Source organism: Ischnura elegans, chromosome 2 (genome assembly GCF_921293095.1).
Source record: "Ischnura elegans chromosome 2, ioIscEleg1.1, whole genome shotgun sequence".
NCBI classification, from domain to species: domain Eukaryota; kingdom Metazoa; phylum Arthropoda; class Insecta; order Odonata; family Coenagrionidae; genus Ischnura; species Ischnura elegans.
In genome coordinates, this window is record NC_060247.1 from 10,620,731 (window position 1) to 10,692,819 (window position 72,089).

General features: G+C 42.3%; 2 protein-coding genes across 4 annotated transcripts in view; both read left to right on the plus strand.

Annotated features, from left to right (window-relative positions):
- The first annotated feature begins 10,019 nt into the window (after nucleotides 1-10,019).
- On the plus strand, nucleotides 10,020-46,786 carry LOC124153379 (interferon regulatory factor 2-binding protein 1-like). 3 transcript variants are annotated; one of them, XM_046526493.1, is made up of 4 exons: nucleotides 10,020-11,707; nucleotides 31,716-32,060; nucleotides 40,203-40,615; nucleotides 41,725-46,786. In XM_046526493.1, the coding sequence occupies exons 1-4, from the start codon at nucleotides 10,651-10,653 to the stop codon at nucleotides 41,851-41,853; spliced, it is 1,944 nt and encodes a 647-aa protein (XP_046382449.1). In that variant the 5' UTR covers nucleotides 10,020-10,650; the 3' UTR covers nucleotides 41,854-46,786. The 3 variants fall into 3 exon arrangements, with proteins under 3 accessions (XP_046382449.1, XP_046382451.1, XP_046382452.1); XM_046526495.1 differs by having other exon boundaries at nucleotides 41,728-46,786; XM_046526496.1 differs by lacking the exon at nucleotides 31,716-32,060.
- A 15,273-nt stretch (nucleotides 46,787-62,059) lies between these two features.
- Nucleotides 62,060-72,089, plus strand: part of LOC124153380 — a 328,088-nt gene continuing 318,058 nt past the window's right edge. Inside the window, exon 1 of the mRNA XM_046526497.1 lies at nucleotides 62,060-62,228. Coding sequence (XP_046382453.1) covers nucleotides 62,194-62,228 — 35 coding nt within the window. The 5' untranslated portion in view covers nucleotides 62,060-62,193. The remainder of the gene's footprint in view (nucleotides 62,229-72,089) is intronic.

A 72,089-nucleotide genomic window follows, 5' to 3' on the forward strand; every position in this document is an offset into this window, starting at 1 on the left:
GATTCCACTCCACGTGACATCACAGGGACCTAATTTTTACACGAGTAGATAGGAGTTTTACATTGAGATTACGAATGCATGCATGAGGCACAGAGCTCAAGGAAACATCTCTTAATAATCACACATTAAAAATAACTAAGTTCGGAAAGTTTCCTTCGTTTGATAGGGGAATAATAATCCATATTTAAGCCAAGCGCTACCTGCTAGCAGGGTACTCTGCTACCTGCTAGCAGCCTGCGTCGTATCAGCGCTCAAGTCTCGCCCCAAGGTCACCTCACACGCCGACAGTTGGAACCAGAAATACGTCACACGGAATTACTTTTCCAATCATTCCTACTTCGCCGTCGCGTTTTCGCGCGCTTGAAATTTTTCACTTTTCGTTTAATCGCGAAAAATAGATATCGTCATTCGAAAATCTAAGAGCGTGAAATGCGCACTCCAGGAGTAATAATATTTCAATTTAGGCAATAAAAAATAATAGGAAATCACTCTATTGGTGGAATATAACAAAGTTTTCTTTTCCTTTACGAAAGAAACGTTGTGGTGCATTGTGCAAATGTTTGTACCAGGGCGGACGCAAGGGGTCTCCCTAACCTGGGATCATCAGTTGATCCACCTTGCTATTTTTGCCGGTTAACTTTCAGGGACGTTGTATTTACTCTGGGGCGCACACAATCTCGTCCTATTCCATTCTTCCATGGTATGGGTTGAGACATGAAGCACCGGTCATCTAACCCTCGGGTCGAAATGCAAGTTACGATGTCATATGATGATATTTGTTTGGCTTCAAGCAACCTTGAATTCCCTTATGTAGGTGAGGGGTGCAGTTGAAACAATCCCCACAGGCCCGACGCGGCGCTTTAGTAAGAATGGATGCATGATGATCGGGAGTTATTGACCCACCTGCAAAAATCACAAACTGTCACTCCAAAATGTAAAAGATGCCTTTACCATTTAAAGCCTCTTTGAAATTTTTTATTTCGCTTGATCTAATCTTGGTCATAATTGCCACGAACCCATTTATTGTGCCACCACTGGGGGGGGGGAGGGTTTGTGGGATAAACCCCCCCCCCCCCCAGAGCTCCGAGAAATTTGTATGTTTTATCCATTTTACTTAATGGATTAGTATTACTTATAGAATTGTGTTAGGATTAATAAATATCTCTAATAAAACGGAAAAACTAGTAATTTTGAACCATTAACCACCCCCCCAGCCTTGATTCCTAGCTGCGCCCCTGCATCCAAGCACGCAAGAAGTTAGAAATTAATACCTCGAAGGGTAATTATTGCTATCCTCACGACTCGATAGTATTATCTCTTTTTTTTCCAGGTTGGCATTACCTTTAATTAGACTTTTTATTAAAGATATTTTGGGATGATTATTTGAAAATTGCCGGAACTGATTAATTTTGGCGGTGTGTTTTTTTCTTTTTCAAATAGCTAGCATTTTTCAATGTCTATTTTTGGCATAAAAGAATGAAATTAGAACCCTTCTGAATCACTCTCAGAAGGCTTATCTCACAATCACTTATTTACTTCCTTATTTGTTTGTTGGGCGGTGTGGACAGCGGTGTTTGTAAATTTCCTGATTCACTCGATATAAAGATATATTTTAAACGGAGACATACGGCAGTACCCCGTCATTTGTTGACCTATCTTACGGTGGACTCATTTCTTATGGAAGCAATGAGTCCAGTCTGTATGTATGTGCCATTTAAAAATTTTTGTCTTAAAAAGTATTGCCTAGTAAAAATCGGATCCGTACTGGATCCGAACGGTAAGGGTTGCGGTTTATTGCATGTCCTTAATGGTAGATTGTACCGCAGTCCGATGAATAAAAAGGCTTCAACTATTTCTGACCGGTGCGGCGGCTGTAATCAGAGTTTCTGTGGGTCTCGGTGCACTTTTTGTAACGGGAGCATAATACTATTTGCAAGTCATGATTACCTTTCGGGATTTTCCTGCCAATTATTTTATTGAAAATTCTTAGTTAATTTGTTTGATTAATCAAAATATTTCCGCTCAATTTGTTACTTAATTCTTGTGTTGACAATATTAGGAAGTTAGTTTGAACAATGTATCCAATTAGATAAATTGTATGCTAACTATGCCTCAATTTGATAACTATATGCATTAAGTGGCAGGTTCAAAATGATTTCTGTTAAAAAGGAGAGAATATTGTTACTTGATTTATTTATTTCTCAAGCATTTGATAATAATATTTATTTTTAATTATATTCGAGAATTAGCTGATTAACTCCTTTCAAGTTTGTGATGATTTCTTTTACCTTTTGGGCTTTTAATACTTCGTACTTGGTTTTTTCCAATGCAAGGAAGTAATTTTAAAGTGCTTGTCATGTTGCTTTGGCTCGTTTAAAGTGCAGTGGTGCCGTGCGGTGATTTTCCTATTGGTTTCTATATCTCCATGTACATGAAAATCATTGCATTAATTCATTACCGTTTATTACATTAGCCTGAAAAAATAGCTCCATTCCTACACTTTTTTTCTCTCATCGTTCAGCTTCCTCGACACGACTTCACCTTGAAACTTACTTTTGGACTCTGCAATACTATTCTCTTCGGCTGAGTCACCAAATTTATTCCGCTCCATGAATGTTACCAATCCGGAGGAAAAAAACGTGGTTAATTTGTGACTCTCTGGACTGTATCGTTGAAATCAGCAATTTTCTTGAGCACCTGGATGACGCTGACAAAGTGGTTTCCTAGTGTCTGCCAAGGGCATTTTTTCACCATTACACGTGCCGTTCACAATTAATCTTCTAAGCCGTGTTATTACTTTTGTGCATGACAAAGAAAAACAGAATAATTGGGATCTGATGGTAATTTAGTTTATCCCGGGGGATTTTTCCTCGGTGTAATATCCTATCGTTACGTCCATACGATCTAAATCTGGGTAAAGATTATGACGGAATACGACACTTCATGAGGCTTTGCGCAGGTATGGCATTCGAGTGCTTTGATATATTCGCTGCATACCTATGTAGATTCCTGGGAGTCGTTGGTTTCATATTGGATAAATTCATTGCTCCACTTTAAATACACTGCAGAAACAATTGCCATAGCAATTGCTGGGATCAAAATATGATTTTTCCAATACTAATGCATTATAATGAAAACCCATTCTTAAATTATATAAGTAATTTTTTGGTTATTGTTTTAGGGAGATTTAATATACCTAATATACGTGAGAAGTGTGTGCCGTTAAATACTTAAACAGAATAAAATTCAAAGATCCAAGCGTGATGGATTGGAATTTTTCCATGCTGAAATGGACACATCGGTCGGAATAAATTTAATAATCGTCGAAAATTGAAATGCAATGTTTCGTTTCGATATTTAAAAAATATAAAAATGAATGTTCATTTGCATCGGTCGTTCACCGATTGAATATATCGATTTCCACGGAATGGTGCCGGGCAAAGTTAATGGTCGATGTATTCTTCGATGCTCGATATATGATTGCGATACCATTGTTGGTCTGTTTAATGTCCATATATGGCTAACTATCCACGATTGATTCAAATTTGTTGACCCGTGCCAACACAATTGAGGGTTAACATTGCAAACATTAAAACTAATAGGGGGCCCACATGAGGATGCGAATCATTTTTGTATTGGAAAACATGAGTCACGTTGAATTGCAATCTGTTAGCATTTACGTGATCCATTATTATGTACCTTCTCCTTCGGTGTGGTATTTGGAGAAGGCGACCGACAGCTGATGTCATTTGCGCCATGAGGGAAAGATATTGAAGGAAGGATGGAGAGAAACCCGGCGTCGGCATTAGCATGCTCTTTAACGAAAGGCGCCGAGGGAACCACGTCTTAACGTCCCAACCGACGGACAAAGTGTTGCTCTTGAAACGTCCTCCACATAAGGCACCAAGAAAGGATCGGGCAGCCTCTGTAAAATATCTGCCACCGCCGGGATCTGAACCCACACCGACTGGGTGGGAAGTCTCTAGCCACCACACCAACCCAATCCCCCTGCCTACATCTACATCTACATAATACCCTGCGAGCCACCTCTAGGGTGTTTGGCAGGGGTTGATCAATCACCAGCATGCAGCATGCAATTGGACTCCCACATGCCAACCACACTGTCCAAAAAACGTCACGTATACTAACAAATTATACTACCACATCCTGTTAGATATGATTAAAAAAATTCAGATACATGCATTAAGGTATGCACAAGTTAGTAGGCTACACTACGAGTCATCTAATCAACTTATGAGTTCTATCGCTGCCGTTATAATCTCTTATTGATCGTGGAAAAAAAGACATTCTGAATCTGTCTGTTCTACAGTCTATCTCTCTTATTTTATTTATATGATCTGATCTTCCGTAGTATGTTGGCGTCCGTAAGATATGGCTAACTTCGTTAGAAAAGACACTGCCTATCTGAAACGCCAGTCAATAGCGTCATGTGGTCACCCAAATATGTGCCTCCACTCCTCTAAGCGCAAGTGCACCCGATTTCAGGGGCGCCTTGCGGTATTGCCGGGGAGGGATGGGGGGACCAGCAGGGGGGGGAGCGAGGGTCGCAGGGGCTGTGGTACACCGTACCCGCCAAGTGGCGGCGCCAGCTGTCCGCCCGGGAAAGGTGCGAGGCATTGATTCGCGCACCTACCTACACGTCGAGTCCATTCAAAAACTGAAGTAAACAGCAGGCGTAGTGAGTGGAGGGGCGGCGGGAAAGGCTCAGTATCCAGATGATGCTCAAGGACCTCAAATATGTACTAGAGTACTCCGGCATATTACTCGAGTATCTAAGAGTTAGTCAAGGTTTTCCAGTGACCAGACGAATAGATGAATGGAACTGCCCCTTACTGGAAAACAAAAATGTGTATACCCACTTTCCTGAGGTGAGCAATGAATATTTTCCGGAATAATTTGTTTGAAATTTTCCGTAAACACTCGACTACCTCGACAGATAAAACGCGGTGGTCTGAGTAAATGTTTCGGGTTAGCTATCCATTCATTTGATTACTTCAGCACGAGGAGGATTCGATAGTACTCGAATGCGTATCTGGTTACTATTATCTCAATGGATATTAGATTACCTATCTGATTACTCTCGATTGTCTATCTGCAACTGGAATACCTGTAGTACTCACGTTTGTGACACTCCTTCTATACTGCAAACCGAGGTGGACTGAAATGCTTGTGATGTGATTGGTAATGGAAGTCTGGGATACATGTCCTTGTACGAGAATCGGAATATGTCTACGCATTTCGAGGGAGTTCTTTATCGACTCACTTCTGTTACCGATCCAATCGCCATGAGAGCTATTTTCACCGGTTGCGGTCTCCCAATCCTCGAGTACTGCTCCGTTATTAACTCAACTGCCTGTCCATCCAACCTTAAAATTCTTGAACGCCCAGTTATTTTTTTTATTTCAGTAGTCCGACACCTTGTTCCTCACCTCCGTAATACTTCTCGCTCTGAAGTATTGTCTGCCCTATCATTGGTCCCACTATCCTCCCGTAGGAATTTTCATGATATTTCCTTCATTTACAGTGCCTAAGATGGCAAGTTCCGATCCTCAGATATACTGCCTTTCTTCTCACTCCACATTCCCACCCGCTCCTACCGTAATAACCACCGACTACTCCAACCTAAATTCCGTCTTTCTCTCTCTTAGAGATCACTTTTTTACAGACCATCTACCTTCTTCAATACCATTTCGACTACTCACCCTTCCCTGGATCTTTCAATGCCCATCAGATCATTCAAGAGGCCATCTTCTGAATCCCTTTTTTATACCCTTTTTATAGTTTATATTTGTTAAAGCTGCAGATTTTATGTTTTATATTCAATGTAAAGGCCGTTTTGGCTGTTTTTGAATTATTCAACAAATAAATAAATAAATTTTTTACAATTTTTTTTGGCGGCGATGGTCGGTGGAGACCCGCGCCCTTGTCCCCCCTCTCTGCTCAACCCCCTCCCCCCCCTGATTGATCACTTCACGAGCAATCTCCACACAACACCTCCCCCTCCCTCCTTCCAACTTTCGTGACTGAATTACTCACACTCCCTGTCGATGACGGAGGCGGGGTGAACATTGGTCGCGGGCAGGGGGCACCCGCTGAGTCGTGTGTGTGTGTGTAAATAAGCACGCGTGGCCGACCTTCCCCTCCACTGTCGATAATGCACCCACTGCGCTCTCTGCCCCCTTATCATCGACATCAACGCATTTGTCTCCTTATCTAAAAGACACATCTGGATCATATCTCTGTTTATCGTGGAGATTAAACTCTCGGTTAAAGGAATATACTCTATAACCTTTTGTCATTGGTGGAAATTTTGGAATATATTGCTCTTGAGAGCTTGTGGATAGGTGTTATCGATGATGTTTCTCCGATCAATGGAGCCGAAAACATTATTTTTGGTTATACCTCAGGATATCTAACATAACAAGCCGCCGTAAGTTCGTGTCTTATTTGATCTCATGTTTCTGCATAGAATCTTCAGCGGTTCTCTACGGACAAACGAAATTCTCCCTCTTTTCCGTTTTCATATTTCTCCTCGCCCCTTACGAAATAACTCCCTGCTTCACATTCCGCGATTCCGTCTTTCCATCTCTCAACGCTCTCTGTTCTACCGAATCCCCTCCTTGTTTAACTCCATAGCTTCAAAAATCCCTTCCCTGGACCTATTTTCCTCTGACACTAGTTACAAAGCCACATTAAAACGCCATTTGAATAATTCGCCATTGTTTAATCAATAGTGCCCCTTTATGTTTAAAAATTTTGGTTCCTGTTACTTTTTATTTATTTTGCTATTGTTTGTTATCTTTTAGGTATTATTTATTTAAGGAACAGCCTATGTAAAAGCCTATGTACCGTTTTTGGTCATGAAATAAATAAGTAAATAAATATAATACCTGAACCGTCATGGAGACTTGCTCGCCGATGCTTAGGAATTACTGAATAAATCACTCTACTTATTTATTTTAATGAGAAATTAATCCGTAGATCCCGAGACATTTTGTAACCCTGCTGTTCGTTGGTGCCGTTCATTAGATTTACTTGCAAAATTAATCGATTGTCTTTATGAGGTACTGACAATTAATTACATATATCCAATGTTTCAAAATCTTAGATATTGAAGTGCTGTGACACAGCGAAGTTATGCCATCAAGTTGAGTGAAGATCTACAAATTTTTTGTTGGAAATGAGGCATATAATTCTTTTAAAAAGGAAAAGTAAAAAAAATTCGCTGATGGGGAAAATTAAGTTTTAATAAATAAATTTTAGAGCTTATGTCTCCTTTACCTTAACCATAGATGTAAGCCGAAGGTGTGCGATAAATAACGCTCTTTGATATACTAATTTGTCATTTCAGAAAATATTCTAGTTTTTATATTTTTGTGTGTGTTAATTGTTCGGAAAGGATTTCCTGACCAAAACCGCTCACATCTTTCATCCTACTCAATAAGAGTCGCCCTGCAAGTGAACTCTTTTTGTATGGTTCTATGGAACGATTTTTATGAACTCTATTTCTGCGAACACGGAAACTTGGCTGACTGGCAGACTTCCAAACCCAAATAAACTCAGGCAAATGGATGGAATGGGCAGAGCAAGTGATGTTCATTTCGCATCGTTCTGTAGCTTGCAATCTGTCTGGACCTACACGATGCATTTGCTCATACGAGTCGATCCATCCAGAAATATGCACGAATGTATGAAAGAAATTTGAGTGGCTTCTTCCTAAAACTGGCATTGAAACCAGTGACATCTACCTTCTAATTTCCCATTTCATATATTTTTGAGCACGCATTCAAACGTGTACCTTGCTGCACACGAAAATAACTGAAGGGAATTGTGTCAAAACAAGCAGAAACTCAAATACACCGTCAAGGACTCTTTAAAGTCCATGAACGTTTTGTAATGTTTTCACGCATGATGTAAGAGTTCTGGAGTATATGAACGTCACATGTGGTGGAGTACATCATGTATATATTTACATAATACTCCACGAGTCACCATATCGGTGTTTGGCAAGGGTGGACCACTCAACAACATGCTAAAAGCAATTCGCTGCATGTGACCTCATGGTTATCTGAAGAAAATTACTCACGTGCTGATTCTGGGTAGAGACTCAAATGCGAATGACTTAATCAGATTCACTACGTTTACTGCCCCTTTTAGTCTGAGAATAGAAGACATCCGATGTATCTCTGTTTCAGAATGCAGTAGAAAATGAGCGAATCCCTTGCTTCAATGACGAGGCATTAAAAGATATGGAGATGGTGGCGAAGAGACAGCCTCTCCTCCTGATGATACGAAAATGACGTGTTTGAGGCATGCAGACCTCCAAGCCGAGGGCGGGATCCTTAATTTCTCTCCTCTACTGTTGCCAAAGCGTTTCGCAAATCAACGGGCTTTACGACGTATGAGACGAGAACGATGTCATTGCGATTACGTATTGTGCCGCAGAATGTTATAACTCTGCTCCAATGAGGCTCCACCAGTGATGGAAATTCATCCACATCCAGATGTATCTATGCATGAAATATGTGCGTATTAGATGTATTAGTTATAAGATATGCATATAAGAAATATTTGTGGCAAAACCCGGAAGAAGCTAGGTTTCTTGATGCGTGTGGTGGGAAAGTTTTCGGAGGAAAATGAAAAAATTATAGGTGTTACGTATTTCGCGCTCGTCCGGCCACACCTTGAATTTTCAGCGAGCGTGTGGTATCCGGCGCAGGTAGACATAATCCGTGAACTTAATAATATACAAAGGAAAGCTGCGAGATTTATCCATGCATGCTTCAACCATTTCAGACCGCTGGCCGTAATCGCATACCTATAAGAGCGTACCCAGGATCTAAACTAGAGGGGGGGGGGGACAAGCGATGGTTTTTCAAGTTGTTGGTAAGATTTAAGCATGGAAAAGGTGAATGAAATTAACATTTTAAGGAAGCTGTAACAGCTCTTTATAGGTTATTAAAATTATTTGTTTGAAAAAATATTATTTTCCTTAAAGACATTAGCAATTTCTGCTAGGATAGGGGGAGGGGTGGCAGCTTCCCTCTCCTGCCCATCGCTGGGTACGCCTATGCATACCTACCTTTCCTGTCAACAGATTTTTGCAGATACTCCTTTGCTAATGTAAGCATAAAATTACCTGCCAATAATGATAACTCATTATGATAGACATTCCTGTTTCCTTGCATGGGTCTTCGATGGTTTGTTGTTATTATTGCGTTTTCTCCTCCTTTTGGTGATCTCGCGGTAGATTTTCCGCAAAGTGAGAATCGTTATCATAAATTAGGCGCTAATAGGCGATGCCAACATCCCGTTTTCGCTCGTGCGCACTTTTTTCGGATTACTCAGCTGCGCTGTGAGGTGCAGCAAGCCCATTCCGTGGACCTCGTTGCCTTGCTGAGCGGGGTGGTGAGGCGGCTGGGAGTTTGAGGACAACACGCGCATGCGTGCTAAGCACCACTCCTCACACTCCCTCTCTCTCCCTGTAGACGTTTCCGTTGATCGCAGTCTATTTTCTTTCTCCCCTCCGTTTTTTCGTTCCCCGCCAAAAGGGCCCAAGGAGCCCAACACCACCACCAACACAGATCCTCACAGAGCCGCACACATCAGCGGACTCACGCAACACCCACCCCTACCTTCTCCTCTCCGAGGGAGGGACTCTCAACACAGCAGACCCTTCCCCTACCCTTCGTGTTTATATATACACATATATATACTATATTCCTCCCTCCTGCCCCTCTTTTCCCCTCCGATCCCTGCGCGTGTTGTTGCGGTACGGCGAGCCCCCGGGGGGAGGGGAAGTGGTGTGGAGGGGAGGGAGAGAATAACAGAAATGGGGCCGATGTGGAGGAGGGGAAGGGCTGTTGGGGATTTGGGAAGGGGGTTGGAGGGGAGGGATGTTGCTGTGGTGTGGCGGGAGGGGAGGCGACCTGAGGCAGACGAGGGGAAGTTGCCCGCCCCTATTCGTAGCAGGGAACCTCCCCTACCTTCCACCCCTACTTTCAGTTGGTGCAGGAAGACGACGGAGGGACGAAACACGACAGTCCGGTGTGGAGCGCGAAGGCGCGTTGTGTTGTTTGTGACCGTTTTGTACGTGGATGCTCACTGGTTGGTTTTTGCTAACACCGTTTCTTTCCGTCCCTTTCTTATTACACCTCCATCCCTCTGGTATTCAGGCATCAATGTGCGCCGAATGAAGGATTCTGTTGTTTTACGGAGGACGGGAGTTTGATCTGGTTTTGTTCTTCGTCATACTTATTCTCTTCTTTTGGTTGTCGGCTCCCCTTGGGAGAGAAGGATAAGCTCGTATTGTACGTATTCGATGCGCCGGTGGACGTTCGTTGCAGTAATATTTCAACCTTGTTCATAGCCTACTGAAACCAGCAAGGATTTGTTGTTGTCACAGTGAGAGTGGTTGTGAACTCTTGGATGAGGAAGAGATGTGTTGAGGAGCAACAGAGCGAAGCTTCGTTACCTTGGAGACTCCCTGAAGCAGCGGGGAGTTGGATGAGGATCCGACGGTTCCTAGTTCTTGTTCACAAAGGGTAGGAAGTTATTCTCAACCTGTCGAGAGACCGTGTGTCGGTGGCGGAAAAGTTAATTTTCCTGGCCAAACCTCGATCATCTTCCATGGTCAAAATGTCGGTCGGAATGCAATTGGGGAAGCGGCAGCACTGCTACTTGTGCGACCTGCCCCGCATGCCTTGGGCCATGCTCCACGACTTCAGCGAGGCCGTGTGCCGCGGATGCGTCAACTACGAGGGCGCGGACAGGATAGAGATCGTGTTGGAGACGGCGCGGCAGATGAAGCGGGCCCACGGCTTCCAGCACGAGACGAGGGGAGGGAGCGGAGGCGGGTCGTCCGGCGGCATGTCCGCCGGCATCGTGGGCCACCCGCAGGGCGGCGGCGGCGGATCCAAGCCCCCAATGCACCGCAACCCACACGAGGCCCAGAACGGGGGCAGCATGGTCGACGCCGCCTCCTCCTCGGCCGTCTCCGGCATGCCCCCGGCGGCGCACGGCGGCGTGTCCCGGGCTCCCCCGCCACCGCCCCCGCCGCCGCCCCACGGGGTGTCCTACGCCCAGCTGCACCACGACGCGAGGTCTAGGGCGGCGGTGGTGGGTCTCCTGGGGTCGGAATACGCCCCCCCGCCTCCTCCGCCTCCGCAACAGCAGCAGCAGGGGCAGTCGTCCAGGGGGATGTCCTCGCACCGCCCCCAGGACGATCACCACGAGTCCCAACAGCAGTCGTCCGCCCCCATCAGGGTCAGGATCCCCGGGCACATGGCCGCGGCCGCTGCGGCTGCCCACCTGCAGCAGCAGCAGCAACATCACCCGGCCTCCCACGGTGGAAACAGCGGCAGGCCGTCGATGGCGCCTGCTTCGATGGCTGGGATGAAGAGGCCTCAGTCTTCGGAGGAGGACGACCACCACCCGCACCACCACCACAACGGAGGCGGGCACCATGGGCACCACGCCAACGGTGACGTGGGGGGTGCTTCGGCGCCCAAGAGGATGATGGCGGATCCCGACGGGGGCGGACAGGGTCAGCGGCCTCCCCTCACCCGCGGGGAATCCCTGCCCACCGCCGTGTCCCTCGCTGTCCCGTTCCCCGAGAGGTCGTACAAGGAGAAGCTCCCGATAAGGGCGCCTTCCTTCGACACCGCGACCTCCTTTAAGCCGTCCAGTAAGTTTCATTAAAGAATTTAATTGCTTAAACCTGTGTCACGGGTGGGAGCCCAATTCTCTCACTGCGCTTGTCGTAAATGCCATCCATGTCCTCGGGCACGTGTGCAGTCAGTCATAAGTGGGTTACAGGATCTGTAGAATATCCCTTCTAGTGCGCTCTGCTTGGCTCCCGCCTTGTATCTGAATAGGTTCTCGTCCGATTATAAAGTCGTTTAGTCTTTCATATTGGCATCCGATTACGTTTAAGATAACTGCCGGAAATATCATTCACAGCCGAGTTTAGTCAAATCAACGTTACGAATGGCCTGTCGTCGTTTTCATTACTACAGCTTTTTGTGGAAGATTTACATATCATATCATCAGTATACATGCTCAACTCCTACAGTGATAACTTATTCAAATGTAAGATGAAAACGCTTTCTTATTTCTTTTGTATCTAATCTGCTATTGTTTGTCGGAAGAAAATGTGTTTTGAAGATAGCGGAGATGTGATGTGTGGCTACTTGCCTGAGGACGTATTCTCGCAATTATTTAGTGCGATAATTATAATTTCTTAGAATTTGCGATGGGTGTTATGGTAGTTATTCCAAGATTTAGTCTCAGACATCGAGGTCCTTAATGAGGTAAACAAAGCAGTCTGGCATTAGGATAACAGTGACTTTATTTGAGCGATGTTCCTGTATATTTTGCCAGTTTGAACGTCTGCAAGTCATATTCGGCCGTGATTCCTTAAAGGCTTATGTCAAACAAGTTATATTTAGCATAAAATGTCACTCAAGACTTTATTTTTTAGGCATTCTTTTTGTTTCGTTGTCTCTCTCTTGGACTCATATGCGGATGAATCGATACGGCTCCGGTGAATTAATTTTTAACGGAATATAAGCCACGTAGAAAGCTTATTGACATGTGGCACAAGTATTAGCTGGCCTATTAGGAACATAAATTTAGCCTTTTTTTAGTGAGAGTTCTTCTTTTAAGTCATTGGTCATAATAAGACTAACTTATGAGGCTCCATGCAGTTGGTAGACACTAGCATGTCGTGCAACAAATAGAGTCAATATGCTTTTGGCTAAATATGCCACGATGAAACAATTCAACGAACCGAAGAGCATTTATTTCATAAAGTAGTTCGTATTCATTAATTCATATTCTTTACCTCATTCGGATACTTCTACTATTGTAATTATTTGGTAGTAGCATGCAGTTTTCCTTACTACGTCGAGACAAATTCCTCATTTTTGTTCGTTAAATAACTTTATTATCATATAAAGTCAACTTTTGTGATGTAATCGTTAGGGAACTTTAACTTGCGTCTACTCTTAAAGCTGATAAACCATTACAGAAGCAGGCTTCAAGTAAGGAATGGCGCTGTTGGATATGGCCTGAAATACCACTGCTTGAAAATAAGTATTCAGATCATTAAATAACATGTCATATTTTTGCTGAGATAACAAGAATTTTGTTTGTTTGGTGGTCGACTCATACAATTTTTAGTTTTCATGCGCACTTTTCATATCAATCGTCTTTCGCGCTCGATAGGAAGGGCTGTTGGATCTTTTGCTGCTCTCGATCAGTGATTTAGTCTATTATGTACCCATATGAAGTATTGAAGTTGCTTCGTAAAAGTTTCTTTAGTTATTTACCTTTATTTTTGGGTTTAAAGAAATCTAAGCCAAGATCTATTCCGTTGATTCGGATCAATTATTTTGTAGCTCAGTAGACCTTGAAAAGGTATTATTAGGTTTATCATTAGTGTAAAGGGCTCTATTTCCATATGGCTGTTATTGATTAAACAAAGTATTACGACGTATTGGGGCTGGGTGATCCTTGGGTTGGGTTATTTGCGCCAATGTCTTTTCCACTACGGAGTATCTCATGATTATAATTACGTGAGGCACTATTTCCGATTGCGTTGAGACTGCCGCTCTATCAATTACCGTAAGTGTGTGTGCCAGAAGCAGATTAGTGGCTTGCCTCGAGTGAGCGAGTTGTTCGTGTTTGTGACATCACGGCGAGTTTCTCGGTTTATACTATAATCAGCTGTTTTCGCAGTTATCTGAGAACTTAATGGAGCCGGTGTCCTTCGCACTGCGTTCACTTGTGTTGTAAGGTGCTTAGCTGAAAGCGCTCCTTTCCACTTGGCTTTTTCTAAAGTACATTGCACCCATCTTATACGGCCATCATCATTGCCATAGCCGACACCACGCGTTCGGAGCACGCAATTCAGTCAGTTTCGCGTCGAATCGTTTCCTCTTCTCGTTCCTTGTGCTTTTCAAGGCCTCATCCGCACTATACATCGACCTGTATGCGTCCATGCATATTTGCGTGTGAGCTTTCAACGGGACGTATCATGTACAAAAACAGGAATCGAATTAGAAGATGCAAGTTTAGGTAATATGCGATGGAGATGAGGAAAACTATGATGAGAAAAGGAAAGGATGAGATGTTACATCCTCTGATACGCTAACAAAATTGAAAAATTTCACATTCTCTTCTTTTAATTATGAAGGCGACCGGTTGCGATTCACAGTAGTGTATAAAAATTTTACAGCGTGTTGACACCAGTCTTCCCAGTTTACGGTTTAGAAAAGTAGTAAATAGTACATAAGTATTTCGTTTCTCCTTATAGTAATTATGGTCATGAATTCGTGCATCTAAGGCGTATTTTCGCTATTCAGACATCGTGTTTTTGCCGTTCGCAGTGGTGGTGTTGTCTCAGGAGCCTTTCGTGTCTATTTGGTGGCGCGTCGTTGCCGCCGTCAGCAGATATTGATCTGTTAAGCCGGGCAGTTCCATACGAAAGTGTGGGTTAGGGGTGGAGGGAGGGATATGAGGGGGTGAGGGACAACGGAACGAAGAGGGGGAGGGAGAGAGAGAGGGTGGTGGTGTTTTTTTATACATTTTTTATTTTTTTTTGGCCCCCTCCCCAAATACTGGTCGGAGACCTTGCCCGCATCCGGCATAGTTTTTTTTGTCTTTTTTTTCTCTTCCAACATATCCCTCCATCGCCCCCCTCCTCGACAGCTATGTTGAAGGAGAGTTTGCCAAAAATAAAAATAAATCTCGCTCGCTTTTCAATCCGAAATTAATGGCGGAGCCAAGATGTTTACGACTCCCCCCATCCCTTCCCAGATTATTCGAAGGCGCGTATTCAACGAATTCAGGCCAAAATTTTTCACGCTCTTTCGTTCGGGTAAGGAAGATGATAGCCCTCTTGAACTTCATTGTTTATCATCATTCCGTAGGCAGTTTTATAGCCATCGTATTCATATCTCAAAACTGTAAATAGTAGTGGTTATGGCACGGTTCATTGAAAACTGAGTGTATCTTCTTAGGCAGTTTTGCAGTTTCAATATCTCTATTTACTGTGTGACGGGAACTTTAGTTGTAACCCGCGAAAGATAACAGTGGTTACTCTTTTTTCAATGTCAAAAATTATCTCTGTCCTTACTATTTCACCCATTCTTCCCTACACCGTGAGAAGCGAGGGCTGTTATATCTTAGTGAATAGGGACGAATGCGTGTAATATAGCAATTGTATTGGAGTGGTGGTTGATTTCCTGTAGATGTGTGCTGATAAGTTTTTAGAAATCGGTAAGTCTAGCTCTTCTCCTTGGAGGTTTTTGTCGAAGATCACGACTACTGAAGCTGTAATAATTGGCTTGTGAAATATTAGAGAGACTATGTTCTTGATTGCTTTCCACAGATTTATTTCGTACGGACGAAATAAATCTGTGGAAAGCAACGAAGTCTCCTTTTCATTTTCGTGTATTAATTTCCACAAAGTTGAGCCGGAAACCATTGAATTTATATTCTTGATTTTATAACCGTGCAGGTGTTATACTTGAAGAGTGTCATCGATGTGTGCTCAATAACTTTTTGTACTCATTTTTCAGTGGCTCGATGCCTTGTGCCGTGTTGAGAGAGTCGCTAGTGTTTAGAGTGAAGACGCTAACGTGATTAGAATGTAGCGGGTGACGAGCGTTGATGTTAACGATTTAACGTGTTGTGGCCTTGCTTCGCGAGCCAGACCTATCTAATGAGCCAAGGGGTATGCCACTCGCGCTCACCTTTGTCGCTTCCTCTCCTGTATTTTTCGTCCCCGTGGACAGGAAGTGAGGTACGGAGTCTACACCTTTATCGTGTAATTAGCTGAGTGGTCCTTTTTTTCGTCCTTGAGTCAGCTTCTTTGCAGTTCCGGCGTGGTTTGCTCATGTCTCGTTGCGGACGTTGTGGATATGCGAACTGCGAAGATCATCATCCTTCGCATGTTTTGCCATCTTCAGGTTCCGCTCCACTTGCTTGCGAGCGAGTCACGGTGATCGACATGACTTACTTGAGGTGCTGGCGTACCTCTTTTTTTGTTAGCCGGCTTGGCAAGTCCACGTTGAACCGTACCCATTTCGCGCCGCAGTCCCTATTGGAGGAATTTCTTCTGGGTAGCCGCAGATGTTTCGCACGTCTTGTTTCCGCGTTTTATTCGCTGTAATTTTTCGCCAGGTGCAGACCGCGATGAAGGTTTTCGCCGCGATTAAAGTGACGCGTACCAAATATTTTGTATATCTATTTTTTATCAGATTAGGAAACTTATTTCTCTACATTCGAATGCTTCAACCTTTGTTATTTTGATTTTTTTTCCATCCGCAAGCACGTATTTTTCCATCGATTTAGCGACAATTAAGGTGTCGCGTGTTAAATGTATTATAGGTTCATTATTTAGTTCTTAGGCAGTGTCTAAATATGGTTATTTTAATACTTAATCTATGGATTCGGAAGGTTTTTAATTTTGCCCCTTTCGTTTCGAGTGTTTCCTACCATCCCTGACATAGTACTCAGCTGTTATTCGCACAGTAGCGTGAATGAGAACCCTGTGAAGTCAGATTGATGAAATGCCCACGGTTTTTCTGTGTTCATGCCTCGCATTGTTAACCAAGAAGCAGGTTCTCCCTTTTGATACCCCGTGGTTTCTGTGTTATTTATTATGCTGGATAAAGCGGTGGATTTTGAGCGTAGTTATGTTTTTTCCCTGCTCAAGGCCCTGGGACAATGGGGTGATGCTCTCTAAAGATCAGGTTTTTTTTGCGGTGTTATCCTATTCAGAGCCACGCCGGCAGCGTTCAGGACTGGTTTTGTGTAGGTACCGACGCGAGAGGAAATTCCTGCGAGGCGATTGTGTGACCTGCTCGTTTCCCCGTTGCTGCTTTTCGTTCACACGCGAGCCACGACGCGGATTTTCTCGTTTTGTGTGAGGCGCTTCGTAAAAGACTCGCTCGTCCTGCTTTATTATGCCGTATTATTTTTTTCATTCCCTCTGTTCATTTCCACCATATACGCATAAGCAGCCAGAAATTTGCTTCACGGGGAATCTAAAGGAAGATTTCTGGGAAACTATTAGCCGTTATTATTATTATATAGCCGTTAACTTGCCCAGCCGCTGTACGTAACTAAAATTCAGCGAATAAACGTAACCTAATGTAATCCGATTAACAAAGCGAATGTATCATAAGCAGTCACCGTAGGGCAGATTCTTCTGCGAGAAGCCGAGATGTTTTCACATACCGTATGCATACTACTTCATACGTGCCAGGGCTATTCAAATGTACTCATATTTCTCAGGAGATTTTCCCGACGTATACCACAGCGATCAGGTTATAATTTCTTTTATTCATCGAGTGGGCACACTCCCGTTTATTCATTTCAGGTTCGCAGCTGACTCTTGAGTACCATATTTCAATGGTAATTTTATTCGTGGTATTGGTATATTGTATGTTTTGTATTCATACGAGTACTCCCTCAATCATTGGAGTGCTAAATTGATCATTTATTTGTTAAACAATCATTTAATCATGTGAGTACCCGAGTATTCGTTTCGATATAAATTAAGTATTCATTCTGGTGCTTAGGTTGGACTTGTGGCCCATCCCTTCCCTTTGCCCAACTGTAGGCTGCGTGCGTGGTCGCGATGCCGTAGAACCTGTTTCACAGCTTCGTTCCGCCGCGCCCCGCGAGGTTCTCCAAGGCATGTCACCGTCATTCCTTTGGACTTTTCGAAAAATAAAACGGTTTTTTTCCCCTTCATATTCATCTTGCTCGGAGGCCTGGGGGAGGGTGTGGACCGCCGAATGGTCTCGGCAGGTGGGCCAAGGGTGTGGGCCGGGTTTTTGAAAATGGTAAGGTGGGTCCATTTGCGACTGGACTGGTCAGGTTTTCGTGCGAGGAACGGAGGGAGTGTGGAAAGCTGACGACTTTTTTTTTAAACAACTTCCATCTTCTTCTCTTTTCGTACCTTTCCACCGCAGCTTCCTTCCCATCCTCTCGTTGGCAGGGCAACCCGCTATGTTGATGGCGGGTGGCCCAGCTCACTTTTGGAGGCTGAGGAGTGGAAGGAAGAATGAGATGAGCGGGGAATGGATGTTGGGAAAAAGAGACTCGCTAGTTCCCGCGTAGAATTAGGATCGTAGGAACTTCTCTGCAACAAACATCCTGTGTTCTTGTTGCTTCCTTCTGCCATCGTATATCGATCTGTTAGCGATATTTAAGTTGCCAGCAATCGTGTATTCCGAACGATGAACAAAATAAAATCTACACAATAATTGGTGTAGTTGCGCTTTAATTGATGAAGTGAAAAATGCAACAAAAAAGAGAATGTGTGAATATTTATGGCTTTTGGAGCCACCCACGTCAAGATCAGCAAGATCATCAACCTTTCCTCTCCTTTACTGGAGAACTCATCTGGGAATTAGCATCGACACGAAGGGTATTAAAATTGACGAGCAACACCGCGAATGTTTTTGTGCTGAAGATTATGTAAGTTTACCGGAAACATCATTAGTAATGATGGTAAATTTTAATTACTGGACATACACGTATTATTGTTACATTTAATTGAATTACGGAAGAAGAATTAAATTCGGCTTTAAATTGTAGCTAATGAAATGTTTCAATTGTCATCACCGTGAGCAAACTAGGACAAAATTTACCGGTTTAGAAATCTTATCGTAATAACAAATCTTTTACAAGTGTTCAACATTACTGCAGTTGTGGGAGAAACGCATACAGCTGGCTGTGCTTTCCGGAGGTTTGAAAACCAGCCCATTTTTTCCCACCTGCTGGTCGCCCAGGAGGGATGGGATGCTCACACTCTTTCCCCCGTTAAATCCTGTCTAGCCCCTCAGGCCGAGAGTCTCCTACTTTTTTTTGGAAAGGACGGGCCGTTAGCTTACCCCTAGACGTCTGAATTCCGAGACCCCCCCACCCCCCGTGCGAACTAAAAAAAAAGCTGCTGATAGGCCGTGGGAAGTGTTGTGCCGTTCGGACCGCCTGCTGCAAAATTGCTCATCGTTTTGCGGATCATTTCTTGTCTGCGGGAAGTGTGCGCCGATGATTTACTGGTCAATGAGTTTCGTGACTTGCGATTGCATCGAATTAGAGGTTATTTTTTTGACCTCACTCACGCGTTTGTGCACCGCTCTCGTGCTGTCAATTCTGTGCGTGAGCGATTGTGTTTGATTAATGGCGGTCATTGCTATTTCGATCAATTTGCTGAGCTGTTGTTGTTGGTAACCCCATTCCACCGGCTGTAGGGACTGTGGCATATCTTGACGGTGGAGCCGTTTTGTCTGACTTTTTTTTTGAGTCCGATCCTGTTATTACTTTGCTAAGGAATAGAATTGGCTTTGTTTGTTTGCTATATTTTGACATTTCTTGTCTTTTTTTATCGATCTATGTACTTGCTTCTACTCCTCTTGCTCATTCAGTGATGCTTTCAAACTCCTGTATTTGTTACTCAGGCCTCTTTTATGGTTTATCGTCTTTTTGCGTGTCAATATTTATTTTTCGGGGTGAGGTTAATTTCTTGGTGTAAAAGTTAAGCATCAAAAAAGAAGGAAATCCTCTTATCATACGTTTTCTCTTCCGTATTATGAGTGTGAGAAAACTAATACGAGATAATGGGTAATCGCTATCATTTTAATCTGTTTATCTTGCAAGGAAGTGCTTTGTGATCGCCTGATCGCGGAAGTGCGGTCAACGCCGAAAGTTATCTGTGATTTTGCGATAGGCGTCGTCTGGACAATGTTACACATTTCTCACTTCCTCGTCCGTGACTCACAAAGTCAGCTAATAGCAGCTCGGTTTCTCGCTCAGCCTTGCAGTGCACCTTAGTGTCTCTACGCCGCCGTGTGTGACGTAACGAGACGAGAAAGTTTTCATGAAATCCATCATGGTCGACGTAATCTGTCCGCGACGCGGTGCGTCGCGTTCCGCTGACGTCACGCCCGGGAGTTCCTTTGAGGGAGAGCAGCGCCGCGGCTCGGCGGGTTCGCGTACCACTTGCTCCGTTCATTTGGTTGGTGGCCTTCTCTCGACAAGACGCCGTGGAATGTTGGTCGACCGGTTTAGAGCGGGGCGGGAGGGGAAGTTGCTGCCTCGCGGGGGGCGGGGGAAGTAGGGGAAGGTGTGTGAGGGGGAGAGAGAGACCAGGGCCGTCGACAACAGGGAGAAGAAAGAGGGGGGGGGGGAGGCAGAAAAACAGCGTCATCTGGCGTTGCCATGCGTAGCTTTCCAGTGTTGCCGCGTTTGTCGAGGAAGGCGGGGAGGCGTCATCTAAAGCCGCTTGAATCAGCTGATTAAAGATGTCCTTTCGAAGCAACGAAAATCGCTCTCGAATGTCTCTAAACCCAACTTTCCACTCGTTTGGTAAATTATAACTTTGATTGTTTAACCGCATGCGTTCTGTTGTTGTTAATTCGTCGTGGGAATTGAAGTTATGCTGTCGCTTTCACCGATTACTAGCCTGTGTTTCACCCCAGAGTGACAGTTTTCGTCATGCTTACATTTAGGACAGTGCTGTAATTAAATGGACTATCCTATATCAGTCCAAATCCATGTTTTTAGTTAATTTGAAGAAGGGCTTCTAGTGGTCATTAGTGTGTTGCTGGTAAACATGATGGACCTCGTCATTATGCGAACGGTGAATGCGATCCAATCCGAAGTAAGTGTGAGATGGACTAAACTACGGGGCATTGGCCGTTGTTCGCTCGTGTCTATGTCTGTAGATTAGAAATTCATATTTGCTGCGACCTCGACGAGTGTCTGTCCGATAAGTAGCGCAAAGATCGATGACTCCATGAACCGCATTCACCAGCCTCGTGTTGCTTTCATCGACTCTAATGTACTTACGGCCCCAAGTCATTTATAGCCTTACTTTCTAGCATGTGCCAGATACGAGCGACAGGCTGGTGCACTGATCTCTCGATATGCACAACCACAGTCGCCCTTCGTGCTGGCGAACCTCTGGCGCCGGTTTGGAATTCATTTTCATTTACATAATACCCTGCGGGGCACCTCTAGGGTGTTTGGCAGGGGGTGATCAATCACCAGCATGCAGCATGCAATTGGATTCCCACATGCACACCACTCCGTCCAAAAAACGTTACGCATACTTAAAAGTTATACTACCACATGCCGTTAGAAATAATAATAAAATTCAGAGACGGGTATTAAGGTAAAAATAAGGTATTAGGCTACACTACAAAATCATCTAATCTTGCGAAAGATCCACAGAGAAAAAAAATTATTCGCCTTGACAGGGATGCGGGTGACTCCCGTAAAAGTTATCACCGCGGCTAGTCCCGGTATACTTTAAACTAATCATCTAATCTATTTGTTAGTTCTAACGATGCCGTTATAATCTCTCGTTATAGTATCTTATTGATCCTGGAAAAAAGACATTCTGTTCTGCAGTCTATATCTCTTATTTTATTTACATGATCTCATCTACCGTAGTATGTTGGCGTTCGTAAGACATTTTCAACTTCGTCAGAGAAGACACTGTCCTTGAATTCATCTAAAAGGTTTAGACTAATTTTCAATCTACGGTCTGACAGAGATTCGTTTCCGTCGATGTAACTATGAATAGGCGATGATATTAGCCATAGAGTATATAATAACCCTGACCATGATTTGTGCGTTGTAAGCTCCCTTCTATATTGCATTTCTTCAGTCAGCTTATCGGAACAAATCCGTGGTACGAAAAAACTTGTAAAGCTTACTCATTAGAAAAAGCTGGTATCCTACCTTGTTTAGTATTCAGCGAAAGATACGATAGGAATAATATATGTAAATCAGTTATCACGAATGAAAATGAAGTGCATAAACATGTTTTAAGTGGTTTAAGCTATTAATCAAGTGAATGGGAATTCAGCCAAATCAATCTTATCGCAAACTATACCAGACTTTTTTCTTAGTAGCGTCAACTGTGTTCCTTATCTTTCTTTTTTCGGCAATTTCCAGAAAACCTGCCTACGTATCTTGGCTTGATAATCGGGAATGTACTCGATAACCTCGGCCGTCGGTGGAAAAACCTGCTAAGCACCTAACGAATTAGAAAGTGGACATTGATGCTTTTTGACGTGTGGAGATAATCGTAGGTCATGGTTTTAAACTACTATCAGCTGTAAAATCGTAGGGATTCAAAATTGATTATGTACCTGAGGGTAATTTGTTCTAATCACTTATCTCATAAATTTAAATACACTTGATTTATAACTTTACCACAGTGGGTTAATCACATCACAAATGACTGCTCAGTGGCGTGATGAAAGAGAGCTTACTTGCTCATGTCTTATACTATTTTATTCAGAAGGAAAATGTGTTCATAACTTTTGTTTTGAGCTAAATTTATTTTTGCAGAAGGTTAGTCGTTCACATCTATTTTAAATACATTAGCACTCACTATTGGCCAGTTTTGAGAAAGCCAGCCAAAGACCTAATACGGGTACCGTGGAATGATGTTCATCTGCTTTATCTAAATACGTTAATGGCCTATTCCGGAGAATATCTCTTGGAAGTGTGAGAGAAAGCTGATCTCTTTCATTCGTTTTATGTTTTCTTCATCCCACGCCATCCAAGAATAATTAATTTTCTGTTTTTGGATGAGTCGTTCATCTCCTGGGGAATTCTGTTTATCAGGACTCGGATGTTTTGCTTTCGTTTTAATATTACACACTCTCAGATGCAACGTAAACGCTGTTATTGCTAACTCTTTGTTCTCTGCGCTATCGTTGGATTCCCAACCCCCATAACCGGCGCTATCTTAACTGCATGCAGCATCTTGATCCTCTCCGGTTTTATATTTTTTTTCAATCCTGGTGCGGTGTCTGCCAAACATCCGTTGATCCCCACAACCTTCATTGTGTACATTTTCGTGTGAAAATCAATTGTCGTTCTCCTATTGGGAAAAGAGGTACATGTTGTAAAATAGTACTTTCAGGCATTGTTTAAGATGAATTTATTTTGAGGAGCATCGCCTCACACGCTGGTGGGGGCTTTCTCGGTACCTCGTAGATGAATTTCGTTCTTGCATCATATGAGGAACTTCCTGATATTATTTTATTTATTCCTGATTAAGGGTAGACAAACTTTATTAAGACTTACTGTATTTGTTACTTTAGTAGAATGAGATATTATATTTATAGAGTATTATTGGAGTATGCGTCTCTTTTTTATTTTACATAAAAATCGTTCAAGGCCAACGTAGATAACTCTTTGTATGAATTGTGAGTGTCAACATTTTGAGATCATTATTATTAAATTTACTGGCATGTTGCATTTTTGTGCATAATATGTGTCTAAATTTAATTTGTTTCCTTATTAATAGAGACCTGTGCTCCAAGGAAAAGTCTACTAATATATTACTTCTCATGTTAAAGCTTTTAAGTGAATGCTTTTAGCCCGCTATTATTTTCCAGTTGTAAATTGCTCGCTTCCATTTGAATCCGATTAAGGGATGATTAGTTATGTAGTCATGGTTACGAAATGTTGTGCTTATGGTGAATCCGTTGCGAGGCCACGTGGCATCTCTCATTCGCCGTGGCATTTAATTATTCCGCGTCTTTCGTTGTTGTGACATGATCGGTGAGCACAAACCGCTTGCAGGGCTGTTGTCGAAAAGCGAGGGCTTACTTAGACGCGCTGCGGGATATTTCTCACGAGAATGTCGACACGCGACGTATGAATAAATAACCTCCATGTTTGCCACGATTATTTATGGAACGGTTGAGCCAAGTGCGACTTGAAGGCATTCGGATGAACGGGCCATTACAGCCGAAAGGTAACCTTCCCGATCTGGGACTTCCCCGAACGCTCCCAAACATTTGCGAATGCGCTGTTTTCGCTCTCGAAGTAGGATAAGCTTCCCTGCTTCTCCCGCCACTATCTCTTGTAGCTAATCTTCCAACAAGAGACGAGAGGATGGGAACTTCCAGCTGCACAAATATATTTGTCCGTCAATCGTATGGTCTCTCAATTCTACCGCGTCCTATTGCGAAATCGTCCTTATGTAATATTTGCACCTCATCCTAGTCGGATAAATCGCAGATGCAACTATTTATCACTTACGGTTTATTATGATACGGTAACTCATGTGCATCATCACGAGTCCATATGACATCTACATCTACATAATACCCTGCGAGCCACCTCTAGGGTGTTTGGCAGGGGGTGACAAATCACCAACATGTAGCATGCAAGAGGACCGCCACATGCATACCGCTCGGTCATAGAAATTTTACGCATACTAGCAAAATGTACATGCATATTCATTTTTTAAAAACTTGCTAATGGTTAGTTATTGCTAGAGAAAATACATGCAAGGTTAGAACTATGAAAAAAACATGCAGTGAGTGATCCTAGCGAGCGACGCCATTAATCCTATCAATTGAGACAACGTTGCTATCCTTAATGGCACGAGGGAAGAATGACATTTTAAATCTCTCTGTTTTGTAGTCTATTTCTTTAAATAGACTTGGTCAAGTTTAGATTGATTGAACTTTATTTAAAATATTTTTCTATGACCAAATATTTGTATGATAAAAGCTGACTTTATTTACAATGATAACTATATTAGGGGACGCATTTCTGAGAGCCTAGTTAGCATTGTTCTCGTATTGACGTATTGAAGTGAATTCCTTCATATTTCTGTCGCAACTCACGAGCACGATGTAGAAACGAGAACGTTTATTTGTGATTGTTATTCAGCATACGCCGTCAGCGTTATTTCAGGCGAGTTGAGTTTCTTTTTTTTTGTGTGGCACCCCTGCCAGAGTCAGTCGCTCGTTGCCAAATATGCCTCTTTCTGTGTTTCTTTCGAATGCAGCCAACGTCACAATGGAGGACAGTGTTTTGGCACGAGTCGACCGCCTTGTTCCGTTATAATCGGGCCCTCGGTCTCCTTCGAGGCGGACTCGTGACGTTGGCACGGCAACCGGAGCCGTGCGTGCTGCAGACGTGGTTGCCATGGACTGCGCCCGCGTCACTGCCCCAGGCGGATACGGAACGTAAATAAGATTGCGAAACGCACAAATCATGCACGGTGGGACATTCTATCACGCGTGGGAAAGGAATTCTTGCTGTCTCTCCAATGCCATAAGTTAACCCTCGCTGTTGTTGTTGTTGAGATTGGCCTGCATTACTCTCTTGACATTGGGTCTTCATGATTTCTTTCTTCGTTGACTCAGCGTTTAAACTGCTTGCAATTATGCTGTAGCGTTACGTGGAATCAGTGGCATGCATAATGTCTACCACCTCACTCACATTATAATGCCTAAATCCATCCGCCTTCGATTACGTTAGCAGATTCGTGTGCAGAAAGGGAAAGTTGTCCCTTCAAGGGAGGATTGTTGACATAAATCGCATTCTCGAAGATGTCATGAAAGGAGCCATACTTTCTTCCCGTTGCGCTTCCGGTGGTTTAAAAGGGCGTCGCGACGTCGGACGTCCTTCCTTCATAGTCACCTCCAAATATCTCTCCCCCCACCCCCTCACTGACACGCGCGTGCGAAAAGCTCCGCATCCGCCCTTGTTGACGCCACGAGGTTTCCCATTGTCTCCCGTGACTCCATGCCAGTGTGGTTGGCGATGTGCTGAATACATCTATATAATACCCTGCGGGCCACCTCTGAGGTGTTTGGCAGGGGGTGATCAATCACCAGCATGCAATTGGACTACCACATGCGCACCACAGAGTGCAAAAAACGTCACGCATAATAAAAAATTATACTACCATATGCTGTTAGAAATAGTAATAAAATTAAGACATGCACTCCCATTTCTCTTTCTCAGTTCGCATGGCCGCTCCTTATTTAATTGAAACTCCTTCATTTCTTCTCGCCAAGAATTTGTTTTTTTTTACTCTTTGTCGATCTTTCCGCGTTGGCGTAGCCCTCCTAGCCTTTGTCTTCGTCCGCGCGTGTTTCGCGTCGTTAGACTTGAAGCGGCATGAGGTCACGTGCCCCGTGAGGCATCGCGCGCGCCCGCGACTCTTTTGTCACTCCGCGTACCTGTATTTTGATTGTTGCGCCCGCATCCAAGTGGACCTGACCCCCATTGCATATTCCATTCCTCCTCCTGCATCATCCTCCTTTCTATCTTCCTTCGTGAGTTTCCCGATTGGAGTCAGTGAGCCATTCCCGTCGTCTCGGCAAACTTGCATCAGTGCTGCCGCCCTACCGGTGGAAGTGGTTTCGCGGTCGAATGTTGTTTTGCTTCTTTTTTATGACGTCCCCATTTATGATTTGTCCGGGGAAGGAGGAGGATTTTGATGTCGGCGAGATGGTGTTGTCAGTGTCGTAAACAAAAGATAAACGCGGATTACGCCTCAACTCTTAGAGAATGTTTTTGTTTACGTGCAATACATATCCCTGATAAAATGTTCTGACAAGAAGATATCTTATATTTCATAATTTCTCGGGGAAATGGCTTCTCTTTAGGCGCTAAACTATCAGTTAATGATAATTCATGGATGGAGTGACCGCGAATCAATTTTTCCTAGTAGTTTCTTCCCAACTCCCTTTATTTCAATGAAATTATATTCGTCTTAAAAACATAACGGTGGAAAATTTGAATTCTGCGGGAATGGGGGTAGTGTTTGCCTATAAGGCAACATTTTTTGCGTTTAACTCTTTAAACTCCAGTAAAAGGCTCATTACATGTCTCTGATCCAAGGAGGAATTAGCAAATGGCTGCGTAATTATTTGTCATTGGCGACTTTATTTCCTGTTTATTTATTTAAGAAATCCATCCATACGCCAATTTCATGCAAATTTCCTTCCAATTTGTTTTCTTCGTTGTTGTCCTGGGTATGTCTCATCCGGGAAGGTGTTTCTAGCGGGCATCATCAGTCCACATCCTTCATGTTTTGTTGTGGCTGGTAGTATCTCCAACTTTTTGAACTTTTTAAATCATTTTCTGCCGCAGTGTCGATAATTTTCCGTTCCTACTCGGAAGAACTTCTCGCTATCGTTGAGTGTTGTTAAACGGGGAAAATAATCTCATCGATAGAATGATAATGCGGCTAAGCCTTCCGCTCTCTTCTTGTGCCCTGTGACGTAACCGCGTTGGCCTTCGGTATTAATAACTTCATGGATTCCTCGTGTCTCTCCACTGAATCATACTCTTTCCTCGCAAATGCTCACTATAATTCATGCGGCTTGATAACTCGCCAGAAAATCTCCGCAACTGTTGGGTGAAATGTTAATCTTCAAGGCGGTATTATTCTCCCTCAATGGTGGGTCGGTTGAAATGCTTCGCACGTGTCTTTCAAGTGAAGTAGAATTTCCTATAATATGCATGCGTTATCAAGGTTGATGTTACTACCGTGATCATGGATACAAATCTTTTCTCGGAGACCTTTTTGTTTACCATCATTCTCCCTCCCAAGGACTCCAAATACGCAGTTTCCAAGTGATTGTGTGGGTACATATTGTATCACCGTATCAGTTCTCTCTCCCACGCCATTTCTGGGCGATAAACATTCGCCGTATAAAACTCCCCCCACCAAGGCCTCCCTCTGATATGCTCTGCTTACGTAACCAACCGCTTCAGCATCACTCCCGTGGCCGTCCGAGTATCTGCGCGCCTCTCGTCCTCGTGTTCCAAGAGAATGCCGAAAGATATTCATATACCAGAAGGAGGCGTGCAGTGTTGCCCCTCTCAAACGTTATTTATTTGTATGAGATTAATCGCCAGCTCTGTAATCCAGTGAAAGTTGTCTCAATCGGAAACTTCGGTTGCTTCGTGATGTTGTTTATGCAGTCTTTGGGAGATTTATAACTTCTTGTCAGTTAGTTTAATTTATGGGTTTCACTATAGCACAGAAGTGAGAGCACTATGAGATAGCGATGTCGCAATATGAACCTTTTAAATTCATTGACGATAATTTTATTTGTTACGCTCTGGAAAATGTTACCTTGGAGATACGTCCTTGCAGGTGAGAACGCAAAAGGCGTTGCATAAGCAACTCAATGGATCGCGAGTTCACTTTGTGGAATGGTGATGTGGTGAAACAAAAATTAACTCTATTATATTCCTCACTGTATTTATTAAAAATTCTACCGGTATCGACCTTTTCAGGTCACTATGATGGGGTAAGATAAAGGTGTTACCTCTCGATAATGACCTGAAAAGGTATAGTTCTTAATAAATACTGGGTGGAATGTGACAAAGTTTATTTTTGATTCTACGATGTAGTTATGGTCGTCTTTTGATTCAATCGTCACAGGCCATTGAGCGCACTATCGTTGTGAAATGGTGTGCTTCCTTTAAAGAATACCAGCGCTGAAGGAACGTCGAGAGTGCATTTGCTGCACCACTGCGTGTGTGGGTGGAGGGGGGGGGAGAGAGGAAGTGGGGTTACCCCCCTTCCTGCCCCCCCCTAAGCCCCCGCCCCGTCACTTGTAGTGCCTCCCTCCCAAGGACAATTTCACTCTCCGATCACGTGACCGCTTCCTTCGTGTGCCTAGAGGGCGCTTTCTCCAAACCTCGTGAATCCCGTGCACGGCACGACGGCCATCTCGAGTCATTAAACGCTTTTAATCTCAGCCTGGAGTATTGTTTAGCGGCAAATCGAGTTGATCTTACGTGGGCCACTTAGGATATGGATACTAATGCAGCGTATAAATGCTTATATGCCATTCCCTGTATATAAACACTATTTTCTTAGTCTTTTGTGTATTAATTCATTTAAAATGAGACCATCGATGTTTTTCTCAAGCTAGCTATCATTGGTAAATGTTTACTCATCACCAGCGTTCTTCTACCCTCCAACTCAGTACGTAGGTATGTAGCAGGACGAATACGTGATAACAATAGGCAGTGAGGATGAATATTCGAGATTGAATAGAACAGTGATTTCCTTACATTTAACGTAATTCTTCAATTGAATGCTTTTGCTTCGTAAAATGTATCTTTTCCTCACCAATCTGCTGTTCATTTACCAATGAATATCTTATATCATTTGCATCCGATGTGGTGGAATATTCTAACTATCAGTTAAACGAGACATTGCAATATTTCCGGGGGAAACACTACGCGTTTCGTTGTTACAACAACATTATCAATTATCAATGATTTTTTTCTACACTGACCTGGGTACCTTATTTACATTGCTGACGACAGCCACACGTGTCGCTTTCAGGCTCGCGTGCCCTAAAGATTAGCCGAGATCGTGTCATCCGCCGTGGCCTTCCTCGCCCTTCAAATGCACTCTCTACGCCAACCTCATGAGAGCTCCCTTTTAGAGCCGACCAAGGACAGTCCTTCCTGTCTCCTCACTCTCTCTCTCCATTAAAAATTCTCCTCGGTCGAACCCGTGGATAGGAACGTGAGGCCTTCTCCCCCCTCTCCCTCCCACCCCCTCCACTTCCTCTCCCTCCCTTCCCCCCTTTCACTACACACCCCGGGCGAGCAGGCAGGGATCGTCGGGTGTACGCCGTCGTGTGACGTCACGGATAGCGGAATCCTTCCGGCCCCCTACACACCCCCTTCCACCGTCTGCCCCCCCCCTCCATCCCTGTGTGTCTGTCTGTTTCTCTTTTGGTGCCGTGTGCATCGCCTCATTCGCCTTTTTTCGCATCGGATTACTACCACAAGTAGTACTTAAGAACGGTATAAGTTGGTCTTAGATTGCTTGAACGATTAAGAATGGATATCTTTAAGAGCGACACAGAGAACATAATAATAGAGCCACACTATATTTCCAGGTCCGATAGAAGCGATAAATTAAGAGAGATGTTTTGCCGAACAGATAGATATGGGAATTCGTTTTTTCCCCGAACCATAAAGGACTTTAATAAACGCCAGTCCCAGCTTCGTTAGAGCACTTCATTTTTTATTTGTATGTGGCTGGTGTCCTAACACCCCCTGCCACACGCCTTTTAGGCGGCTTTCGGGGTATTATGTAGATGTAGGTCGGAAATGACATACATCATCGATTTAATTTTAGCTGTATTGAATCATCTTTTGTCCTCTGGACTAAGACGTTGCAGTGCCGACTGACGTGGATTCACTCCTTAGAGATATAAAAGGATAAAAATGAAAATAAACAACGCTGTCGTGATAGAAATACGTTGTCTCAGCACGCGTGTGAAAGTCGTGTCATTTCCATGAATGTATTTGCGGGGAGCTGCAAAAATTGTTTTTGAAATCAATTTTGATCGTAAATCTAGATGATAGTAAGTGGAAGAGGTTATTTGTATGTAATTATCTATCGCGCTCATTTACGTAGTGCCTGTAAGAAGATCAACCACCATCATCAATTCTTCCAATCTTTCAACCCCTCCAATTTGCCATTTATTGTCCGTGGCTTACAGTCGCGCGTTAGTTACCCCTTTACCTTACCTGATCCCGCGAAGATACGGTCTAGTGTTGTACGGCGAAGTGTCAGTTTTTTCCATTTGGACTGGGCGGACTCTTCGGTAAATTTAGCATCTCCCGTATATTTTTGGTACGTATTTTTTGCTCTAGCCGTTGCCATTTTCCTGTTGTGAACTGGCTATGTGACTCGTTCCATCCAGGAAGTATGATATCATTTCGCTACTGTTGGTTGTTTGTCAAATCCTTTCCTTGAACTGCGGCGGTGGTGGAGCGTGTGAAATTTCGCAGTGTAATAATAATAATATAATAATAATAATACGTCTTTATTGGGCGAGATTGGGACTAGAAAGTGTACAGTCATTCCTTGGTGATATCTTTGGTTCATTTAGTCGGGAGCACCCGTTGGGGCTGGAAATGACGCATCGTTTTATTTGAGATAACTTTCGCGTCTTGTCTCCGGTATTTAGTAAGTAGATAAGGCGTAAATATTATTATACCGTTGCTGATGATAAGTAAAGATACGATTAGAATGCGGAAGTATGAATCAAAATCAGTAGAACCCTTGAAGAGTTCATTGACTCAGTGATTGTGATTGCGACTTGATCAAGTGATTTCTTGGAAATGTCCACACATCAGATTGAATTACTTCGTAAAAATGTTATCTCGTTTGTCCGTCGGCGTGATCATCCTCATCAAACGCTTTCATCTCCTTTTTATCATCCTCTGAAGGGAAATAAAATGGACCATCCTCCATTACTCTCGCTTCATCGCTTTTGATACCTTATGTTTAAAACACCCATGCTAGAAAGGGAAGTCTTCAGCGAGCTGTTACATTAGCCTACATATTACTCGAAGGATTTACTATTCATCCGCTTTATTATACTGAAATTGATATATTCATTGCTTTTTGAGAGAAAACACGACCCCAATATTTGTAGAGATTCAGGCTTAGTCACGTTTAATTTTATTTTTTATTCGTTAATTTAATTTAGTATTGTTTTAATTATTATTTCATGTATCGTTACCGTCTATACGACTCCATTCTCATTGTAAATATATCATAATTAATTTTCTGTGTGTCATTCTTCCTTTTCGCGAGTCAGACGCAAGTGATTCATTCAAAAAATAGCACCGTCATCCCGTTCCTTAACTTTTTACTTTGTCACTTTATTTTTATATTTATTTTTTAAAATGATTTTTTTCTGTGCTATTCTTTTAATTAAGTACTGCCTTAAATTTTTTATTTGAACCACCATGGTGCCTAACTCCATTTTGGTGACCTCCGTTGTCCATTTTGCTGTCTCTCGACCGAAAAGGTAGATTGGTAGACTGACGGTGCCGCACCCTCGCTGCAGGTTATCCCGGCGTTCCCCTCGGCGTCAGCGGCGCCGGCTCCCCGCTCGGACCGAGGACCGCTTCCCCCCAGGACTCCAACCAGCAGCAGCAGGCCCAGCAGCAGCAACAGCAAGCCCAGCAGCAGCAGCACGGCGGCGCGGCTGGTGGCGGCGGCGCGGGGCCGCAGGGCGGCGGCGCGGCCGGCAACAGCCAGTCGCCGATGGCCGCTCTCATGTCGGTGGCGGACCACTTGCCTCCCGGCTCGCCTCGCAGCGGGGGCAGTCCGCCCTCCGGGGGCGGCGGCGGCGGCGGGAACGGACCCCGCTCCGCCTCCAGGGGATCACAGCACTCGCCCAACTCCACAGGTGGGTCCAGCGAGAGCCCACCCCACCATCCGAGAAGATTTCTGATCTCGTCCCTAATCCGAAGAGGTTCTCAGGAATCGACACTTAAGCGTCGGAACCCAAAACGTTCAATCGTATTAGTCAGGCCTGATTCAGTGGAAACGAGACTCCAGGGCGGGGTCGCAAGGTTACATACACTCCTGGGGCAGGGACTGTAAGCGCGAGCTTTTCTCCTCTGCACCCAGAAGGGGGGAGGACGGGAAGGAACAAGGAAGGAGGCGCCGCCGCGATGAGAGCCCGACGACGCCTCCTGGGACGGGATAGGGAAGGAAGGGAAGGGACGAGGGAAAAACACCCCAACGCCATAGAATCGAAGAGGGCACTACTAATTAGCGAAACCAAGCATAAGCAATTAATGGTCCAGCGATTTTAGTCGATTTTCCTATGAGGAAGAAAAATCCATCGATCAAATCGCTAGATTCATGCCTGATTCGGAAGGATCCCACGGAACATGATCGTTCAATTGTATCAGGCCCAGACGCTTATGTGGAGCCTGGATTTCACGAATGGAAGTGTGGCCTTTTCTCTCACACGTCTATTTCTTCGGTACGACACCATTCCTTGCATCTGTGTCATTCCACCGATGTGTCGAAGTACGCTGTACCGTTGAAATGAATCTGATTGTGTCAGCCAAGTTGCTGTTTCGTTTGCGATGAGTTCGTCAGTTATTTCTTGTTGCAGGTGTTTAAAACGCCCCACTTTTTAGCGATGATATGTCGTAGTGAATTGAAGGCCGAATGGAGATCTGAAGCGTGTATTTTTGTTAATGTTTAGAATTTCACCTAGGACTTCTTCTTAGGTAGATAGCCCAATCGGTTGAACCATTGTAGCGTAAGAACTGAAAAAAAATTAATAAACCTATACCTTATTAAATGGAAGACGGGAGCGATTTTGTATATTTTCAGATTCATTCTTCATATTTTTCAGTGTTGCACCGTTACTCCGAATTGTGTCAGTATTACTGTGTTTAACTCATATGTCGAAACGCTAGGGTAGGAAGGTCACCAAAATAGGCAACCATAATATACCTCAGCTTTATTTAGGTAGGTAATTTATTTATTCTACCGAATCATTAATTTTATGAGCTTAATACGGACTATTTTGTTTTTGATGATATCTGTTGCATATTCAGAAAACCGGTCCTCGCTAGTTACTCACTTGGCCGATTCCTTCAAGTTATTCCACCATTTAACACTTATTTATTGGAGACCACAGTTTTATCCGTAAACGAGGTTTCTTATTTTTTGTTTCCTTCCTCCTCTCAGCATCTTCTCTTGAACTCTTCTCACAGTCCTGTTTTTTTATATCCTCTCCTTGCTCGTCGTCCCCGGAGGTGGTCTTATGCTTTGGGATACTGTCCTCACTGGGTGTGGTGTGTATTTTTGCGGTCCTGACCCATTCATCCCTCTTGGAGCCCACCCGTGCTTTTTTTTGTCCCTTCAAGAAGTCAACGCACCGTTATCCTCATTGTCCCTCGCATTCACAGTTGTTCGGCGCCTCTGTTGCTTGGTGGTAGCAGCTTAAACAACCCTTTTCCCTAACTGCCCGCACCCTCGCCTTTCTTCTCTGTAGACCGTTTTCCCCTCTCCTCTTATATTTCCTGTGGCCTTCACGCCTGCTTAATTTTCCCCAGAAGCTGTATTTCAAGGTGGTGCAAACTCTCTTTCCTCGTTTCGTTTCTTTTTTTGCGGAGGACGTCCTGACAGTTGGAGGAGAAGTGATAATAGCTCAGTTATGTGTTCCGTGGGATCCTTCGGGATCTGCTTGGGCCTTTTGCCAGCACGAGGCTGTCCCTGCGGAATGCCGCATGCTAACCACGGTGATTTCTCGCTTTCTTTCCCGCCATCCGTCTTGATTTCGTCGACGTCGTAAACGTCCCTCAGCCTTGGAAGCCCATTAAAGTTAAAGTCCGTCGGTTGAAAATAGATATGGCGAGAAATAAGAATAAGGAGGAATCGACAAACAAGAGGTTAGGGATGAAATAGAATTCGTTCCGCTAAGTTTGGGTGGATGCGTCCTTATATCTCGAATCTCGCGTTGATAATAAAGAAACCGCGATCTCTCCAGTTATTAAGCGTAGCCTTATCTTTTAGCGTAGGTCTTTTACCGTAGCGAATCACTTCTTTTAAAATTTCCTAAAATATTCAGGGTGGATGAGAGTATTTCTGTGCCTCATCAATTTGCTCTCAAGCACAACAAATTCCATCTGAGGTGAAATTTTCAAATTCTAGATGCACGTCAAAAAGCTTCTATTTCATTTACTGCGAAAATACATAGTAGCTTACGTTCTAAACGAGTTACACATCGAAAAAAGACCGGTCGAGTGAAGGAGATGAGGCCTCATTACGGCGATTATTGCTACCCTATTTCACCTTTACGTTACTAGCGCGATAGCCGGAGCGGTTACCATTGTATCACGGTTTTCTGATATTTTGCTTGGATGGAAAATTTTCTCGACGAATGGTGGTATTCTATGGATGTAAGATGCGTATCATGTAAATATTTAGCTGCCAGGGCGCTTTTCATGAAGAAGGTAATCATGGGTCATCAGAAGTATTTGATGTTTGAATACGGTTACTCTAGGCAACAGTATTTATCAATATTTATTTTGTAGTAATTCGTATTCATCAGTACTCCTTCCTTATTCCTACAGTATTCCATCCTATTCCTCGTCCAGGGTCCAGTATTTATGGGCATTTCTCCCGTGTTTCAGGGAATACGGGGAGTAATCACATCACTGCTTAGCACTATTCCTTGGGGATAACATCGCAGTCATCATATTCCTGAAATATTCGCTCATCCACTTCCTTCAAGCTGACAAGCTGTCTCAGTTGAACTGTTTTAATGAGCAATGAAATATTATGTTTTCAAGGAGCATTTACCCTTGTAACATAGAATTTTTATTCCTTACTATGAATTTGTTTCTTCATTATAAAATTCATTTTTGTTCATTCATAGTTTATAAATGGATTTACCATAGAATTACAAATGTATTTTTGGTTTTCGTAGAAAATTTCGCATCAGTGCGTACGTCCAAGAAGAATATTTCTAATAGTATTGCATTGCGTTTCATGAAGTGAGACCAAAATCGGGTGTTTCATTTACACTAACAGCATGGAGAGATTACAACGTCTGTGTGGTGCAGTACAGTAATGAATACTGAAGGCATAACGAAAAATACGGTAGGAATACGATGGAATACGGAAGAAATATTGGTGGGTTGAAATAGTAAAGTAGTCTGAGTAAGAATACGTTTGACATACGAGGAAAACGGAAAGCTGAAATATACCGTAGGTTTACTGTTTCCGTTTACATATCTCGGGTAAATTGTCTATCATATCGAAATCAATTCGTGAGGGATGCACAAATTTCGTTCTTTGTGCAAATCTATTTGGGATGAGAGATGTCTACATTTCTCCATATCTTCATTTGAGAGGATAGGATTGATTCCTCGAGTAGTTAAAAGAGATCCTAGCGCGATTCTGGGGGTCCCCTGTTCGAATCTCGGTCAAGGCGAACGATTTGTTTCCCCTTTGGAATATTCCCATCATCAGTTTCCCCCCTCCGAAGGTGACGGACGTACGGCGAGACGTTGACCACACCCTCTATCGGCTCCAGCCGCGGCGCATATCAGAGTGTGGGTGACGAAAACGTGTAAGGACGCGAGATGTCACAAAATTCCTTCCTTCCCCCTCCCCCCCCCCCCCCCCCGCTCACATCCTCCACACTTCCCCACTTTCACCACCTCTGGCTGGCGAAGAACTCTTGAATGGGAGCGGCAGTTATTTTCGCGTTGGGACGGCCTTATTTTTCGTCCCGTGGCGACGACCTTAATCTTGGCCGCCTCTCCCCCGACCCCCCCCCCCTCCACCCGGCTATAACACACCCCTTATGTATCTAAGGAAGAGCTATGGAAGAGATTCCGCTTTAAAAATTTTTATTAGATAAAAGTAGGTTTTCATCAATTCACCGGAATTAAATGTGTGTAAGTGCGTAGTCGGACATGGATAGCTGCGCTCAGTTTGTCTTCGTAATATTCGTCAAGGTTCGTGTATCCATTACCTTCACAATCAGTTTTCAGGTAATACTGGGCCCTTTCTGTCTATTATAAAGTATTACTTAATTCTGGGTGAATATATTCAAAGCTAGAGTAGACAAAATTATTATACCTTAGTCGAGTTAGCGAGTGTTGAATTAAATGTGGTAATGAGATTTGTTATAAAAATAATCATTCGTGTACATGAATATATTCCCGTCGTAATTAGTGCCTTTATGATTGATCCTTTTCATAAAATCTTTTACATCTCTTTTCTACGCTCTATCAGGCAGCAAATTTAAAGTATAAAATATGTGAGCTAATCATCACAACCAGATTTTAAAAAAAACTAGTCATCGTAGAGTTAAGTTACTCCGAATATGATATCCGTAGTCAACGTACTCCCTGAGACACCTCAATAATGTACCGAGGAATAGCATTGTTGAGTAAGGAATTACGTCGATAACATGCATGTTTTTTATCTATTCGTCTCCTAACTTCGTGAGGTTGTCGTGGGAAAAAATTGTGTTGGAAGAGAAGATATTGGCTGGCCGAGGGTATTTCTCTCTTTTTCCGCCCGTTTCATTTTATTTTGAAAAGGGGGGCGAAGGAGGTGTCGGATTGGGTTGGGGGCAGTGCCAAAAGGGGGCCGCGGCGGGGGGCGGCGGTTGGTTCCTCGGGAGGCTGGCCAAGACCCCGGTTATTCAGGAGGGGGCGGTGGGGGCGTGGGCGAGAGCGAGATCGCAAGCACACGCGATGAGCCAAAAATTTGTTCGCGACCGCCGTTGGGGGCGTCCAACTTTTCGCGTGGGGTTGGTGGGCAGATAGATCCTCTCCTCTTGCGCGCACCACACCTTGGCACCTGTAATTGTCTTCCCTCTCACCCGTTACGAGCATCCGATAGGCGAAGTTTCCAGAGGGTATAATTGTGTGCTACGTGGAATAGAAGGGAGTTGGGCAGAATAATTTATTTCGGGACGATGATGACCGATCACGTTTTCTTCACATGTTTCCGGCACTCTTCTCGGTATAGCTTGTGAATTTTTATTTTAGTGATCGTGAGTTTCACCGATTTCTTCTTATGTGATGAATTATGCTTGCAATTTTAGAGACGTCGAATCCGTTTCCATGCAATGGGAACCTTTTTATTAAGGGTTATAATTTTTTTGGCGAATGTATTACAAGTTGGCCCGGCATCTACATTCTCCCATCAGTTATTGACGAGGTTAGATTTCCTTATTATTAAAATTCTGGAGTCGTTATAGGGCTGTAGTTTACTTGCTTTTGCTGTGACAGTCTGTATTCCCTGAAGGTATTCTTTTTGACAGAGTAAACGTAGTCGCCTCTTGGGATGATGTGCAGATTTTCTTGGTGTTACCATTTCATAGTGACGTTTATATTCAGGTCATTGCCAGCTTAAGATGCATCGGTTTTACTCCCATTGTGACGTGAGCAATCAATCCCATTCCTAAGTCTAGTTTACCCCTGCCTGAAATAATGTAACCGGGAGACGCAGATTCTATGCCGAAGTAATGTCCTGCGATGGGCTGATAATAGCGGGGAGGTTTTCCTTCAACCGTGTTTTCAAGCCAAGTAATCTATATTTTTCATGTCGGGGATAATATTAGACCGCTATGGATTCGAGCCATTTCTTCCGGAAGACTCCAGTTTTGGAGAGCTATCTTGTTACCCAAAAATGAAACGGGATTCCAGGGGCCCAGTTCATAAATTTGGAATCTCAAGGAAAGACTTCCTTTAATCAAGACTTTTTAACGGAAAGTATAAATGTGTTTAGTTGTTCGTCAGGATTTTGTTTTATTTTTATAAACTAGTCGATATTGTTCTGTATTCAGCTGCGGGAATTATTATGTCATTGCGTGGAGGGAAATTTAATTAAATTAAACTTACCATATTACCCTGCCAAATGGTATTCAGTCCTTCGTGAGATGGATTCTATCTGAGACTCTGTTTTTTTCCCACTTCCCTTTGCAATTTGAAGGCATTTAGAGATTAAGTTGTTGTCTTGTGGCACTGTATGAGTTGACGTCTACATATAAAATTCTCTCAAAGCTGCAATCGTGTATCTTATTCGTTTTTCACCAAATAAAACTAAGTTTTCAAGTAGCCGAATAATTTGAAATAACGTCGTCAGTTAATGGGCAGTTAAACACTAAATTTTCTCTCTGCCGTTTGTATATTTATGGTGAATTAAAACTTGCGGCGGCGCAACGAGAAGAATGCTTGGCATCTGTTAAATACGGGAATACTTCTGTGTAGTTGAAGCCTGATATTCTCTCTATGATATTCATTTATCTACAGTAGTACTTGAATAAAAGACAGTTAAGGCCTATTATTTTTAAATAAAATGTTCAAATATTTTCTTGTAGCCCTTCAGATCGCCATAGATTCCTCCTACCCTTAATAGTATCCCTCTCACCCCACCCCCGTTGCGTATGATACGTATTTTCGGTCCTTTATTGTTTTCGATGTCCTCTCCACGCGTGCTTTCATTTCACCACCCACGAAATTCTCCTCCGTGCCTTCCTCATCCGTCCGAGGCACGCGTGGGCCGTGGCGTGCCTTGGGAGCCTTTCTATTCCGGGACGCGTGACGACACGAGCGGACTTGGAAGATGAGATTTTCCAAGGCGTGCGTAGCGGGGGCGTTGAGTGAGCTCTGAGCGTGGCGTGAGTGTGGGGAGAGCTGCCTTCCATCCTTCCCTGTGGGGGCTGTGACTGGCCCGTTTGGTGGAGGCAAAGTGTTCTCCCTCCGATATAGATCCCTTCTTGCTGCTCACGTTTTTGAATGAGGACCAAGTCCTCGTGCCAACCCTGTAGTGTCGTGCTTGGCTCGCGAAAGAGGTCGATCCGTGCTTTAACTTCGCGAAGTGTTTAGAGCACTGAAATAGGCACCAGCAGGGAAATGTACGTCGAGCAATAGAAGCTCTTCTATCCCATACACTTTGAAGTGTGTGAAGGTATTCCTCCTACTTATGTATTTGGTACTTTTTTAGACGCTAATATCCCTATTTTTTGCGTGAAACTATCATGTTCCGTACATGAGAAATGTGAGATCCTTCCCTATAAACAGAAATATTAAGGTGTATCATAAGAGTTAAGAGTGTAACTGTAATATTATTGCGTAAAGCCCTTTTGAAAATGTTTAACTGCCCTCTGCTTTGAATGTTTTCGAGGACTAGGTCAGCACTGATAATGCTCCCTAGTCACTCATTTTGAACAGTCTAAATAACATCTTCCACTGCAAGCTAGAATATCTATGGTTCGGGTGGACACATGTTTAATTTTTCTACTTAAATGCCAGTAGTACTACCCGAATCTCCTTAAGCAATTCATGCATTCTCGTTTTATCGAAGTTCATGTATCATTCAGTTTGATGTAATGTATTACTGGTGTATCGTTTTACTGCAAATAATCGTACCTTAACTTCGTGTCAACCGTGGAAGTTGTAATTTACATCGAGCCCTGCAGATATTTTGTATTTTACATTGTACATCTCAATATCCCGAAATCCTTTTCAATAGGCGTGCGACCATACGTGTATGGATATCAACCGTTAACCTGCTATAAGTTATATAGGTAAAATATAGATAAAACTCTTTTGATACTGTCCATACCCATACTTACCCATTACATAACCATTCCTTTAACAAGTATTCCGCGTAAGATTAATAGAGAAACAAGAGAACTGAAGAGTACTGTTGTTTGTGTGCTGCAGTTTTCCATATTAGAGGGTGTTTAATTCAGTGTAATGTACATAATTTAATTTATTTGTTAATCTATTTTTTGTTCTATTGAAAATGCTCTCACACAGCAATCATGCCTATTTACAGCAACTTAATAAAATAAAATATGACTATAAAACTGACCATAGGCATACCTTCTTCATTTAGTAAGTGTCCCACGTAAGATTAATTGAGGCATTAGAGAACTGAAGAGTAATGTTTTTTTGTTGTGGCCTCTTTGGTGTCAGTTTTATCACAAATATTCAAGTGGATATTTTGAGGCGTTAAGTCTTATCGTTTTGTCCATCCGTTGGTTCTTCTATAGGGTCCACGGGTAGCCGGCGTTCGTCTGGTAGCCGCCACGTGAGTTCCACCACGGTGACGTCGAGCGAGGCTGCCGCGGCGGCCTCCTCCGTGGACGGCGGCCCGCCCTCCGGCTCCCCAGCCGCTCCCTCGGGGCCCTCGGGGACCCCTGGCGGCCCCGCGGCCGGCGGCCCAGCGGCCGGCGGACCCCCGGAAGGCAACGGCAGCGGCGGCGGCGCGGGGAACGTGGGTTCCCAGGGTGGCGGTGCTCAGGCGGGCGGCGGCGGCGGAGTCCCGTGCACCAACCTCAAGTGCACGCTCTGCCAGGAGAGGCTGGAGGACACGCACTTCGTGCAGTGCCCCTCCGTGCCCATCCACAAGTTCTGCTTCCCGTGCTCACGGGACAGCATCAAGAGACAGGGCGCCGGGTCCGAGGTAAGGATTTTCGCCTCTTCTACATACGTTCATCTCCCATTTGGGCATAGTGGCCGCACGTGCCAGTTTAAACCGATTTGGAGGCCTTTACTTTCTTTCTTTACAATGTCCCGTTTTCGCGCAAAAGTAATGGGAATTATGTTTATTACAGAAGGAATAACACAGTACGGCAATTCGAGTTTAGGGTTTAGTTTGTCAAAGAAGGAAAACAATTGTATTAATAAAGATATTCTTAGTTTTGAATTTATTAACCCATTTCTATGGAGTAAGGCTATGGGTATTCGAACTTTGCTGGGGATCCCTCTTATGCAATAATAAGGTGTGAAGATAAAAAGATGTGTTGAAACTAATCATGCAGATAATGGATCAAAAACCTAGTTTCTTACTTTTATTGCCACAGTGTGATGCCAGAAATCTGTTGAAACCAATTGAGTTAATTTTGGGGTCTACTTGATATTTTTTTTCATCCCACCTCATTTCCACTTAGTTTCTGTTGTTTGTTAGTTTGAAAGTTAAATTCTATTGTTTGCAAAGAAATCATCTACCTGAAATCTATTAGCATCAGTACTGTGTAACAATTAAAAAAACTAGCTTTTACATCTAAGACATTAGATCAAGATATGTAGTTAATTCAATTGAGATTATTCTATGAGATCCTTGGGAGCTCATCAGGCACATTTAGGGAGATTCAACCATATATTATTTTAGGATTACCTGGAAATGTGTAGTTTACTGACAGTTAGCATATTACAGAGAATCATTTTCTTTTCTTTTGAAGCATTCTTAGGCCTTAATTGTCACTAAACCTTGTCTCCTAAGAAACATTTTTGTAAATCTGTGCTATTTCTGCTTTTAACGTGCCATCTTAAATCAATTTCAATCATTTAAGTTACACATCAATGAATGATACTATTACATTAACTAAGTTGTATTATCATGCTGCTTATTTCAATATTTGACAATTTTCCTGAATTTGATTGGAGTACCAAGTACTTTATTGCTTATTCTTCACAGTACGATTGTCTGTTTGGTAATAATTTTGATTCCTAATTAAAATTTGTGGCGATGTGTTTCAAGTGACCAATAGTAATTGAAATTTCCTATCGTTGAAGGTGTACTGCCCAAGTGGGGAGAAGTGCCCGCTTGCCAACTCGAATGTGCCATGGGCCTTCATGCAGGGTGAGATTGCCACTATCCTGGGCGAGGAGCACAAAGTCAAGAAGGAGCGGGAGACTTAAGCACGTTGGGGCACCTTTATCCAGAGGAAACTGTCAGAGGAGCGTTGCACCTCTTTGATCAAGTGCTGCAGGAGGAAGACGGAGTTGTATCATCCAGCCTTGTTGGGGAATGCCTACCTAGTCCATCTACCTTCCCAGTTTTCTTCGCGAAAATGGGTTCCATCGACCATTGTTTAGTGAGTCGATGGAGAAGGCTGTATATCCCCTTCAACTCTGCTCTCTGCCGATGCTGTAAAAAAGTAAAATAATGTTGACGTCCGCCCTCCAGAGTCGAGGGGGATGATGATGCTATAAAATGTGTACAGGGAAGAAACAATGTCGGTGGGAGTTTGTATCTACTTAGCCGCTCTTTCGCTGCTGCCCTTGGTGAGGGAGTTGCGGTCGCACGGAAGCCCTACAATGATTCCAGGGTTCTCGTCTAACGTGTTCTCTCTCTTGGTCTGCCGACCCTTGAGTGATGCGTCACCACAGTGGATACGGAGCTCTCGTTCTAGTTTGTTGAGCGAGCCACGCTCGGGTGTTGTGCTTGCTGCAGTCAGTTGTACAGTCGTCATTAGACCCTAATCCGATGTCATCGGCTGGAAGAAAGCGTGGATAGGAGGCGGGGGAATCTATGTTTGTAACTGCGGAGGATGTACAGAAAGGTGTAACTGTTTTTAATAGTCTTGGTGGTGCCTGTTAAAAGTGTGGATTTTGAAGGAGCTGTGGGAGGGAGAGGAAGGTTATTCTGCTTCGTCTGATGCTCGTGGGTGCTCAACGCGGGCGGGGCAGCTATGTGGAATTCCAGGTTGTGGGTCTTGTGACGAACGATGAATGGGCCCTTGCGTATGTGGATATCTGACACCTGGTTGATACATATTGTATGCAAATATGTATGTTAAAGGCCTTGAACCTGGCCTTTTGTGCACGTGTTGCGGCTCTGAATTGCCCGTAGGAGAAAAGTATTTTGGTCATTACCTCCCCACACACCATTGTCTTTGCCCCAAACTGGGCTGACTGCATCATTCAGGGATCAATGAGCATCTTGACTCATTGCCCGTATTGCATACCACTGTGTCATTTCACGTGCAGCTCCTTAACGCATTGTAAATATCTCCACTATGTCATGGATTTCCCTTGCCCATTATTTTCATCTCAGGATGATTAAAACTTGAGCTCTGTAAGAAGGCAAAAGAGAATTGATGTATTTCATTGATTTTGTGAGATCTTGCCATTGTATGCAGGGAGCTGGTGATGAACTTCTCCAGAAGGAAGCTCTCCCCCTTAACTGATCTAACAAGCGAGCTTCATGATTACGAGGGGGAAGTGGGCTTTATCTTACTCTTGTGTCACTTTTGTACATAATTTTTCCTAAGTCTTGGTCTCACTAGTGTGAGTCTGAGAGTGATTCATGCCGTGTAAATAAGAGTCTATGATTATATATAAAAGAAAGAAAGATGTCGTTTCATGGGATTAATATCCCAAAACACCAATCCCAGTCCCCTAAATGACCCTCGTCTATTGCCACAATTTTCTCAAATCTGCCTGTATGCTGCATCATACTCGTTCGCTATGTTTAACATTTGCCTGACATAAGGGTACAAATAGTGTTTAAGTTTTTGTCCTGAGGTTTTATGCTTCTTACAGAAGTAACGTTTGATACATATTAATTTCCTATGAATGTGTGCCTAAGTGCATATATGGGAGTGAATGAGAGTGTGAGTTTTTTTAAAGTTTGGTTGCCCTTCAACCGTGAAGGTGATTTTTGAGCCATTATTTTGAGTTGTAAACTCAACAAATCTCCACTTTAAATGTACAAATTGCAGTGAATAATCATTGTCCTTTAGTGTTAAAAGTGTCCATGGAAAGTGTTGTACTTTGGGTTAAGTCTTCTGCTCTGCTTCCATTGCAGTGGTCATTGCCGAATGCAATGTGTGCCGAACGTCACATATGTGTTGATTCCATTCTTTTTCAAGAGCTGTAGTGACTTCTGTTAATTAGCGAAAGATAGCAAATTTTGAAGCGAGTTTTGACCATCTGCTTTTATTTTTAGATAAACTCTTGTGTGAAAATATTGCAACTGCAATCTGAAAACATAGTAGCATTGTTTCATCAAACTTGAAAATGATTAGGTTTGGTTTTTGTTTGAGGATAAACAGCTTGGTGACAAGTTGTTTGTCGAGTAGGATGAATTGTTTTAGCTTCTCTGTAACATATTGCCTCTGTTCTCATTTTAATCATATTATCATTTTGTGCATTACTTCTGTGGATGTTTTGCTGCAACCATTTACTAACAGAATTTCAGTTATTCTCATTCAATAAAAAAGAACAATTTGTACAGTTATATTGAAATCGTTGTCTCTGTTCAGTTGGTAGATATGTAATTAAGGCTGGATGGGGTCACTCTTGTATGGAAGTCTGTGAATGTGAGGAGAGATTTAACGAATATTGCTGAGAATGGAAACAGGGATATGAAGTAAAAGTCAGAGCATTAGTTTGCATTTGAAGGAAACTTGGCCCTTGCCCAGCAATGGTCCCACTACTTGGATATCTGTAGTAGCCAGGCATTTGGATTCGCTGAGCGTGCTCAGGCCTCACCTTTACGTTATGTATTACATATTTCCATGTACATAGTGTAACATTGTCACAGGGAGGAGGAGGAGAGAATTTAGAAAAGCTCTATTCCTCGTTTCAGATGGTTTATTTCTCCGATGTAAGTACGCACGCGCATATTTATGGCCATGTATGTGCGCATGGTTAAAAGAAAGAAGAAATTAAGCTATCGCACATGTATGTAACATAAGTGTGTGGATGTGTGTAAATTAAAGTTCCTTGTGGGCAATCACTTCCGTATTTCTTGTCTGTTCCTTTTTTTCAGTCTATTTTTTTTCGAATATATTTTTTTTAATTCTGGAAATGGTAAAGTGCACACCCTATCACCCCCTGCCTCCTCCTAATATCCCCCCCGCTCCCTTTTTCCTGATCCCCACCTTCCCTCCCCCCCTCTCTCTCTTTCTCGATCGCTCTCCTATCGGTTTAAAACCAGCAACTCTTTGGAATCTCACGATCTTCTTCCAGCCACGACGCCCTTCAGGCTTCGTTCACGTTTTCTCTGGCTTGGAGATTTTGAAAACGTTTCAGACTCGAGCCATTCCAGGTTTCGGAAACGAAAAGGGAAATTCCGTCCCCAAATCAAACGCTGAAGCATCGCGGAGCGGTCCTTGCATTTACTTCATCGACCACTTGCGATGGCTTTGATTCGTCCCATCCACTCATTCGGGACTGCAGAGGGTCGCGTCTTCGCTAAGCCCTTCTGACCATGTTTCAAAATTGTCGTCATTCCACCACCGTCCCCAGTTAGGAGCGAATCTGTTTCGTCGGGTTGCAGTTTTTCCTACGGTTTATTTTCCAGTTAACAATACTGAGGCTTCGCCGCCTGACTTCGCGTCGTAGTATTTATTCTCGCAAACCACCACGTTCATACCTCTTTAGTTAGAATCTTCTCCGTAGAAATTGCCGGAACATTTCGCTTAATTGTTATAGGAACATGCAGGCTATATACTGTGGGGGAGTGTAATATCGCCACATTCATATTTAACTGTAGATAGCGTGGAGCATGAAGTCAGAGACTTAACATTGTCTTCTGGAAAGAATCATCAGTTGAGTCGACTGTAATAACCACGTACACTCCTCACTCTCTCAGTTAGGCTTGGTCAAGTTAGTGCCAGCAAATAATTAACTCCACGTGACAACTTGCTTGACATACTTAGAGGCGATACTAAGTGTTACCAATCAAATCATGTGAAAGCCGAGGAAAATAGAACTTATTGAAATTCCAGCTGAAAAAGTGTTTGTTTTTACAAATGCACCTAGGTTATGGCTGTCATACAGTAGTTGTCACCGTTGGTAATGATTGCTTAACGGTCTGAACCCAGGTCGGTTGAATGAAAAATCCGTTTCTGTTTGGAATCTTTTCAAGTTTTGTTTCACCGACAGTGTTGCGTGATATCTGAATACAGAACCCAGTGACCTTGCCCCAGTTTAAAAAAAAATCTTTTCTCGTTTTTTTTTGGACGTGCTGCGTTCGGCTCAGTTTCTCCGTGAATCGCTCGATCAGTATGTGTTGGTCCACGGGAGGGTTGATGATGGATGGGGTGAGGAGGAGAGAGGGAGAGACCTACCTTAAACCTAGTCATGCCTGGGCGGCTTTGAGCTGCCACAGTTGAAGGAACTCCAAAACTCGCTCGTGTGTTTGCTACCCTTGTGTGTAGCCGTTCTAGTTTGTGCGAATGTTAAAACTTTTGCAGGGCTAGGACAAATTATTAGATTTTAAAGAGACGCCTTTTTAACAAATGGTAAAAAGTGAGGAGGCGGAGTGGTAAAATTCCTTTGTAATGTTCTCTATTTGATGAGCGCGAAGAAGATGTAAAATATGAAAAAAGAAAGAGAAAATAAATGAATATAATATTGATGATGGATGGATGGAAGCAGGGGAAGAAGTTGATGAGTTGAGAGAGAGAGAGGAATGCTTTAAAAAAAAGATTTACATGCAACCCCTGTAAAAAAGAAACACGCAAATCATGTAAAGTGCTAACGGTCGACTTTAAATTCAAAAACATGAAGAGTGATTGTACATTTTATTGCGATGGAGGGATCCCGAGAATGTAAAGGGTTCAGCTGACATTATGGGGACGACGCTCTTAAATCCTGAGCTCTACGATCATGTTTTCAGAGTATTATCACTAAGGGTGAAATTTGAAGACGGTGAATTTTTTTAGGAGATACTTTGTATGTTGTTATGTTCGTAAATGTGATTGATAACTGTAATTCAGTATTTTTAAGAAAAAATGATGCCATGTTTTTTGAAATCTTGAGGTCCCTGTGTTTCTGTGTATAAATATTTCTCAATATGCCTACAAATATGACAAATAAAAATAATATAAATAAGAAATAATATCTGTGTTTTGTTTCCTTCAGTTGTATTTTTTCCTTTACAGCGACCATGTAATGCAACCATGCCGTATCGTTTTTTTTCAATCCTTATATTATTGATTAATCAGATATTTTAATGTGTAAATCGAGAGACTTACTGGGTAGAAATTTAGCTTGCCGTAAAGGCCTGGTTTACACGAATAATCTACTACGCAAACGATTCTTATGTAAAGGCCTGGTTACGCGATACATTAGTACATATGAGTTCAATCTATGAACGCGTGAATGATCACGAAAGTCTACCGTGTAATCCACCTTGTACGGACGCATGAACAGCAAATTGAACCTATTCTAATTTGGTTGATACATTCGTACATATATCGTTCCGATCCATCAAAATCGTTCGTTCATTTTCTCATAAACTCGAATGTGTCAATTTATCGACAAATCAGGCCTTTACTTGCGAAATAATTTCGGCCCTCAGTTAGCAGATTTTCCTCTTCTACGCGGACGTCAATTCTTCTAGTTTATTGAAGTTTCGGGAAAAACTTGAGGACTTTGCAAAATAAATCAAGTTGCCATAAACTGTAAGCTTTCCTGTATTGCCCGTTGATGGACCGCTTCGGCTTTACAGTGAACATTGGTAAATTGTGAGGGTAAATTCAGGCGTATAAAGTAGCGTAAAGATCTACATACTGCGGCTCGGAAAGCCAAATGTACATCGAGTGAGGCATAGGCGGATTTAGTGTGGGGTACGTGCCCCTTCCCGCCCCCCAGAAGCTTAAAAAAGAGACAAGATTTTTAATACGGTTATCATTATGCTCGTTTTATTTTGCGTATTAATACTTGGTTCATTAACTGCTGTATTTTTAATCTCAAATATGACAAAACCTGTCAGACCCTTGTGCCCCCCCCCCCCAGAAAAAATCCTGGATCCGCCCCTGCAGTCAGGTGCAATTACCAGTCTTGGGGATATTTTTCTCACTGAAACCGATGTGATCATGATCGTCCTTATGCGGCAGAATTTAAATATATCACATGAGATTCTTGTTTATGCGGAATTGTTTTGGTTGGGCTTTATGCCATGTTCCCCGCGATCTTTCTTGTGTGTGGGATGGAAATTCATTCCGTCCGCACCGATCACTATTTTTATCGGCCTCCGCAGCAGCCGGACCCTGGGCCTCCGCCACCACCCTGGGCCGCCGCGTCGCTTCGAGGTGCGTCGTGGGAGGCTCAATAGCTGCTGCTGTTTGTCTCTCCAATGATCTCGATGATTACATCATCATTGATATTGCGTCACGGCGAGAGACGGAAAAGGAGTTGCAGGACGACACCAGCTGTTTACATATAAAAAGGAAGTGCTCTAAGGAAATAGGGTAATTTCCTTCATCAAAGAAAACGAAAGGCATTGATTGCGATTCGTTACCCACCATTAGTGTATTCATAATATACAAATTATTTGGTTTTAGAAATAACGGTTTAGACGAATGGCATTGGTCAATTTTATCCTCATTTGAAAAAGGCCTGATTGGCGCCCATGCGATTCCACTCCACGTGACGTCACAGGGACCTAGTTTCTATACGAGTAGATATAAGTTTTATATCGTCTGAGATTACCAATGCATGCATGAGGCACAGAGCTCAGGGAAACCTGTCTTAATAATCACCTATTAAAACTACCTAAGGTCGGAAAGTTTTCTTCGTTTGATTATTTCTCCGTTTGATATTAATAATCCTTATTTAAGCCAAGGGCTACCAGCTAGTAGGGTACTCTGCTACCTACTAGCGGCTTGCATCGCAGCGGCGCAAAAATCCTCGCCGCAAGGTCACCTCACACGGCGGCAGCGGGAACCAGAATGACGTCACACGGGCTTTTCCCAGCATTCATACTTAGCCGTTGCGTTTTCCCGCGCTTGAAATTTTTCACTTTTCATTAACACTAGGAATACCGGACTTGACACCCCCCCTAGAACTACCGAATGGAGTCATTTTGACACCAACCTTATTATTGTTTATTTTTTCTGTTATTATGTCTGTTATTAATTGCAATATTTCAGACGTCGTTTTAACAAAAAAAAATATTTTTTTAAATGCGAAATTCGACAGTGTTGCTTTGAAATTCTTTTTTCTTACATGTTATGTTGTTTTAATAGAATTATAATGGAGGAATTGGATAAAACAGCAAACGTAGACTTTTCAACACATTTTATCATATTGTTTGAATGATCAAAAAAATTACTTAGGATACATGGTAGCTGGGAAGATAATTAACTAAAGCAAAAAAAATGCAGTTGATACGCCACGCATTTGTCTAAGGTGCTTTAGAGTTCAAGCATTGTCGTTCATTTTCATTGCCCACACAAAGACTTTTGGCAGGTCTTACAGTTCCCAACTGATAGATTATTTTTGCACTTTGGTTTTGCCTGGAAATAATTTTTTCGCAGAAACCCGTCAGAAGAATCTGCGGCATTGGACACGCAACGCTTTTATCTACATCTAACATGAGGATCAGCCAACTCTGTAACGAGCTTTTTCTAAAACGTCTTGCGCGAAATGTTTTAGGTAGTCTCAGTGTACACTATCCATGAACACCTGCTAAGTCGGGAGTATTTTCCAACGAGTAGATAGGCTATCACTGAGTAGACGTTCTTGTGGTAAATTTGTGATTTCATCTCTTTTGGTTCTTCTATTCTCTTTTATTTACCTTTCCCACAATGCTAGTACCCTGGATTTTTTTTGCTGTTCAGCGAGTTTGACTGAGGTAAAGTAATTATATACAGTAACATTTCGCCCTTTTTCAGAAATGGTTGCATTGGTTTCAGTACTGCTAAACGGCAATCTGCATGAAGTGAATTACCTTTTCCAACATAAGGGAAGGCATTTGCAAGATATTTGCTCTCCTTGTCAACAGGTAGCCAATATTCATGGCCGTATTTGTCCGGATTAGAAGGAATGTACAGAGTGAAATATACCTAATTACACTGGGAAAAAGTTGTTCATCAACTATAATGTACGGACCAGGTTTGTAACAAGCAATGTAATTCTCTATGAATCTATCGTACACTATTGAAAAGAGGGCAAACTTGACAGTTTTGAGCCGCTGGAATCAATTAGATTTCTCATCAACTCTTAGACATTGCAAAATGTTAACAAACCTAGTCGTTCGTTGTAGAAAATGGTATTCCCCAGTCGTTTGACCAAATACTCTCAATAGAGAAATCATTTGTACCTGGTATTCCTCGGGCATAAAATATGGCTATACATATGTAACTAGCTATGCATATGCAACTAGCTCCACATCGGAAAGTGTAAAATCTTCGTAATTTTGCCTGCGAGGTTCCACAATTGTACATCGCTTTATGTGAGTCAGTGTAAACGAATCAATAAATAATCGTATATAATACCTTTATTTGTAACTACCTATGAAAAGGAAAGTAAATGTGAATTACTGCCTATATTTCGCACTCGTTTTGTCTGAATCTTCAGACTCACTAGAAACGTTTTGAGGAATAAAATCCTCGACTTCGTCACAGCCGAAATGACCTTTTGTTTCGCGTTCCGATTCACCTTCCGGTATAGAATGCAACATAGATAAGACTTCTTCACGCTTTCGCCTACTTCTTCTAGCCATACTCCCAGTCAGGAAAAATGAAATCCTTGCTTCATAGGAGTTTTGCAGTCCACTCGAGAGTTCACTGGATTCACTAATGCAAAGGACAGCGCACGGTTTTCCTGTGCGGCACCCGGCAGCCAGCGCTGTCAGAGCCGAACGTGCTAGGACAGTAACTTTATTTCATTCTACTGATTTATTTTCCTGGTTCATCAGTATATCAATTTTTCTGGGGAATCGGTATATCAGAGGTACTGTTTCATATTTGAAAATCAACTTCCACGCAGTCAAGGCTGAAATAAAAGTGCTGCAGCGCAATGCACAGTATTAGCGGGCGGCGGCAAAGGTGGGCTGCGAGAAGGAAGGTGTAACGGAGGAGGGACAGACACAACGGATTCTTAACACATGGATTTAAAAATTCTATGAATTGCATATTCACCACTTTATCGCAAGGTAAAATAATATCAGGACATTCACATAGTTTGTAGATCCAAACACAGACCCGTAAAATAAGAAATGCTTTCAAAGTCTCGCAAATATGGGCCAAAAGGAAAATAATTGTATATTTAAGCCTTTGATTGATTTATATTAATTATTATTGACATAAGAAGAGATAAAAACTTGTATAAATATTACTATTTGGTGAAAAGACAAGCAAAATACATTAGGGAGTCAAAATGACTCCCTTTGGTAGTTAAAGGTAAATTTTGAAAAACGTGCACTATTTTATTTTCTAGAATTATTTTAATCGCACAGCCTTATTTTGTGTCGAAAATGAATAAAAGTCACGGAATTTCAGGCCGGAATTCGGAAAATTTTAGACAGGGCAGAGAAATAAAAATGGCGAGGAGTCAAAATGACTCCATCGGTAGTTCTAGTGTTAAATCACGAAAAATATATATCGTCATTTAAAAATCTAAAAGTGTGAAATTCGTACTCCAAGAGTAATAATCTTTCGATTTAGGCAATAAAAAAATAATAGGAAACCACCCTATTACGCCTAGCATTTATTAAAGTCCTTTATGGTTCTGGGGTAAAACGAATTCCCTTATCTATCCATTCGACAAAATATATCTCTTAATTTATCGCTTCTGTCGTACCTGGAAATATAGTGGGGCTCTAATATTATGTTCTCCGTGTCGCTCTTAAAGATATCCAAATTGAATATCTTCAGGATTGGTTTGGTGCAGTGCTCTACTAAACTCTACTGTCTGCCAATCATGTATCTGAATCTTCTACGTCTGGGCTATGACAAGGGATTCAGCATCAAATTAGGGGGTGGTGGGTGTCATGACGTGGGTCAGGGGAGTATGAAATACCCCCCAGAAGAGAGGGGCGTTTTTACTGTTGGGAGTGCTACCATCTATGGTAAATACTACCTCTATCACGTTTGGACTTGTAGCCATGTATATGCATATGCAAGTACACCAGGGGTGCAGCTAAGAATTAAGGGGGGTTTGGTGAAATCCCCGTATGCCAAACATAAGATCGCAGGATCGAGTCCTATTTGGGCATGTTTGGGCCTTGGTGATCGTCTTACGATGCTATTCGTTGTACTCCCTCGTTGCAAAGACCTTAAATGCTCCGCTTTTGGTACGGTGAAGATAACTTTACTAACACTGAACAAGAAAATTCTTATCCAATACTACAAAGTTCGCGGATCTTTCACAGAATATTATCACTGAAGTGAATCGATTCTCCACTCACTTATTTGGTCATATCATCATGGTGAGGGTGAAACCTTAACATTGGTTTTTTGAATCAATCACCATTGCGATGACTTGATCGTCGGAACTTAAGTGCAGAATAGCAATTTTCACCCGCAATACCTAAACATGATAACTATACGTCATGAGTACCCATCCTGTCCTCAAAACCTGAGATCTTGAATCCATCTGATTGCTTATTATTGCTCACTCGTGAGTTCTATTAAGTTATAATAACTGTGGAAAACCATTTTAACCTGAAACGGTTGACGTCTAAACTTTCTCTAAATGAAAACGTGGGTCAGAATTCCGCATCGTTAAATATGCCCTCGGGTCCATCCAAACGGCGAGTCTTCGATTAATAGAGTGGTGTATCTTAACACATCCGCTTTGACACGATTCTAGCAGAGATGCTGCCGTCTAGACGGAAAGCATGGTTTGTGTTCGTGACCTAGATGTTTCAGCCTATGATCGTTCCAAATCCGTCATGATATCTCGTGGTGAATTAAAACAGGTTTTTACGCTATAAGGTATGCAGCCGTTAGTTATGAGAAAATTGCCTTTCCTATCGTATTGATATGCCAATGGTACTCACGGTCATTCGCTTAGAATGGCGTACATTCTGGCTCCACAAGTAAATTGGAGTGTAGTTTCCAAGTAGGCTTCCGCGGAGATTATGATGAATTCTGCTGGTTTTTCCGGGTATTCTTCCGCGTTTATCCATTTTATCCATAATATCGTCCTACAAATGGATAAACGCGGAAGAATACCCGGAAAAACCAGCAGAATTCAAATTGGAGTATAGATATTATTTCGATATTTACAATTTAAAAGAATGAAATTTGAAGGGTAAACCATAGCATGGGGTAAGTGCTAAAAACGTGACAACACACGCAATAAAAATTTGAAGATAATTCTCATTTATCTCTGATCAAACGTAGTGGATAAGTTTTATGTGTCTAAAATTGCAATCGATTACTGATATTCTTTTCTTTTGTTTGCAGGTGAGTGTTACGTGTCTTTGTGCTTGATATTTCCTGTTAAGTGGACTCAATCCATCCCTATTCTGCATGGTGAGTAAAGATGCATTAGGGCGGGTGTTAGATGAGTTGCATATTTTTTACCTGGTCGAGGGTGGAGGAATACTCCCACGCCTGACGCTGTTATTAACTGATTGCGTTTCTGATTTTCGCCTGCTTGCACCTTTTCATATCTTCGAGTTATGGGTGAGTTGGATAAGCCGATGCGGGAAAATTAAGGGAGGAGAAATAGGTTCATTGCAAAAATGTTCATTATACATCGAGGCATTGCATCGTTACAAAGCTTTGAAAATCATATGTCGCTGCCACCGACCGAGATCACGTGGTTTTAGGTGTAATGGGAATTATTGCGAAGTTCCGTTTGCTCTCAGGTTGTTTTATTATTCTGTGGGTGCATTTTTCTCCATTAAATTTAATTTTCGTAAAGAAGTATGGGTGTTTAGATTTTAATGATTATTTTAAAAAGACGACTTCATTTACTAACTTTTTCTTTTTCCCACTATTTCACCGAAGTCGGACTTTCAAAGCGGGTCTCAGCATTTGCTTAGCGCCACCTGCGATACTCTGAGATTAAACCGACGTACCTGGGTGTCAGCATCTGATTGCCATCACGAAGGTTTTTGAAGCTGCTGAAATCTAGATCGCTATGATGAAATTACTGTGGATAGTCGCAAAGGTGTTTCTGTTATGGTATTGCGCGTGAAATAATGGGGTTGTTCAATCGGACCCGAAATCGCATATCATGGAAAGAACGCGGGAAATTTAGAAAGGGAATAATTTATAAATATAGAGGAAAATTGATTTCCATGATAAAATATTAACAAAAAATGATAATTTCCACACTTTAATATGTAACTCCACCACCAACCATGTTTTCGACACTGTATCATTTTCAAGGTATTTATGAAATTATTATTAAGGTACCTCGAATGTGACATAGAGTGTCTAAACCATTAAAGCATGTAAATTACTACTCGTATTTGTTGCTTATAGTTTATCATTGATATCGCATCTCCACCTCGTCAAGCCTGAAGCGATTTCATATTTTCCCCATTTATTCTTTCTTGTTACTGTTATAAAAAACCGAACGTTTCTGCCCACTCTTCATGAGTTGGTGACGCCATTAGAGGTCCAGTACTATTACTCATTTAGGGAGAACCGCTCATTGAGGGCAGGAATGGGTCTCAGGAGTGTAGACGACAAAGAACCGCGCGAGGGGCCACACTCAAAACCAAGGAGCCGCTGAGAAGTAGTTAAGTTTTCAGCGTGAGTTCGTGTCGTCATCCGATTACTTGAGAAAGGGTTATGGCCTTGGAATTTTCACCACAAGTAATTAGAGAAGTAGGCTTTGGGTTGAAAAACACGGGTCTCTTTATTTTTCAAATTCTATTGCAACAAAGGATAAGAGAGGGGTACCAAAAGCGATCCCATTCCACGAATGTTAGCCTGATACGTGGCAGGCGAGGTGCAGTTGGTGTGGCCGTGACGGACCCCCCCCCCCCCCCGACCTACAAATGTGGGAGCCCTTCCGCTTGTTTGGGGCACGTGTGGAGACATTTCGAAGGAAGGCATTTCCTTTTTAAATCTCGTCCTCGCGCAGCGATCCGACGTATCCCATCCACAGTCCCTCCCATCAGCCCCCACCGCTCGATTAAAACGACCCCAAAAAATTACTCCCCATCGCCCCTTCCCACTGCCCTAAACCTCAACGGAGTCCTCCTTCTCGAAAGGCGTGTGGCAGAGGGTGTATTCCACATCTATATCCACATAATACCCCGCAAGCCGCCTAAAGGGCGTGTGGCTAGGGGTGTTAGGACACCAGCCGTTTACAGCTAAAAAAATGAAGTGCTCTAACGAAGTTGGGACTAACGTTTATTATAGTCCTTTATAGTTCGGGGGAAAAACGGATTCCGATATCTATCCGTTCGGCTAAACATCTCTCTTAATTTATCGCTTCTGTCGGACCTGGTAATATAGTGTGGCTCTAATATTATGTTCCCTGTGTCGCTCATAAAGATATCAATTTTCAATTGCTCAAGCAATCTAAGCCTAGCGCGCAGCCTCCGAGTCTCCAGCGGCTCCCAGCATAATCCGCTTAACATCTGGGTAACACTGTCTGTACGCCCGAAGCAGTTTTTGACGAAACGCGGAGCCTTCCTTTGTATTTTATTCAGTTCGCGGATTAAGTCTTTCTGCACCGGATCCCATACGCTCGTTGCATATTCAAGGTGCGGTCGGACGAGTGCGAAATAGAACCTTTCTTTTACTTTCTCATCCGAAAATCTTCCCACAATACAATTGACGAATCCTAATTTCTTCAGGGCCATGCCGCAAATATTCTTTATATGTGTTCCCCACGTAAGGTTCGAGGTTAGTATTATTCACTCACTCAGTGATTCAACCTCGAAGGTTGGTTTGAAGAGGGGAGGGTAGAGCTCGCCATAGACCAAGCCTCAAGTGTGTGAATTGCTGGGCCCGTTCCTCTCCCTAAGTCGAGGATTTTTCTTCTGGGTTGTAGGAAGACTTCACTCGTGATTTAAACCTGGGGACCCTCGGATCAGTAGCCCAACGCTTTATCCGTTAGGCTACCGCGCTCCCCCGTGGACGAATAAAACGCCGAATTTTGATCCGAGGAACTCCACTCAGACTCGAGATCGCTTTTCAATAAAATTATTCGGTAAATGGATGGGAAAGATAAGTTACAAGGAAAAAAATCACATCATCCCGATTCAAGCATCTCAGTCTCTCATCAGTTTTAAGTCCCTAAACAGTAAGCGGCCACTGGGGGTAGCTCGTCACCCCTGGCTCAGAAAATGTGAAAATAAAGGCCTTAAACGTTAGAAATGGGTGCGAGTAACTTCATCTGTCGGTTGTAGACGAGTGTGACTTGTTATCCCATTGGAAAGGAGCCCGAAAAAACGCGTGGGTGGGTCGAAGTTCAGTCAAGGGTAGAGGCGCTAAAGAGTTCTCAGGCGATCAGCGGTGAAGGATGTATTTATTTGAGATTTTACCGAGACGATGCAAAGACCGGCATGGCCTCCGGCTTCATCCTAGAAGTTGTCCGTCGGCCAGATGTTTACGCAAGTGGTGTTGTAAAATTCCATGGGTTCATAGAGCGGCTTCATTGGGCGGGTATGATTTGAGGACACATCTGTGCTGGAGCCTGGTAGATCTGAAACATCACCCAATCTTTTGAGGTTAGAGTTCACAATTGCATTTCCGGTCAGGGGACCCATTCGGAGAGAGATGAACTAAAACATCTCTCATCCCAATCAGTCCACCCCGCTACTTTATGGTGCTGTCTGAAGTTCCAAGAGCCAGGGATTAAACCTTCTAGAGAATTTTGCTTAAAGCACGATTGAGGGGTTTGAAAAAAGGAATTGAAGCAAAATATAAAATTGCTTCGTCTTCACTAACTATAAAAGTATCCTCTTGTGCGCAGCAGCCGAACTGCTGCTGCGAGCACTTATCTTAGGATTATGCTTTAATGATAAAGAGGTTGTCGCCCGCTTTCCATGAGTTTGTGACGTCATTAGAGATCTGGTTCATTCGCTGGTTCATTTTACCGAGAGAAGGAATCGTTAGCAGTAGCAACGAACCCCACGCATAAGGTCGAGAATTAGCCGAGACCCGGTGACTGGCTGGACATCTGCCGGTGGTGACATCAACGTTACCTCCCCGTCTCTGAATTACTTGACTTAAAAGCTATCCTCCCGCTGTAATATGGCTGCCCAAAGCGCCCACATTTTTAACGAGCAGTGTACATTGATCAAAGGAATCGTTTTAATCAACGTATACTTTTTGGAAATATTTGACTTTTGCAAGCCGCCGGTAAGTCTCCGATTACGCAGTTTTAATTCGAAATAACTAATTACGCCGGTTAAAATTCAACGAATCTATTTAAGTTTTATGATTTGGGCCTAAAATTAATGCGATGGAATACAGGTAAACATGCTCGATTTCAGGTGGTATAGAAGAGGTGATTAAAAAGTCTTTACCTCCGTTAGTAAGCAACGAGCTACGTCGCACGTGTAGCGATGAGTTACATAACCATGAAATAGAAATCAATTTTGCTGCTTAAATATGTAGATTTGCTGTGACAACTTGCATACTCTTGTCAGTAAGCGCCGTACTGTTTGAAAATCTTGCTACTAGGTATCAACCAATTAACTACTCCAACTGCCTGAGATGTGGTCACTTGCTTGGCAGATAAAAATTCCTTGATTAGATATATTGATGAGTTGCCAGAAGGAGATATTAACTTACCTCGTCTTTGGCTTATAAATTACGGAGTTGGGATTGATGTGTTGAAGGTGGCAATGTTTGTCTTGTTATATAATGAAAAAGATACAATTGCAACCGTGGTGACATTAGTCGAAGCTGAGATAAACGAAGAAGCAGATTTTTTTTCACCACTGAACCTCCCCCTCTCGCTCACGAATTAGAAATAAAATTACATCTCAAATTAATATTTATAACACCTCCACCTGTAGTGGTTCTCCCCAGCTAGGTTTATTTATTTGTAAGGTGATGGCTTTACACCCCGAAGGTCTGGGTTCAAATCTCGGTGGTGGCAGAGAATTTCCAGAGACGGCGCATACTTTGTGGAGGTTTGAAGTACAGAATTCCGTCCGCCGAATAGGACGTTAAGCCTTGGTACCCAGGGAACCTTCAGTTTAGAGCAATCCAATTGCAACACTGCGTATCTCTTCAAGGTATGGTGTGGTATTTGGAAGAGGTGACCGGCATCTGAGGAGGTCATTTGCGCCATGAGATAAGGGTAGAGGAGCAATAGAGGGGTGAAACCCGGCGTCGGCATTAGCATGCTCTGAACGAAAGGCTCCAAGAGGACCACGATTGAACGTCCCATCCGACGGACGATGTGCTGCACTCGAAGTGCCCTCCACGAAGAACTCGACATCCATATCTACATCTGCATAATACCCTGCGAGCCACCTCTAGGGTGTTTTGCAGGGGGTGATCAATCACCAGCATGCAGAATGCAACTAGACTACCACATGCACGCCACACAGTCCAGAAAACGTCACCTATACTAAAATATTATACTACCATATGCTGTTAGAAATAATAACAAAATTAAGAAACATGCATTAAGTTTTACATAGGTTAGTAGGCTACACTACAAATCATCTAATCTATTTATGAGTTTTATCGCTGCCGTTATAATCTCTTATTGATCGTGGAAAAAAAGACATTCTGAATCTGTCATTCTCAAGCAGGAATAGAATAGTCTCTGATAAATCTCTGCCACCGCCTTGACTTGAACCCGGACCAACTGAGTGTGAAGCCATTACTTTAGCTGTCGCACCAACCAGATCCCCGTTTCTCTTAATCTTATCCTGCCTGCCGTTCCCTAGGGGGGCGGCGAAAATTTTCCAAGCTGTAGGTCGCCATCTGCAGATACCATAGCATCCCTTAAGGCGTTTTAGTCCTCCTTTAGACTCCTTGTTTTCATGGGAATAATTGTGGGAACATTTTGCGCCTACGGAGCGGGGATTCTTCACCTTGGAGGGAGGTAACGAAACGGTCCAATGAGATTGGAATGTAAATTACTTGAATTCCATACGAGCGTTTTTTCACCTCTCAATGCACTATTGTCTCATGTAAAATACATGTTAGTCAGCTTTTCAGATGGGCTTCAACTGTTTCCATGCATAATGACCACATTCCATTGTTTTAAGTCCAGCGAGTGTCATGTTAAGTTATCTTCGAAATTCAATGCGATCAATTCCTGGAGAGCTAGTCTCACCTTGAGTAGACATCAGTGAGGAAAAGTGGCAAATTTTCCTCTCGTGAAATAGACCTGAGCGTGTTACACGGGGTTGATCGAGGATGTCATCAACACATTCCGTTTTTATTACTGTCATCGATTAGTGATAGCGTGCAGATAAACGTGATTACAGGAAATATTAAAAAGACTTGAACATTTTTGGGCTTTAAAGTAATATGTCCTCTCTTCCTTGACATTTTTCGTCAATTAACGTATGGCAATATCATTTTTGGTTCTCTATTTTCATGTATTGCCATAATAACTTCATTTAGGGCTCGTTAGCACTGTTTCCAACTACCTATAGGCTTTATAGCTGAAAATTGAAGGCTCAAAAGCCTCTTGAAGTCGCCCCAAGAAATGAAGTGTGTGAAATTCACTCGTCCGGGATGAGCTCATCGATGGAAACTCATCTTCGGGTTTAAAATCGTCTCAAACATAAAAAAATACCTGTGATGTGTGCCCAGAAATCCTGTACCATTTGGTGTAGAAGTATTTGAAATTCCGCTGACCATTTTTACTACATGCGCCAAAAACTGAGCCTCGTTTCAAGAAAAATGTAAAGAAAAAGCTATGAGCTATTTGCTTAGTAATATATGCTTATCATAAAATCTCCTAGTTGCAATTCTCCAGAAAAATAAGTTGATATTAAAAATTCATGGGTACAAAAATTCAGGTACAAGAATATTATATTGGCAACCAAAATTCATCTGTTAACGGTGCATGACATCTATCAGTGGTCTTATCACTGTAAGATAATCATCGATTACTGATTACATTTATCTGAAGTTTTTATGTGAATGATATATGTTTCTAGTTTCATTTTGTGTTTCGTTTGCGTAACACTGAATAATTTATTTCTTTTACCCGAAGGTTGCAGTAAACGCGCGTCTCAAGAATACCTACGCTGAAGCTCCCCGTGTGCACCGCAATTAATGTGTTTGTTTTTCTGGAATTTTCATTCGCCGATATATCTGTCAGCAGCCTGCCAGGTATCTAATGGTTATTCACTATTTTAATCAATTCAATGTTGGTTGTTGCGTAATTTAATAAAATATTATAATCACTCTCAATTGATGATGTCAATTATCAGCTATCTCTAATAGTAGGAATAGGTTCAGGACCTTAAGGACCGTAGATTTATAAAACAATCGGAAATGTATGTTATATCCGCGAAATGCATTATATTTATTTCATTGAGGCCTTTATTTCTTTCGGTCTACTCGTCCCACACTAATAGCTTAAATTTCAATGCATTCATTTTAATCACCTCGAAACTATTTTTCTTAGCCACCCTTTCGGTATTTCAATTGAGTTTCGGGGTATCCCAGCATTTAGGCAGCGCATTCAAAAAAATATGCATGGCGGGTTGAGCTGTCTTTAATTAGGTCTGAGTTAATTAATGGTTTCATATTGAAAGCAACTACTAAAACATTGTTTTGATAACTATGAGCGTTTTCTCCAATCTCAGTCCGATCAACTCTCGGATTTAACATTGTGTATTATATTATATAATTATTTTTATTTAATGAGGCAAGATATATAGGTAACAGGATGAATACGTACCTAAATATATATATTAAGTTTGTAGCGTGTCAGTCTGCCTGCATTTTGCAAAATCACGCATTAGGATCTATCTCAGTCGCACCAAGTGCTACGAAGGATGGTGTTTGGTGCCTTCGACGCAGAATCTGTGTTAGCACATTTTAGACTGTGTCCCAGCTCTGTAGCTTGACATTGCGGGCAAAAAAGCGTGCAAAAACGGACTAAAAACAGCCTGCCCACAAAACGGGAGATGTTGACCCGGCTGTGGAACAGGCAGGTTGGCACTGCTAGTCAAAGAGGATTACTTCTTCATCTCTGTGAGCGATTGTAAACTATTTCCGCCGATATATTGAAAGCTTGTGCAAAAATACGGTATGTCTTTGGCGATCGAATGCATGTGAAGGAACTACTTTTTTCATGCACCGGGGTACATTCATTGCGCCCATTCGCCGGGTAATACCGCTTTTCTGATGGACGTGAGGTGATACTCCCGGTCGGACAACCGTCCTGTGCACGTCGGCCTCGTTCTTCCTGAGGACTCTGGTGCGATCTTTGGTGCTGGTGACCGTAGACTGTGGGAAATTGTAAAGGACCTTAGGCTTTTCCGGCGAATTGGAAGTCATTGAAGCTTTCCTACCCGGTCTAAGCGTTGATTTCCTCCGACTTTTCTAGGGCGTTGTCTGCCTTCGTCTTCAGAGTGATAGAGCTGCTAGAAAATCTTCCCGTTTATATGAATGTTCTTCTTCTCGTTCACTATTCAGCGCATTGGCTGCTCGGAAATCGCTCTCTTTCCCGTTTAAATAGGTCTCCAGTATGTCTAATTGCTAATTGTAAAGTTAGTTCAGGTCTCAAGTACACCTTATTGTTGTCCAGTCTTTGATGATTTGTGTCTATGAACATTTTATTCTCCCTCATGCGCGCTTTCCATCAATTCTCCCTTCCAAGATCAGACTGATGATTTTGAACTTTTCGAACTTCGAAATTTTCGAACGAATCTCAAAATGTGGCCAAGATATGAGATTTTCCTCCTCTTCTTTTGAGAGCGATCGAGGCCTTCGCAGAACCTCAGTGTTTGAAACTCTCTTGATCTGTGGAATTTTGAGAAGTCGTCATAAGAACTACATTTCAATTTCTTCCAGCTTTTTCATTGATGTTTTCTTTATCGTTCAAATTTCCACTACATGCAATAAGACGGGTATTACATAACACTGCTCCACTTTAATTCTGAGAGTCGAGAGAGCGTCTTTATTTTTGCCATAGCACCGGAGAATCTGCTTGCTGCTCTATCACCCTGAAGACTATCGTAGACTATGCCCTCGACACGTCGTAAGAAATTAACCCTCGAACCTGGTAGCCTAAGCCGATGCCTAAACCGATGGTAGTTCCGAGAGCATTTCACTCCCGTGTTCATTCGAAGGTTTCAGCGGCGATGAATGTATGACGCCGACATTTTCGGGCTGTATCCGCGTATGTTGTTGAATAATGCACAGCAGTTTCGCCAGCTATCATCAAAAACATACGCCGATGCAGCCCAAAAATGTCGACGTCATTTTACTTCGGTATTGCCGTCGAAATATTATGGACAATGCCATTCGCAGTTCTTTCATAGGGCGGACGAGTGCATAGCGAAAAGTGTTTTTCCCGTGACCACCATGGATCTGAAACTCCTCAAATACTCACGGACTAGCCTAGCACGCCGAACCTGGACCATAGGGATGAAGAACCAGCAGTTCCAGTATCATGAAAAATTCCGCGCAGAACAAATCAACTACTTGGTGAGTTTTTATTACTATTTGCTAAAGTATTTCTGCGAGGTTGCCAAGTTACATATAAATCAATCGTTGGTGAAGAGGAGATCTAGTCCATTACTTTTGTTTGTCGTTTTTTCATTTATCAATATTTACGTTATTGAACTTGGTGTGTTAGTCGTTGCTTCGGTTGCCTTTTGTTCTACTTATATGCCGCGGTGGATTCCATGCTTGTTATTGTTCTATGCTTAATTAGTATGTGTTTTTTGTGCAGTGTTTTGAGTTAATTGAGCTGTGGATTGGTACTTCTAGGGGCTTGGCTGCGATGTGATTAAGGTGCTCCAAAAAACAAATTTTCCCTCTTTAGAAAGTGAAAGAAAATATTTACGTAAGAGTTTTTTTAAAATGATTCTAGCAGAACAGTTCAATTTACAATTTAAATTGACAGTGGTTTCAGCTCTCTAGTAAACATGATAGCAATTCTGTGGCTTGCTGCTAAAAGAGCCAATGTCAAAATTTTACCTTTCTGTATTAATACCTCCATAGCATTTTAAGTCTTAGCAACTATGGCCAGTGTCTGAAAAACATTGGAAAAATGTTATAGCAGTTTTTGGGCCATTGTCACAACACATTATTGGACACTAAAGAAAATTAATCTGCAAAAAATGAAACATATGGTAAAACATACTTGTTGATGGGATTTGATGTACTGATTTTCTGTAAATATAAGTAAGTAGATAACTTTTTTTAGCCTCAGTTAAAATAAGGTTGAATTTTCCATTATAACTTCAGACTGCTCTCCTGAGAAGTAAGCGATTTTGCTATTGGCCCTTTTAGCACCAAGCCACAGAATTGTATTCTTGTCTGCTTTCTAAGGTACCTAACTGTCTTTCAACGCACAGAACGATCGAAATTGAACGGAGATATAAACAGTGATGAGGGCTGTTGACCGACATTTATAATTACCGTGATATATTTTCATTGATAACTTTTCATAGCCATTCCTTGCGAGTGAGATTTCTCAACTGTGAATATTGAGAATTAATCCATCGCTGTGCGTGCTCATGGGCGTAGCCAGCGAGGGGCTGGGGGTAGCTTCCACCCCCAGCCCCGTGAGAAGCAAAAATTGCAGAAGTCTTCAAGAAAAAATCAGTACTGAATTGAAACGAAAGTATTCAACAAATTTTCTTTAAACCCACGAAAAATGATATGTATTAGTTAAAGATATTTAACTGAAATAAAACATTTTTTTCGAGGAAATAATCTCATAAACTAATTTCACCATTTGGCTTGCCTCCCCGCACCCCTTGTTATGATCCTGGGTACGCATTCATCGTTGCGCTGCGGACGTATTTGAAAATTGATTGAAATGCTTCCCAACATAAAAACAGTGCTTCTGCGTGACGGATTCATGGTGTGCATGTGGGAGTCCAAATGCATGCTGGTGATTGATCACCCCCTGCCAAACACCCTAGAGGTGGCTCGCAGGGTAATTTGTAGATGTAGATGTAGATGATTCCCCATGGAGCTAGTCCCTTTACTCTCCTCTCGGCTTCCTCCCAGGTGCCGTGCTGTTGGTCACACCACAAAACGCGGCGCCTCACGCTGCTCTGCGGTCAAATAGGAGACTGTCCAGTTTCTCGGGAAAACAGGGCAAATGGCCTCTCTTTTATTCTTAGACCCCGTCCCGAGCTTATTTCTTTCCTCTCTTATCTCTTTCGCTTTTTTTCGCCATCATCTTTCGCGCTCTCCTCCTCCGACCTTCCTTTCCATCATCTGCCTCTCTCTCCTCCTCTTTGCTCGTCACCCCCCTCCCCCAACACACTTTTTCCCACCCCACCCCACCCCACCCTCCCACCTCTCGCCATGCCAAATTGGCCCGCACAACTTTTGGCGCTAGCATTGCCGGGCGTACGTGCGGAAAGCTTCGTAAAATGTTTCCGCTGTTGACCCACTGTTCGCCACTCGCCTCAATGCCCTCAGGGATCCATTCTATATGACTCATGGCAGTGGCGTAACAAGGAATATGCTTTTGGGGGGAGTAAGGGGGGTTAGTTGGGGCTATCCCCCAGGAAACGGGGATTTCAGGAAAAAAAAATAGAATGACTGAAAATGCATTTTACATCATTTTATGCACTTAAAATTTACATTTTAGCAGATGCTGTTATTATATATCAAATCCAGACAAGATTTTCATATAATTTTTTGATTTCTCAGAGGCTTTGGGGGGGGGGGGGTGGGGATACATCCCCTCTTCCCCCCCATAGTTACGCCACTGTCTCATGGTGATTCAAGTACGCGGTTGGAACTTTTTAACATTATTTATTTCCTACGAATCACACAATTTATCAATGATGATTCAAGTAACTGAAAAAATATCTAGATTACCTAAAATACAACGGATAGATACACTTGAGCTAATGACGTAGAGATAACTAGACACGATATGCCAGTGACTAAGGTCAAGGAGAGAACGGAGGGATGATTTTAATCAGAGTAGCAAAGGAAGTGACGGAGATATGAAAAGAGGAAAGATGAAGAGAAAGATAATGAAAGACGTAAGGAAAAGACACATAATTCGTTGTTTTGTGGTAAAAATTCAGAGGAAAAAATTGTGTTAACAGGTCTTTTCAATTGGAATATGGAATTTTCATTGTTCATTACTGTCATCGGGTGATCGAGAGAACTCTCCCGCGATTTCGCTTGAAGAATATCCAAACTTGTGTGATACTTAAATATGTTGAACAATTTCCCCTAAAATCGATCATGACATGACATTAGTTTTTAAAATTCATTCATCAATTTCTATACTCTTTAGGCACATTGCAATGTGCTGTTTTTACCCCTTTATTATTTCTGTCGGACACACATGAGCGTAGGGCGATGGGCCGCAAGTCGATGGAACTCTTATCAAAGAGTATACTGTTACTCGATGCTGTTATTCATTGGCTAAGTTTCTCGTTGACAGTGTGGTATTCTCTTGAATGAAGCGTGCGAATTACCGTTTATGGACTTAAGGGCAAAGAATTAGTAACGCCTGTTAATAATGATTAATAGTCGGAACCCGGTTCATTCAATTTATGTTTTTTTGTGTATGGTGATGTGTTGCTGATTTATTTTTAAAATTCTAAGACGAATAGTGAAAATTTCCGTGGAATAACACGTAAAATATCTGCTGACATACTTATAAGCTTACTCTCGTTTTCCAGTGACCAATGAGTCCCCTAATTAGCAGCACTTTATTTTAAGCGACTCCAGCAGAAATTCAAGTTTTCTCGCTTGTTTTGACTCACGCAGTCGCTAGGGGACATCCTCAAGACACCCGTAGCGTATTTATGGTGGCGAGCCGCTTATGTGCCAAATATTTAACACTTTTGCGAGCATTCCCGCTGTCAAGTCCCTCTATTTCTGGTGGTTTCCACGCTGCTCCGAGACTGTTGCCGTGCCGACCAAGAGGGCCATTATGGGAGTGTTACCCTGAGTCTAGGCACGTAGTACAAATAATCTACGATGAAAACCATGCTTATGTAAAGGCCTGGTTACACGACACGCACGCACGAGTTCATGTCTAAACGTATGAATGCGTGAATGAACACGAAAGTGCACCGTGTAACCACCCAACTAGTGCGAACGCATAAATAGATAATAGAATCCGTTCTAATTTGGTGCATGCATTCGCACATGTTCCGTTCTGGTCCACCCGAATCGTTCTTGCATTCACGAGCAAGAATCGCGAATAATCGCAAACGGTTTTGGAATAAGAACAGAATCACATCAATAGTAATGGCTTTTGGGATTACTAGTGCCAAGATTTTATCAATACCAACGTTTTCTCTCCTACGCCGGAGACCTAGTCAGGACTGGTGATATTGTTGCCGTTATTTCATAGGAATAACTTCAATTGAGACAATGGAAAGAATATTAGCGAAACATGGCTTCCAGTCATTTCTATAAAGAAAGACGTTTAGTGAACTATCTGCCAGCACCTACCACCTATACATTGAGCCTCAATAAAGCCGTCATTGGCCCTGGTGAGTTCTCCAGCATAGGAGAGGAAACGTTAGCCATTTTAAAATATTGACGCGGGTGACTCCGAAAGACATACATATTGACGAACTTGGACCGTGAAGGTTTTAGTAATTAGAATTATAATAGTGAAAGCAACCTCCTGATTTCCGAACTTTTGCGGAACTGCGTAACAACCGACTTGTGCTTACAGGTTTATTACGTTAACATGCCCAAGCATGAATAGGTGTAGCGGACTCGTGGGCCAATTATTAGTTGCGATTATTTCGAGATGGAGATTGAAACAGCATGCCTTTTTTGCTCAAATGTTACATTAAGAAACCATCGAATGGTTTACTTATAGGCTGGCTGTTTCGAAATTGGTGTCGATCATTTTTTTCATTTGAGTAGTTAGGCAAATCCGTTAATAAACCAATACTGCGTAAAATATGCAATTTTATTCTCGAAATGTTAATTTTTTGCCATTTTTCTTTCTTAGGAAGCTCCTACATTGATACAAAGCGATGAATCATTAACAGGCACAATCAGACGTCAGGTTATTGAATGAATAAGAAGATGTGACTTTGTTACTATCAGGAAACACTGAAACCAACACCTTCCACCCTTATCTCTGCATTTTTTTCGAGACAGTGAATTATAATTTGAGAAGTGGAGATCTCCAGATCTCATATATGGCGTAAGTCCAAGTACCTACCGATTATTGAGTGGAAAATTTCATTAAAACTAGAAATAATTTTATCATATGTGATTATGTGACAGGAGCATCCCTTTTTGGCCTAAGTTTGTATTATAATGGGTTTATATGTGTCTATTCAGTTCATTTACCTTTCATAAATTTTATATCATTCTCTGTCTTTGTGGTTTTTATTCAGTCAACGAATTGTAAGCTTTTATAATATTGTGTCATATCATCCCGGAAACTGTATATTTTAAATAATTTTCCATTTTAAATATGATTTCCTCCTTAACTAATCGTATTTGTTTCTCCTCTTCATGCGTAATTGCCGTAAATAATCCCTTCCATTTTCGTTGCAGCTACTATGCGAAGACTGCCATGCTTATTTTCGCCTCGCTGTTCTCGTTCGTCAAGTGGGAAAATGCACCGCATTCGCATTTTTAATGCACTGAATGTCGGTTGCAATTCGCGATGAATTAGCCTGACCATTATACTCTTCACTGCCTAAGAGAGGCTCAGTCGACAACTGCTCGGTGTCCTAGTTTGACAGACTGTTCCTACCCCTCTTCAGCAATTTATATTTATTTTTTAATCGCAGCCGTTAACATACGCGAAATATACCACTGCGCCCTACCAAGTAATCTTCTAAATCTCATGCTAAGGGTATCTACACCACTTATTAGTCTTCCCCTAGCTCTGCACTGGGAGTTACTTCACGTTATTTTGACGAAGCATGATGGTACCTACCGCTGCGCGCGACGAACACAGAAATTGAAGGTGATCTTAAGACAGCTGTAAGCTATCAATCGTGGTCCATAAGTCGGGATATTTAATTACTAGCCATACTAGCGATTGGCTTACCTATTGTGTCGACTTTATGCTCTTCACTCCAGTAACTTTATAGTTTGGAACCTTGTAAATTCGAAAATATTTTTCCTATTCCGAAATAAATTTCACTAATGGAAATCGCTATGCACGGGTATTTGTGTCATATAGCTTTGTTTATATTTGGATTTAATTTTTACTGGCAATCAGTGGTATGAAATGGGCTTACCAACGAAACATCTTACAATGCAAATCCTCTCACTGAATTTTTTTCTGTACCAGTTAAGCACTAATGATCAACATCAAGCCTATGAGTGGTTTGACGTATCTCTCCACTACGCTCTCCTGTCAGCTGATTATTTTATATTTGCGTACATCTTTCTTATGTAACTCATTCTGTGCCTCTCTTTGCCATACTTCCCATCCACTTGTCCTTCTACGATTGTCTTAATGTCCCTGGATGTGGCCGAATACTGTCTGTAAAAAAAGCAAGATACCCGAGTTTGAGGAGCTCTAGCGTCTAAACGAAGCAATCAATTTCAATGCAACAAAACCATACGAAAGAGAATTTATTTCTACGTTGTATCATGTACTTTAAAAAATATTCGGCCTAATAGTATTTCCTGTATCTAATTTTTTTTAAAAAAGTACCCGTTTTTTGCGCGTAAAATCAAGTTGCCCAACTTTGAGTACTTGGCATTCACGTAGTTGTTTTCTTCCTGTGACTTGCAATTTTGATATAAGCCACATCAATTATTAGCAGTTCGCCGAAAACTAATTGTTTATACCACTAAAATTAACGGAGTTGTTGCAGTAGTTTTTTTTAGTAAGTATTTCCGTCTTCTTCTTTGGACATTTGGAAGACTTTCGGTCGATCCATTCCATCTTCACCCTTTTTCGGTAGCAACTCATTTCGAATGCTTATTGCTTACCCTCTTGAATTTTCTGCTACTGTCAACTGCCTGACTACCATTATGAAACATGCTCCGTATGTAGGATCTGGTGGATTGTGTCATGACAGCAATACCTGCCGCGTATAAAAAATGCTTCGTTAAGTGGCACATACATACGAGTACCTACCTCAAAGGTGCTTATTTTCAGCTAATGTCTACCCATATTCACGGGAATACTTTTAAAATCCTTCTATGTCTCTATCTGGTTTCAAGGCATTGGAACTACCAAGAATCACTGCTCTTTACCGCCAAGGTGTGTCCGTTGCGACCAAGATCATTTGAGCGACGAATGCGTCAAGCCCAAGGAATTTCCGGCTAAATGTGCTCTCTGTAACGAAGCTCATCCAGCTAACTACAGGGGCTGCATCAGGCACAAGGAAGCGAAAGCAGCAATGTCAGCTAAACGTGTTTCCGTTTTTCAAAAACCAAACCCATCACCTCCCCTTACCAAATCATTTGCCTCTGCATTAAACCCTGAAGCCTTTCCTTCCATGCCTTCTTCCAATCCCTACTCTGCTCCTTCAACTTCTGAAAATCAACCACTCCTTTCTTGGTTTCTTGAAATTAATTCGCAATTAAACTCATTTAATACAATCGCCGAAAAAAATCATTCTTACTGTCGCAACTGTTAATCATCCATTGTCAATAAATTGTCCAGGCTACAGAGCGTATTTATGAAGCTTTTACAGATTTATCTATTTACAATTACACTGCCTTAATTTTTCCACGACTATGTGCCTTTTCTATGTCATACCTCCTTCCAATCGCAGGTTTAATTTATTTTTACTGGTACCTGCACAGGAATTCAATATTATATGGAATTAAAATAGAAAAAAAACTGAAAATACAAAATAAAATAATTTAAAATTCTTTTGCCGTCTTTGTTGCAAAAGAGTATTTAAAAAATTAAAAAAAGAGAGAATAATTTCATAATTCAAAAATTGCATTGTTTTTAATCTTTCCTTTTTCACAGAACAAACATTTACACTGACAACGATACGCATGCGCCAATTTATTTAATTATTTTGTCAACTGGCTGGTTGTGGTGAGTATGTCCTCACCGGTACAGCAAAGTAAACGCGCCTTAGGCGCGGCCAATGATGAGATTCTGTCTGGTTTAGTACGATAAAAATGGCAACCTATGGCAAATATGGCCCTAAAATGGCAAAAATGGCTACCGTCTTCGAATTTCAAGAGGTATTTCGATATTCATAGCCTATCGGAAACTTCACGAGAACTATCATCCCACTGGCGTTCCTATGTGTGCACATATAATTAAGACAATTACATAACTCCTATTTGACGATGGCTCACTTTGAAATGCGTTGGGAACGTCCTTTCATATTTCCTCGTACATTCTCTTTCCTTTGCTCAGTTTCGTTTCTCAAGACATGGAGAAAAATGCATGAAGTAGACTTTCCTCTGCACTCCAGTCAAGGAAAACCAATTAACGGATTTCAGGCAGTGATTTGCGATTTCTCTTGTCCATATAGTGTGGGCACATATGACTATTGTGGTTTTTAAGTGAAACTAATTACCGGTGCATAGAATCGAGTTATTAAAAGAATCAAAGCTCATATCAGCAGCAATATCCGCATGCAGTAAAATTAACACCATACCCTTGCCTAACTCAATGCCAGAATAATAGAATATTGCATTTGTTGTTTATCAAATACTACTTTGCTATGCCACCTATTTTGTTTTTGTTTTTTTTGTGTTTTTAATTTTGACGAGATTACGAAATTTTGAAGTATCAACGCGCTTTAATGGTGATTAGAAATGTAAATGAATTAAATTTTGTCGTGCTTAATCTCAATCAACATTTCGCCGAAATATTTGTTAAAACCGACTTGTTGAGTACGTTTTGTTTGCCGTAAATATGATTTTCATCTGAATATTTCAGATTCCTTTAACAGCGTTTTTGTATGAAATGTGTGACTATTTAGCGGTAATCATCGATTTTGATTACTTACCTTTTTTTAAGTCGATTTTCACATTTTTGGAGAGAAAGACTCAAATGGTCAATTCTTATCTACGCTCCCTCCTGGTTCTCTATGATCAGTTTACAGTTCTCTCGACAACTTAAGTCAGTGCGCATTGCACTATTTTAGTATTGGAGGCATCTACTCTGACAAAACCTATCGCAGCCCGAGTCGGTAGCCGAAACGTAGGAGGCCGTGGAGACACGGACTCGACTGGAGACCAGTGGCGCAGCCACACAACCCCATGTGACTTTAAAAGAGGCGCCAAAAACGAGTGAGATGGCTCCAATCAATGAAAGGACAATATCGGTCACCGTAGGTAAAAAAAGGTTTAATACGTTAAGAGAAAATAATAGGATTGCTAGAAAAACCAAAAATCTTTACCCTGGGGTATGTTTTCCTTACACAACGGAAGGGGCTTGAAATCTCCGGCAAACCCGCACTCCTCATTTCAAAATCCTGGCAACTCTACCGCTGGAAGCCACCGAGATCATTTCCTGAATAGTGGTTTTGATCAAATCAATGGATCTCGAGTTCACTTTGAGGAATGACGTCATGATAGATTAACAAATAAACGTTGTTATATTCCGCAGAGTATTTTTTGAAAAAAACTACCATTTTCGACCTTTTCGAGTCTTTATCTACATATACATCTACATACTAACCTGCGAGCCACCTCTAGGGTGTTTGGCAGGGGGTGATCAATCACCAGCATGCAGCATGCAATTGGACTCCCACATGCACACCACACGGTCCAAAAAGCTTACGTATACTAACAAATTATACTACCCTATGCTGTTAGATATAATAATAAAATTAAGAAACATGCATTAAGGTATGCTCAAGTTAGTAGGCTACACTACAAGTCATCTAATCTATTTATGAGTTCTATCGCTGCCGTTATAATCTCTCATTGATCGTGGAAAAAAAGACATTCTGAATCTGTCTGTTCTACAGTCTATCTCTCTTATTTTATTGATATGATCTGATCTTCCGTAGTATGTTGGCGTCCGTAAGATATGGCTAACTTCGTTAGAAAAGACACTGCTCTTGAATTTATCTAAAAAGTTTAGTCTACTTTTCAATCTACAGTCCGACAAAGATTCCCATCCGAGTTTATCTAAGAGGTCAGTCACACTAACAAGACTATCGTAACGACCTTTCACATACCTGGCAGCTCTTCTTTGCACGCGTTCTAACTCTGTTATCAAGCCTTTTTCATGAGGGTCCCAAACACTGGCAGCGTATTCCAAATGTGGTCTAACGAGGGAAAAGTAGCTAATTTCTCTCACTTTGTCATCGCACTTTCCTAATATTCTTTTAACAAAACCCATTTTACGATTAGCTTGACCGGTTATTTCTCGAATATGTTTATTCCGCGATAGATCATTATTGAGTCTAACTTCTAGATATTTCACGGATTCAA

Coding starts and splice junctions, on each gene's coding strand:
- LOC124153379 (XM_046526493.1), top strand. CDS start 10,651: ATGGTCAAAATGTCGGTCGGAATGCAATTGGGGAAGCGGCAGCACTGC. Junction 11,708..31,715: donor GACCTCCTTTAAGCCGTCCA/GTAAGTTTCATT, acceptor CCCTCGCTGCAG/GTTATCCCGGCGTTCCCCTC. Junction 40,616..41,724: donor GACAGGGCGCCGGGTCCGAG/GTAAGGATTTTC, acceptor TTCCTATCGTTG/AAGGTGTACTGCCCAAGTGG.